The following is a 72,089-nucleotide window of genomic DNA, read 5'->3' as shown; positions in this document are numbered from 1 at the left end:
AATGAAAACAGTATGGTACTTGTACAAAAACAGACATACAGATCAATGGAACAGGATAGAAAGAAATAAACCCACACACTTATGGTCAATTAATCTATGACAAAGGAGGCAAGAATATACAGTGGAGAAAAGACAGTCTCTTCAATAAGTGATTATGGGAAAACTGGACAACTACATGTAAAAGAGTAAAATTAGAACATTCTCTAAGATCACACACAAAAATAAACTCAAAATGGATTAAACACCTAAATATAAGACTGGATACTATAAGACTCCTAGAGGAAAGCATTGGCAGAATACTCTTTGACATAAATTACAGCAATAATTTTTTGGATCTATCTCCTAGTATAATAGAAATAAAAACAAAAATAAATGGGACCTAATTAAACTTAAATGCATTTGCACAGCAAAGGAAACCATAAATAAAATGAAAAGACAACCTATAGGATGGGAGAAAATATTTGCAAATGATGTGACCGACAAGGGATTAATTTCCAAAATATACAAACAGCTCAAACAGCTGAAGAGCAACAACAACAACAAAAAAACCCAAACAACTCAGTCAAAACATGGAAAAGAGATCTAAGTAGACATTTCTCCAAAGAAGACATACAGGCACATGAAAAATGCTCAAGGTTGCTAATTATTAGAGAAATGTAAATGAAATCTAGAATGAGGTATCACCTCACAAAAGTCAGAATGGCCAGCATTAAAAAGTCTGCAAACAATAAATGCTGAAGAGGCTGTGGGGAAAAAGGAACCCTCCTACACTGTTGGTGGGAATGGTACCATCACTATGGAAAATAGTATGGAGGTTCCTTAAAAAACTAAAAATTAGAGTTAAGGATCCCGCAATCTCATTCCTTGGCATATATCCGGAGAAAACTATACTTCAAAAAGATAAATGCACCCCATTGTTCACTGCAGCACTATTTACAACAGTCAAAACATGGAAGCAACCTAAATGTCTATCGACAGGTGAATGGATAACAAAGCTGTGGTACAAAGATGTAGTATATATATACAATGGAATATTACTTAGCCATAAAAAGGATGAAATAATACCATTTGCAGCAACATGGATGGACTTAGAGTTTATCATACTAAGTGAAATAAGTCACGCAAAGAAAGACAAATATCATATGATATCACATATATGTGGAATCTTAAAAAAAATATACAAATGAATTTACTTACAAAACAGAAACAGACCCACAGACATAGAAAACAAACTTACGGTTACCAAAGGGGAAAGGTGGGGGGAAGGATAAATTAGGAGTTTGAAATTAACATATACACACTACTATATATAAAATAGATAACCAACAAGGATCCACTTTATAGCACAGGGAGCTATACTCAATATGTTGTAATAACCTATAAGGGAAAAGAATCTGAAGAAGAATATATATATATATATATATATACACACACACACATATATATATAAAACTTAATTATACATAATACATATATCTGAATCAGTGTACTATATGCCTGAAACTAACACATTATAAATCAACTATACTTCAATTATAAATAAATAAATGTAAAAAAGAATTACTCAACATATTTAGAGGCTAACTAAGCTCATAATTTAAATGAAAGAATGGTCTTAGATGATTCTTGAGGTCCCTTTAAGTTCTAAATTCTACTTTGTATTTTCCAAATATACTTTATTATCTGAGGAATTGGTTTGTGATGTTTGAGGTAAATGTGTCTGAAAGAATTTTGCCTTGAACATGTTGAAAGAAACCTATTACAAATGAAACTATTTCCATTTCACGAAAAAATATACTAAATAGGTTGTATCAGGTTCATCATAGAGAAGATATTTTGTCATTTACATGTATTAATTTTTTTCCTCTATGGGTACTATCAGAATAGATATATACAACATTTTTTAGCTAGAAAACTTTCTAAATATGCCTTGATCTCATTGTCATCATTCTGTCCTTATAGCATATAAAGGGTTAATTTAGAGAAGACATGAATCAAGTAATTTTTCTGCTTAAGTTTTTATTTAGACTTATCTAGTAGACATAAACTGTGATATGCAGTATTATACCATCTTATTAAGCTTACATTATAGAAATGAGAGGAACTAGTGATTATTTGCTCTTATAACCCTAAATGGAAAATCTGCATCTTAAGTGGTAATTAAGAAAACCAAAACTACATTGTAAACAAAGCATCTGATACTTGGGCATGTCATTTTCCTTTTCTTTTTTGTGAAGAATAGCCTTGAATCTAATTGTACATTATAATTACACATCATTCCTTTTGGAACTGCTTAATTATTCCTCTAATTCTTTTTGTATTTCTCTTCATTTTTAGCCAAACTATTTCTCAGCAATACATCATTACTGATGCTGTAATTAAGAGATTTGTGTTTCTCCTTGAAAATGGCTAAATAGCTTATGCCTCATTCTGAGCTGTTGGGGAGGGAGAATTAGGCTTTTTATTTTTTGTACTGGAACAGAAAATGAACCCTAACTCTATTCAACAGTCTTTTCATTCTGCAAGCAAGCGTCTGCTTTCACACAGAAAGAGCACTGGAGTGACAGTGTACCTTGTGCAGACACTACTGCTTCAGATGAAGGCTATTGGTTTGAATTGCAGGAATACCAGTGTACCGACTATAATTAGGAGTGTCTGATGAAAGTCTGAAGTATAATATGAAAAGAAAACATCTGCTTGTTCACAGTACTGGCTGTCATTTATTCTTTCTATGAAATTTTTCTGTTTTAATAGGCCATTTATCAAAATCTCATATGCTCATTAATTTTAGGTTATAGGAAAAATATAAGTGCATATTGGATTTCAATAAAGAAATTTTACTTCCTGTTTTTAACTTTCTTTTAAGGAAAAGATTGAACCAATGATGCATTATGTCCTAAATGTTACTTAATGTTATTCAGCAATGGAAATTATACAAAGATCAAGTTTTTCTCTGATGTCTAATAATTGCCTATTTTACTCAATCCCATTACTAAGTATATTTATTGAATCATTGCTTAATACCACCAGAAATATTGCAGATGGATTGAATCAAATGAAGGAACATCATGATCCATAGACTCATGTGATACATTGATGTTACCAGTAGCATTATTCTACAGGTACTATCATTAAGAAGATGAGGACTTTTAGGGTAGATGTGGGAGTCAGGATTCTAAGAAGACCACTAAGATTACAGCTCCCGTGTGTAACTCCTGTGTGATCACCTTCCCTTGAATGTGGGCATTACCTGTGAATATGATGGACTATCACTCCTGTGATTAGGTTACTAATGAGTAGAGTGAGTTAATCAAAATGGAGATTATCGTGGTCCAGGTTTAATTAGAGGAGCCTATGAAAGAAGGTGAAGCATCAGGTGTGCTCCAGCTGGCCTGAAAGAAAGCAATATCTGTGTTGGGAACTGACTATGGGGGGCACATGCCAAGTAACTGTGGGCAGCCTCTAAGAGCTGCGAGTGGTTGCTTGCTTACTGATAAAAAGAAAACAGTCCTACAACCTCAACTAACTGAATCCTGCCAAGACCATGAATGAGCTTGGAAATAGATCGTTCCAAGAATAGTAAGATCTTCTAAATAAGATTGAAAACATGGCCAACACATTTAATGCAGCCTTGTGAGACCTTGAGCAGAAGATCCAGTTAACCAATGCCTGGACTCATGATCCATGAAAACTGTGAGATAATTAATGAGTGTTGTTTTATGCCTGTATTGTCTTTATGTTTTCTATTGTCATGCAGCAATAGAAAACTGATGTAGATAATATGAAATCATTGTCTAAAATATCCAGCAAAGTATATTTATATTTTCAGGTGATATAGGAAACCCATAAATTAGAAAAGTGTAATCTTTGATATAATAAAGTATATACATTTAAGGCAGCCCTAATGCTAAAATGAAGTCCCTGAAAACACATGATTCTTTAAAGAGAATCTCAAGTTTAATTTCATTCATTATCATTAAGCCCACTTAAAATATTCTTCATGAAATATAATATATTGAAAACCATACTTCTGGGATTTATCTCTCCCGTGTCCCACCAAACCTGCTCCTCCTACAGCCTTCCTCTCCATAGTTAATCAAAGATAGAATTCAACGACTGGTCTGAGCAAGAAACTTTAAGTCATTTTGTATTCCTCTTATTGTTACACCCCACATGCAATTCATCTGCAAACACAGCTAGCTGTTTCTTCAAAAGTCCCTGAATCTTTCTAACCATCTCCTCTAAGAGCACTCTGATTGATGCCTCAGATTGCAACCCTATTTTTCACCTGGGTTACACATCTCACAGGGTTACTCTCACCTATTTACCTAGAAGATGTAACTTGTCTCTCCTCCTCTCAAAATCTTCCAATGGTATCTAATTTCCCCATAATGACAATCAAAGCTCTTTCAATGGAACCTCTATGATACATCTTTCTTTTCTCTCTCTGACCTCACCTTAACTATTCCCCATTCATTCCCTCTACTCTAGGAATCCTGACCTCCTTCCTTTCTTTAATTAGGTATCCATGCTAAGGTCTTTACACTTGCTCTTCTGTTCCCTCCATCTGGAATACTACAAATCTTTACCAAATATGATCTTCTCAGTAAAGATTTTCCAATTATTCTCCATAGAACTCCTATTGCCCTACTTTTCTGACTTAATTTATTGCCATAGTTATTGTTGTCTAACATACTCCATCTTAATCTAAAATTACAATGGTATGTATTTTGTTTTAAAGGGTTTATAATTTTTCAATGAAATCATTATTGGTGACCACACCTTCCATTTTCTACCTAGCTCTGATATGTATTGTGGTAGATGTGCCTGCCACAGCCAAAGAACACTCACTATGGTAGTGCAATTCTTCTCACATGCTCCTGAGTCCCACCTTGATCAGAAATAACTTTTTGCAGTTGTATTTTATTGTACATCAGTCATACTGGTTATCTATTTTCATATATTTATGATAAACTGTATTTTCTTCAATCTTTCCATCAAAGATCAAATTCCTATAATGCTCATCTTTACTTAACTGTATATTAAACTACTTTCTATGAGGATGTACATGGACATAGCTGAGATATTTTAGAATAAGTTATGTTGTATGGTATTAATTCTATAAGTGATAATATCTCAATAAGAATGTTTCATAGGAAGATCTGTTATTTTTGTCTCCCCTGTCAAAAAAGTTTCCAGAAAGCAAAGAACACTGAGGAAAATTTATTGTGCTGAATGTTTAAAATACTTTTTAATTAAAAAAGAATTTTTTTAAATGACCTTAAAGTAAAGAGAGACAGGAGAGGAGACAACACGGACCTTGTCTCCAAGAGGTGTAGAAGGACCTTGAGCTCACCTCTTCTGACAAGCACACCAAAATCACATCTAACTGCTGAACAACCATTGATAAAAAAGACTGGAAACTACCAAAAAAGATATTCTACATCCAAAGACATAAAGAAACCACAACAATATGGTAGGAGGGGGACACTTGTGATATAATCAAACCCCATACCATCTGGGTGGGCAACTCACAAACTGGAGGTTAATTATATCACAGAAGTTCTCCCACAGGAGTGAGAGTTCTGAGGTCCAAGTCAGGCTCCCAAGCCTAGTGGTCTGGCATTGGGAGGAGGAGCCCCCAGAGCATTTGGCTTTGAAGGACAGAGGGGCTTCATTGTAGGAGCTACATAGGACTGGGAAAAACAGAGACTCCACTCTTAGAGGGCATACAGAAGGTCTTGTGAGCACTGGGACCAGGGAAAAAGGAGTGATTTCATAGGTGCCTGCACAAGAACAACCTGCTGGTCTTGGAGGGTCTCCTCAGGAGGTGGGGGGCAGCTGTGGCTCACCCTGGAGACATAGACACTGGTGGCAGAGCTATCGGGGAGTACTCATCTACATGAACTCTCACTGGAGGCAGACGTCTTGCTTGGGTCACTAGCACCAAGACCTGGCCCCACTCAAGAGGCTGTAGGTTCCAGTGCTGGGACACCTCAAGCCAAACAACCAACAGGGCAGAACACTGCCCCACCCATCAGTAGACAAGCTACTTAAAAACTTCCTGAGCAAACAGCCCCTCTAGACATTCCCCTTAGCATGACCCTGCCCACCAGAGGGCCTAGACCGAGCTCCACCTCCCAGTGGGCAGGCACTGGCCACTAATGCCAGGAAGCCTTTACAAGCCTCTAACAAATCTCACCTACCAGGGGGCAGACACCAGAAGCAAGAAAACTATGATCCCATGTGGAACTGAGTCCACAAACATAGGTCAGAACCTATCGTGGGACCAGCTGGTCCCTGGCCCTTGGGTGACAAGAGGGGACTGTACTGTTGGGACACATAGGACATCCCCTACAGAGGGCCACTTCTCCAAGGTCGAGATATGTAACTGACCTACCACATTCATAAAAATACAAATAGAAATTTAGAAAAAAGGAGATGGCAAGGGAATATGTTCCAGATAGAAGAACAAGATAAAACACCAGAAGAAGAAAAAGTGACATGGAGATTGGCAATCTACCTGAGAAAGAGTTCAGAGTAATGATCATAAATATGATTCAACAACTCGGGAGAAGAATGGATGCACAGAGCAAGAAGTTACAAGAAGTTTAACAAAGTGTTAGAAAAACAACAACCAAGAGTTGAAGAATACAATAACTGAAATGAAAAATACACTAGAAGGAATCAATATCAGAATAAATGTGGCAGAAGAGGAATCAGTGAGCTGGAAGACAGAGTGGTGGAAATCACTACTGTGGAACAGAATAAAGAAAAAAGAATGAAAAGAAATGAGGACAGTTTAAGAGACCTCTGGGACAACATCAAATGCACTAACATTCACATTATACGGGTCCCAGAAGGAGAAGAGAGAGAGAAAGGGCCTGAGAAAATATTTCAAGACAGAAATAGCTGAAAACTTCCCTAACATGGGAAAGGAAATAGTCACCCAAATCCAGGAAACACAGAGTCCCATGCAGAATTAAGCCAAGGAGGAACACGCCAAGACACATAGTAATCAAATTGACAAAAATTAAAGGTGAAGAGAAAAATATTAAAAGCAACAAGAGAAAAGCAACAAATAATGTACAAGGGAATTCCCGTAAGGCTATTGGCTGATTTTTTCAGCAGAAACTCTGCAGGCCAGAAGGAAGTGACACAATATATTTCAAGTGATGAAAGAGAAAAATCTGCAATCAAGAATACTTTACCTAGCAAGGCTCTTGTTCAGATTTGATGGAGAAATCAAAAGCTTTACAGAGAAGCAAAAGCTAAAAGAAAGAAGTCAGCAACACCAAACCAGCTTTACAACAAATGCTAAAGGAATAACTTTAGGCAGAAAAGAAAAGGCCACAACTAGAAACTATAAAATTACAAAATGCAAAAGCCCATCATTAAAGGCAAAAAACACAGTAAAGGTAGGAAATCATCAATAAAAAAAACTAATAGGTAGGTTAAAAGAAAAAAAGTAATAAAATCATCTTTATCCACAATAAGAAGTTAAGGGATACATAAAACAATTAGATATAAAATATGATATCAAAACTAGTATTCATGAGAGGAGGAGAGTACAAATGCAAGATATTTAAAATGCATTTGAAATTAAGAGATCAGCAACTTAAAACAATTTTACACACACACACACACACACACACACATACAGCCTTCTATACACATACACACACACACACAAAGCATTCTATACCAAAAATCTCTTGGTAACCACAAACCAAAAATCTATAATAAATACACACACACAAAAGAAAAAGGAATCTCAACACAACACTGAAGATATTCATCAAATCACAATTGAGGAGGCAAGGAAAAATAAAGACCTACAAAAACAACTCCAAAACAGTTAACAAAATGGTAATAAGAACATACATATCTATAATTACCTTAAAAGTAAATGGACTAAATGCTTCAACCAAAAGACATAGACTGCCTGAACGGACGCAAAAACAAGACTGGCACATTTGCTGTCTACAAGAGACCCACTTCAGATCTAGAGATACATACAGACTGAAAGTGAGGAGATGGAAAAAGGTAATCCATGCAAATGTCAATCAGAAGAAAGCTGCAGTAGCAATACTTATATCAGACAAAACCGACTTTAAAATAAAGACTGTTACAAGAGACAAAGAAAGACACTACATAATGATCAAGGGATCAATCCAAGAAGATATAACAATTGTAAATATATATGCACCCAACATTGGAGCACCTCCATATATAAGGCAAATGTTAACAGACATAAAAGGAGAAATTGACAATTACACAATAATAGTGGAAGAAATACCAAATATGAACAGACAAATTACCAGTACTGAAATTGAATCAGCAATTCAAAAAGTCACAAGAAACAAAAGTCCAGGATGAGACAGCTTCACAGGCAAATTCTCCCAACATTTAGTGAAGAGTTAAAACCTATCCTTCTGAAACTATTCCAAAAATTGTAGAGGGAGGAACACTTCTAAACTCATTCTATGAGGCTACTGTCACCCTGATACCAAAACCAGACAAAGATACCACAAGGAAAAGAAAATTACAGGCCAATATTACTGATGAATATAGACACAAAAATCCTCAACAGAATACTAGTAAACCAAATCCTACAATACATTAAAAATGTTCATACAACATGATAAAATGGGATTTATCCCAGGGATGCAAGTATTTTTCAACATCTGCAAATCAATCATTGTGATACACTACATGAACAAACTGAAGAATAAAAACCATATGATCATTTCAATAGACATAGAAAAAGCTTTTGATAAAACTCAACATTTATGATAAAAACTCCCCAGAACATGGGCGTAGGGAGAAGACACCTCAACATGATAAAGACTATATATGACAAACCCACAACTAACCTCATACTCAAAGGTGAAAAGGTGAAAGTATTTCCTTTAAGATCAGGGACAAGACAATGATGCCACCAGTTTTATTCAACATTTTAGAAGTTGTAGCCACAGCAACACAGAAGAAAAAGAAATAAAAGTAATCCAAATTGGAAAAGAAGAAGTAAAACCATCACTGTTAACATATGACATGATACTATACCTAGAAAATCCCAAAGATGCAAAAGACCTTTACTCCGAGAACTATAAGACGCTGATGATGAAACTGAAGATGACACAAACAGATGGAAAGATATACCACGATCTTGGATTGGAAGAATCAATATTGTTAAAATGACTAGACTACCCAAGGCAATCTACAGGTTCAATGCAATCCCTGTCAAATTACCAATGGCATTTTTCACAGAACTAGAACAAATAATTTAAAAATTTGTATGGAAATGCAAAAGACCCCAAATAGCCAAAGCAACTGTGAGAAAGAAAAACTGAGCTGCAGAAATTAGGCTCCCTGACTTCAGACTATACTACAAAGCAATAGTTATCAAAACAGTATGGTACTGACACAAAAACAGACACATAGATCAATGGAACAGGATAGAAATAAATCCACATATTATGGCTGATTAATCTACAACAAAAAAGCCAAGAATATACAGTGGAAAAAACAATCTTTTCAACAAGTGGTGCTGGGAAAACTGGACAGCTACATGTAAAAGATTGAAATTTCACTTTGCTGTACCCCTGAAAAATCCTCCTGCACTGTTGGTGGGAATGTAAATTGGTACAGCCACTATGGAGAACAGTATGGAGGTTCCTTAAAAAACTAAAACTAGAGCTGTGGTATGATCCGGCAATCCCACTTCTGGGCATATACCCAGAGAAAAATATCGTTTGAAAGGATACATGCACCCCAGTATTCATTGCAGCATTGTTTACAATAGCCAAGACATGGAAGCAACCTAGATGTTCACTGACAGATGAATGAATAAAGAAGATGTGGTACATATATACAATGAAATATTACTCAGCCAGTAAAAAGAAGGAAATAATGCCATTTGCAACAACATGGATGGACCTGGAGATTATCATACTAAGTGAGGAAAGTCAGACAGAGAAAGAAAAATATCATATGATATCACTTATATGTGGAATCTAAAAAAAAAAAAGGTAGAAATGAACTTATTTACAAAACAGAAACAGACTCACAGACTTAGAGAACTTATGGTTACCAGGGCAGAAGTGTGGGTTGGAGAGATAGATTGGGAGTTTGGGATTGACATGTACACACCACTATATTTAAAATAGATAATCAACAAGGGCTTACTGTATAGCATAAGGAACTCGGTTCAGTATTCTGTAATAACCTAAATGGGAAAAGAACTTAAAAAAAGATAAAGACTTTTGGAAATAATTATTTGAAAGCCAGTCTTCCCCAGTGATTATTATTCAATGAAAGAATTTGTTGTCCAGGCTTCTGTCGGAATTTGAGTGAATGGAAAAATAATCTGAGCGATATGACAGGGCAGAATGAAGGGAGAACAACAGATCAGCTGATAGTCCCATGATTTGCTCAGGCAAGGGATATGCTTCCTATAGTTTAGGTGGGAAATTAGGAGATATGGTTAACTATATGGCCCCCTACCCAGAATGTGATCTATCAGATAAAGAAACTCCAACAAGAAGTGCTGCAGAGTAGACCAAAGATGTAGGTGCTGAGGAGGGTGTTAGTCAATGAACAAATTTCCTGTGTTGGGGAATCATGCAATGAGGACACTGAATCCTGTCCCAGAGAATCATGTGTGCTTTTCAGTAGAGAGCCCAGAGACTACTATAGCATCACCATCTAAACAAAAGGACTTTTGTTTGTATGTTTGTGTGCATTTATGCTGTATGGACTAATTTGTGAACCCAGGAAAATGTATGTTGTAGTACTAACTTCAGTACCTCAGAATGTGACTTTATTTGGAAATATGGTCACTGTAGGTGTAATTAGTTAAGAAGGGGTCATACTGGGGTAGAATGAGCCCTTAATCTAATCTGACTGGTGTCCTTATAAGAAGATGAAGAGACACAGGCAACAAGCCATGTGAAGCTAAAGGCAGAGATTGGAATCATGCATTTACAAGCCAAGGAATGACAAAGATCGCTGGTCAACACCAGAAACTAAGAGTCTTCTCCCTCAGAGCCCTCACGAGGAACCAACCCTGCAGACACCTTTACTTCAGACTTTTAGCCTCCAGCCTTATTTGTGAGAATAAATTTCTGTTGCTTTAAGCCACCTTGTTTGTGGTACTTTGTTACGGCAGCCTTAGGAAATCAATTTCTCCTTCCCCACTCCCAACACTGGAGTAGTTAGAGGCAGAAGACGGTGAAGGAAAAGGAGAAGTGAAAATAGGCATGACAGCCTCAAAGCCTCCAGGGAGAGTCTGGCAGGTACTGGGAGCAGAGGGAAGACTAGTGTTGGATTGTATGTGAAATTGAAGTTTTAAATTGAATTGACTGAACAAGATATTTCACACTCTATATCTTATATCCCTGTGTTTTCATTGCAAAACATCTAATGAGGTAACGTTCAAATAGTTTTAACGGACTGAAAAGGAAATTAGGCAGACATTTAGTGGCAGTTATTAGAGAAAACTAAAATTATTTTATATGTATAAATGTGTATGTTCAGGGTACTCATTTGTCACATAGACTAAACCAGGAATGACTGGATCAGAATGGGCATTTTCTATGATCGGCTCATTTAACATTGAAGCAGCACTTAGCATTTGTGTAATTTTGCCCCAATGACCTCTAAAAAATGTGAAAAAATGAAAGAAAAACATCATAGTTCATTAATAATTAATAAAATTTATATTATACATTTTGGAGATTTGGATTCTACAACATTCAGAAAAATTAAACGAAATTGTTTTATTTCTAAATTCTAGTCACATCATCTTCCTTTTCCCTTTTCATTTGTGATGTAAAAATTCTCCATTACTACTTTATTTCCTAAGCAAATAAACTGTGCTTATTCTATAAACTGTGCATATTCTATTAAGCAAAATTAAAACTCACCATTAATAGTTGAACTTAAGTTCCTCTAAAAGCAGCTCAGCAACTATTTATTGCTAATTAACTATGCTTCTCAAGCGATGTATCAAGTATCCAAACAACTGAATAGGCCTCTTGGAAGACTTTAATCTTTACAGAAGCAAAACACAACGTGGTTGTTTATCCAATTATATAAACTATATAGAGAAATTTAATATTTATATATATACAGGGTATGATATTAAAAGAATACAGAGTATAAATATTTATATAAGTTTTATATTTGCATACATACATGATACAGCATTATAGTATATAGTATATATGCTATGATATTACATATAATATATATAATCTTTATATTATATTATATATAGTAGATGCATGAATTATAGATAGTATGTTAAGTGCTTTCATACTATCTAAATAAATATAAATAATACGGTATAAAGTATTTTAACCATAGGAGGGAACATATAATTCCTGCAATTATAAATGTTACTAATTTGTGACCCCTAATTAACACCAATTTCAACTCCAAGTATTTAACCAACTAAGAAATGTACTCTGGAGTCATTTAAGAAATAAAATATCAGTTTTGTTTTGTTTTGTTTTCTCATAAAGATGAAGTAGAGAATGAAATCAAAATTCCATTCCCTAAGCCCAATCCACATCTAAACTTCAAGATCTTCTGGTCTGTCGAGCTGAAATTTTGTGAGAGAACTATCTCACATCCCATCCAATTCAGAGGAAATCAAGAAATAAAATCCACTTATGAGAAATAGCCTTTGAAACTGTAACAGAGAATCATGAAAGAATAAATATACCACCATTCCTTGTTGTAATCATATACAACCTTCTAGACTGGGGCATTCATCAACATCATTTAAGATTTAACCACTGAATTCCTGTTTTTCAGATGTCACATTCAGGCAGCAAGCATCCCTAATCCCAATAAGAATGCCTGAGATGCACTGTGGTACTCAATAAGTACTGGTTGGGGATTATGCCACAAGTATAAAGAAAAGTAGAGGGACACTTGGAAAGGCCAGATTTGAGTTTGCACTGCTGACCTCCTACAATGGCCATCAGGAGCCCCCAAATCAGCAACTAAATAAGATTCTCACCATTGTCAAGCCAGCCAAGAACAATACATTGATGTATAAGTAGAACTTTGATAACTGAAGATGACTATGTAAGGCTAATTCAAGTAGAGGACTAGCATGAACAAACATATCTGAGCAGGGAAACCTGGTACTGACAGTACAGTAGAGTTTAGGAAATAATGGGAGATAAGTTTAAGAAAATAGGATAAATTGCTTTCTAGAATGATTTGAATATGAGGCGAGAAAGGTTAATTTGTAAATAATTTCATTTGCATATTAAAATGGGTAAGATATAATTCAATAATTTATTAATCATTTAATTATTCTATTATTAATAGTAATCTCATTATTTAATTATTTCTTCTAGGTATTGTAATTTAGTTTAATTTTTCCACTGTTTAGAAAGAGAAATAATAGTATTTGAGATTATTTTCAACCAATATCACCTCTTTTAACTCAAACCTTCTTAAAGATCTCTTCTTTATCACCAAAGAGAAGGTGAGAATTACATTGCTCAGGTGCCATTTCCCACAGGTTCAGGTTAGAGTTTGCCAATGAAAGACACTGATGCAAGATTAGGAAGGTCACAAAAGGAGGACAAGTCATTATTTTTCAGAGATAGTTTTGAGCAAACACATCAGCTTCCTGGCCAGCTGTTAAGATCCACACATTCCTCCAGAGACTATGGAATTGTAGTGACTCCCCAGTGAGTTGCTGGGGACTACCTGCTCTATCCCCTAGTTGAGATAGTAGTGATGAATTCTCTGAACTTTAATCTCTTCCAATATCTTTGTAAATCCCAAAGTCCTACTGAATTCTATTCTTGACCAAAACCTGACAGATAGTATATTTAGAAAGTGGACAAGAACTAAGATAACCTGATAATTATTAAGGTGATGCTTTAGGATTATGCATAATTCTGAACAAAATAACAAAATATTTAGTATATTATAAACCATATAAACTATTTTCTCTTTGATATGTTCAATGAAAATATCATTCCAAACTTTTCCAAGTATGAAAACTTGAAACTACAATCTCTATGTTCCTTAATAACATTCAATTCTTGAAAACTCAAACTGTACAGAGTTGGCATTTCTGTTAAATCTCTGCTAAATTAACTTATTATTAAATATTGTTAAAAATCATATGTAAAAGAATGTATAGAGTCAAACTTAGTGTAATGAACATATGAAAAAATGATGATTAAAGTAATATATCTTCAAAGGTTTCCTTAACATCTTCTGGTGGATCAAATATCTTAGTTCTTACCCTTGCCTGATGAGCACACATCTTAGTTCATGATAATGAACTTATATTATGTAAAACATCTTCAACATGTTCTACAACAATTATTAGTGATTTCATACTTAAACAGTACATGTTCTGTCGACTTATAAATTTGCCTAAAATTAAATAATGGGTCCTCCTGTGCAAGTGTGCAACTGATTCTTAGAACATACATTGGGAACATTAAGTACATTAAATATTTTTGAACTTGGTTATCCCTTTGGAGTTGAGACCAGCTCACATAATTCACCTCGTACAAAGAGTCACCTCTTTCTCCCTCCCTTTTTCCCTCCCCTTCTCCTTCTTTCCCCTTCTCTTCCTCTTTCTTCTTCTCTTTCTTCTGTTCTTCTCTTTTTCCCTCTCTCTCCTCTCTCCCTCTGTCTCTGTCTCTGTCTCTCTGTCAACACATTAACTGACTACTTGGGATAGGTTTATTATTACCCATTATGGAAATGTGGAATGATCTCTGTCCGCATTTAACAAAAGTATTGTTTACTATCTGGCTCTGGTTCCAAATAGCATGCATGTACATATAAGCAGAAGTTTGCTTGTATTTACTTACATAAATATACAGCATATGGTCTGTATTTAATGGTTCATTCTTTATCAAAGTAAAATATTACCAATAGCAAACATATGAAAGTTTGTTTTACTTTCTCTAGTAAAGCAGTCTACATTTATTCTCCTCAGCTCTACCTCCTAGGAAATGTAGAACTTCAGCTCTTGAATTAAGTTACTGAGTATTTAACATAGTAACATGGCAATGATTAATGCTCAGAACGAAAGGATACATTTATAACCATCAGTTTTTCAACTGTTCTTTAAGTGCTTTTATATTTCTTTATTGAGATTGAGGAGTACAGAAATATTTTGTCCTATAAATGAGAGAGTTCTGCTCACGGAAACTAAACTGTGTTTTAAAGTGTAAATATGACCATGTCACTTCTTGTCTTCATTGGCTCCCTATCTTTCAGGATGAAGTTAAAACATCTAAATAAAGGCTCTGACCTGGCTGCTTTATCTTCTGTTGCCCCTTTACTCTTTTCAATAAACCATATATCAATATACAGGGCTGTCTTCTTAGCTGAAAACAGTAGAATCCATTCAAATTGCTTTAAACAGAAAATAAAGTTATTTTTAAAAAGCCCCTAACTATACACAAATGGTGCTAGAAAAACAAAATATGGAAAAAGTGAATCACAATACTTCTCTCTTACCATTTAAAAACAAAACAAACAGAAAACAGCTCAAAATAGATCAGAGATCTAAATAAAACTCTAAAACTTATTGAAGAAAATACAAGAGAAAATCTTTGTTACCTTGATAAAGGCCAGATGTCTTAAATAGAACACAGAAGTACAAGCAGTGAAAGAAAAAGACTGATAAATTTGACAGTCAAAATAGTAAATGTCTACTCTTCCAAGTCAGTGATACAAAATTTGAAAGGCAAGAGACAGACTGGAAGAAAATATTTTGTATCTAAAATATATAAATAATCCTTTGAATTCAATTATAATATAAGCAACTTGAATTTTTAAAAAAAATGTGCCAAGTTTTAAGTAGCACTTCATACATATCTAATATATATAAATATATAAAATATATATTTATATATAATGCAGAAGCATATGGGAAGATGCTCAACATCATTAATCAATAGAAAAATTCAAACCATAGCCATAAAGATGTACCATTACATACCCATTAGAATGGCCAAAATGAAGTTTATTAATACCAAGTATTATTGAGAATGTGGAGCAACTAGACCTCTTATTCATTGTTAGTGGGAATGTAAAATGGTACACTTAATTGAGGAAAACTGTTTGGCAGTTTCTTATGAACTTAAAAACAACTTAAAAACTTACACTTATAAACAACCAGAGACTCCCAGATATTTACCTAAGAGACATAAAAACTTATGTCCACACAAAGCTTATATACCATACAATGGAGTATCTCTGCTTTAGATATGGCTGTCAGAGAAGGTCTCTATAAAGATACTTTTAACCTGAAGCTTGATTGGCAGGACAAAGCAACTCTGCAAAAGTTGGGAAAAAGCACTGGACTCTAGAGGAGAAGCTAGAAGAAAATTCTAAGATGGAAACAAGCGTGGCCAGAAAGAAGGTCAATATTTCTAGAGAAAAAGAAGCTGAGATGATTATGGCAGGTGGTGAAGGTTTAAAGAAACAAAGAAGTCATATCAAAAAGACCTCAGAGCCTGATAAGGAATTAAAAATCAATTAATAATATTTCTAACAACAACATAACAAATATTAGAAACAACATTATAATGATGCCATAAACACCCAAATTGTGTGTTTTAATTCTAATTCTTTGTGTACATAATGTAGAACTTCCATGCAACTCAAAAGAGAATAATGTTACTATCAGTATCGACAGAAATAGTTTATTCTCTATATAATTAATTGCTTGATCTAATGTCACAGTATATTTTGCTTTATATTTGGGGCATATTTTTTTTCATATTTTTCCCTTCCTGGAGTTTTAATAGTTTCTTTTTTCCTCATCAACCTAAGGATAATGCACCTTTACCATATTCTGATCATCTAATGCCTAGAACCTCCCTTTTTGTCAAAGCCCTCTCATTGTTGCTTCATTCACATGTCTACTGCAGAGTTTTGCTCCTATGAACCCATGGATTACAGCATCTTTTATATATTTCTCTCTTTTTTTTTTGTAATTTCCCCCCCTATTTTGCTATAATTCACTTTCAATTAACTTTCTGCTAAAGTAGATATAAAACCAGATATTATAAAACTCCTAGAGGAAAGCATAGGGAAAGCATAGGCAGAACACTCTTTGACATAAATCACAGCAGTATTTTTTTTGGATCCTCTCCTAGGATAATGGAAATAAAAGCAAAAATAAACAAATGGGACCTAATAAGACTGAAAAGCTTTTGCACAGCAAGGGAAATCATAAACAGAATGAGAAGACAATCCATGGAATGGGAGAAAATATTTGCCAGCCATGTGACCAACTAGAGCTTAATTTCCAAAATACACAAATAGTGCATACAACTCAGTAAAACAAAAACAAAAAACCCAATCAAATAATGGGCAGAAAACCTAAATAGACATTTCTCCAAAGATGACATACAGTTGGCCCATAAGCGCATGAAAAGATGCTCAACATTGCTAATTATTAGAGAAATGCAAATCAAAACTACAATGAGGTATCAATTCACACTGGTCAGAATGGCTGTCATCAAAAAATCTTCAAAAAATAAATGCTGTGGAGAGGGTGTGGAAAAAAGGGAACCCTCTTACACTGTTGGTGGGAATGTAAATTGGTGTAGACACTATGGAGAACAGTATGAAGGTTCCTTGAAAAACTAAACATAGAGTTGCTATATGATCCAACAATCCCACTCTTGGGCATATATCCAGAGAAAATCATAATTCAAAAATATTCATGCACCCCAATGTGTTCATTGCAGCACTATTTACAATAGACAAGACATGGAAGCAACCTCAGTGTCCATAGACAGATGAATGGATAAAGAATATGTGAGATATATAAATATATATATATCCATATATATATACACATACACACACACACACACACACACACACACACACACACACACACACACACACACAAGAATATTACTCTGCCATAAAAGAGAATGAAATAATTCTATTTGCAGCAACATGGCTGGACCTAGATATCTTCATGCTAAGTGAAGTAAACCAAAGACAAATATCATGATATGGCCTATATGTGGAATCTAAAAAAAAAAAAAGATACAAATGAACTTATACGCAAAATAGAAATAGACCCACAGACATAACAAATTTATGGTTACCAAAGGGTAAAGGGGAGAGGGGAGGGAGAAATTAGGAGTTTAACATAGAGGGAGGGAGGGAGACATTAGGAGTTTAACATAGATATACTACCATACATAAAATAGAAACAACTACTTCTGAATGTTACCTTACTTTAAAGGCCTACATTTGAACTCAACTTTTCAAAATAAATCCCAATTAACAAACGTTATTCTGTATTCAAACTATGACAAGTGAATACATTTGTTTCTAGAAATGATAACAAATGAGACAAAGCATTTTGTAAAATATAATTCTGAATAAGTCAGTAAAAAATAAACACACGTTGAGATTCTACCTCCTTACAAGGAAGTTTACTTCAGATTCTCAGTCTTGGTAACAAGGTTAAAGCATACATATTAGCAATTATGGTTAGAAGTTGTCAGTTATAAATCTCAAGGGGTCAAGTGCAAACACTTGTTAATTTGGGGAAACTGAATCAAATGACTCAAGTCCTATTGGTGATGAAAGATGCAAACGTGAAGTGGTTCCTCCCAGAAGCATGGCTGCTGGGCCTGGTGCCGTCCACAAGCACCAGTGCTGTGCCCTCAAGCGTTCATTCCTTCTGCTCTGGCTGAAGCCTCTGCCCTTGGGTAGCGCAACAGTAGAAGAGTTATTTTTCATTTCTTGATTTCTCAAGGATAATTTTTCAGGAATTATTTTGACTTTTAATGTGTTGTTTTGTGAAGAGTTACCTTAAAAATTTTTGGAATTCTTGGCTAAATAATTATTCATTCCTGACTACACTGACAAATGTCATAAATCCACTTGAAGGTTTTTAATAATTTTCTGTTATTTACTTCAGAATTACTAACAACTAGTACAATTTTGTTTTGAAATATTACCAGCTCAAATGTGAAAAAATTTAAAATTTCAACTGAAATTTTAAAATGTTCTCTCTAGATCCTGTAGTGCAATATTACAAATGATCATGGGGGCCAATATCACACTGAAGTTAAAGTTCAGGTGTTATCATTATTAATTTTTTCTTCATTGGGAAAGTACACATATGTGCATGCACACACATGTTTACACTTTCAAAAATTAATTTAACATGATAAGAGAAGTTTCAGAATCCACTAACTTTAAAAAATGAAATCAAACCAAAAAGGATAACAAGTACAATAACATCAGCAGGATAGATTTGTATGTGTCTAGCCCATTAGCAACCAAAACATCTTGCATTTTGAAGATGTATTGTTTTATGAAAATACATATGAGTGAAGCCAATGACTTCACTGATGTGTACCTTGATAAAAGTAATTACTTTCATATATAAAAGATTTAAAGTAATGGAAGAGAAAAATAATTTTCTAGCTGCCTTTTTTTGTAAAATCCACATAGACCTAGATCAATTAAACAATACCTTTCTATACTCAAGCCTGTTTATGCTGAGAAAAACTTCAATCTTTTAAGTAAATTCAGTAGTTTTCTTAAAATATTTTTTTACAAAGATATTCCCATATTATTGTGAAACTGCTTGGAATGATGGTATAGAATGATAAAATTTACAGCAGTTTGAGGTAAGAAGAGTAATACATTTAAGTGCAAAAGTGGGAAAAATTGCATGGACAGAAAAGCATAAGTGACATTTCAAATCTAAACATGGCATTTTTCTAGAGACCATAAATCATTCATTTTATTTTGAAGTTTTAATATAGGAAGCTGGCTAGCACACACACAGATGACTTCATACTAGATTTTCTTTTTCTAGCTGCAGTAGTTATTTCAAAGAATTACACCTTCAAACTAATTCAAAAATTATGCTTATTATTCATTTTGAAATCTTTATAAACTGATATATTAAAACCAGAAACACATAAACTTAGGGAAATTTATCACATGCATGTTTACAGGCTTATTCTTCTCTTGTACAGCATCTATACCTAGTTACCAATGTCTAATGGATCTTTTCCTAGTCAATATACCAAAATGAACTCACCTAACCAAGAATTTTAGGATTATGATGTTTTCCACACACAAAATTGAAAGGTATTCTGTCTTCTCTTAAAATCTCAATCATTTAAATATGCTTCAATAATGTAATATTTTAAACTGTGACTATATCATAAATTTTATAGAGAAAGGAAGCATATAGTCTAATTAGCTCACATGAAGTTTACAAATATATATAAATATTGTAAAGCTCTTATAGACATTTAAAATGTAGAAGCATATTTTTAAAAATATACTTGACATATAACACTGTAAATTTCATGTGTACAGTATGTTGATTTAATACACATATATACATATGTATATATACATATGTATACAATGTATATATAGACATATATACATTACATATGTAATATGATTGCCATTGTAGTTATTGTATCACAATACAATATCTATCCCCTCTATTGCATCACACTATTATCGTTTCTTTTTTGAGGTTGGAATAATTAAGATCTAATCTCTTAGCAAATTTGATGATTATAATATTATATTGTTGTTTATATTCACTATACTGTGCATGAGATCTCTAGGACTTACTAGAACTAGTTTATACCCTGAAGCAACATTTCTTTAATTCCCCCACCTCCCAGCTCATGGTAACCATCTTACTCTCTGTTTTAATGGGCTGGCTTTTTAGATTCCACATATAAGTGATATCACCCAGTATTTGTCTTTCTTTGTCTGACTTATCTCACTTAGCATAAGGCCCTCAAGGTCTATCCATGTAGTTGCAAATAGCAGAATTTCCTTCTTTCCAATGGCTAATAATGGTCCATTGTATACATATATCAACCTTCTTTATCCATTCATCTGTTGATGAGCACTTAGGTTGTTTCCATATCTTGGCGATTATGGATAATGCTGCAATAAACATGGCAGTGCACATATGTCTTCAATATCCTGTTTTCATTTCCTTTGGGTATACACCCAGATGTGGAATTGCTGGATCACATGTCAAGAAGACAAGAGATAACGTTTGTACAGTTAGTTGGAATGTAAATTGGCTCAGCCACTATGGAAACAATGTGGAGTTCCCTCAAAAAATTAAAATTAGATCTACTATATGTTCCAGCTATTCCTCATCTAGGTATATACCCCCAAATTAAAAATAGAACCACACTTAAAATTTTTCTCTCTAATGATCTATTTTCTCACTTCATATGTCATTCTTTTGGTAGTATATCCTTCTTTTCCCTTTCATCTGCATGATAAATTCTATTATAGGTTTTAGTTCAAAGTCTCATTTATTTTAGAATAACAACAATAAAAACAATAATATTTTAGAATAACAATCCAGTTAGAATTGCAAAATCAATATATCAATTTATAGCATGAATACTGAGACTGTGCTCCTTTATCTTTCTTTTAAATACTCAACAGTCACCTACTATTCCAAACATTCCTAATGACCTGGTTATGATAACATTTGATTAATATTGTCTGTAGTGACCGCAGTCAGATGACATGGTTTATATGCTTCTTATCTCACAACATCACCTTTGGAATACCCAGGCCTAGTGCAAAGGGCTCATCTCCCTGGACAAAGAACTGAATAGTGAGAGCAGGTAGGCAAAAGGCTCAGTTATAATCCTTTTGGGTACTATTGATATGATTCTGAAAGGGTACTGTCTTCCTTCTTTTATCACAAGAACTGAAGATCATATAAACCTTCAAATTCTAAGATTTATCCGTAAATAGAGCCAATATATAAGATAGTGAAGTTGTGAGATGAACAGTGTTCATATTCCATTGTTTAAGTCTCTGCAAGAGTGATGTCTGAATTCAGCTCGCTGGAATTATCAATACGGGATTGAAAACATAGTAGAGTATTTCAGAGCACAGACTCTGGAATAGTCACCTAGTACTGGATTATAATTTGTTAATTAAAATCTGTGTGAATATTGACAAATTAATGTAAGTTGTTGAGTGTCATGTATTCCTAATCTATAAAGAGAAAATAATAAGGTTAATAGGATTGTTGTAGAGATTAAACATGTTGGTATATGTAAAGTACTTAGAATGCTGCTTAGTATACATAAGGACACAGTGATTGTTAGGTATTACATGAGACAATAAGGCCTGTTTGAATAGGGTTTTTCCTACACTTCAACAAAAAAGGGCTTTGTATAATAACAACAGACACATGCACACATAGGATTATTTATCTGGAAAGAAGACATTTCCTGTATTTTGCAGAAGAACTTCAATGTATACCCATGATGATTTTAACTTTTGTGTTTCCATTTACCTTTAACTAACTGTTCACTCAGGTGCATTTACCCTCAGAAATTATGTTCATTTTTGAATGTATAAGGAAACTCTTTTGTTTTGGATAGAACTATATCCTGTAAGGTAATCCCCTCCATAACCATAAAGCAGTCATATGTCCAACCCATATGAGAGAAATATTCAACAATGTGTCTTAGTTTTTAAAGACTATGTTATGACTGATGATCTAACTATTGGTGTATCATTAGTAGAGACACACTAATTGCTTTTTTCTCTTCCCACAATTTTTTTTGGGTCCTGTGTGTTACCAAGAACACCTCATGCCACACTTACAGTAGTCCCTCCCCCCTTATCAGCGATTTGCTTTCCATGGTTCCAGTTACCTGTGGTCAACTGCAGTCCAAAAATATTAAATAAAAAATTCTAGAAACAAGCAATTTCTAATTTTAAACAAATTTTGTGCTGCTCTGTGTGATGAAAAATCTCATGTTGTTCTCCTCTGTCCCACTCTGAACATAAATAATATCTTTTTCCAGGGTATCCCACCTCTTGGTTATCAGATCATCTATCAAGGTATCACTGTGCTTATGTTCAAGTAGCCTTTATTTTACTTAATAATAGCCCCAACGTGCAAGAGTATTGATGCTGGCAATTCGGATACGACACAAAGTAGTGGTAAAGTGCTTCCTTCAAGTGAAAAGGTGAAAGTTCTCAAATTAATAAGGATAGAAAAACATTGTATGCTGAGGTTGCTAAGATCTACTATTAAGTACTAATCTTCTACCCTTGAAGTTGTGAAGAAGAAAAAAGAAATTTGTGCTAGTTTTGCTGTTGACCTGAAACTGCAAAAGTTATGGCTAAAGGGGGTGTTAAGGGCTTAGTTAAGATGGAAAAGGCATTCAATTTGTACAATGAGATATTTTGAGAGGAGGAGAGAGAGAGAGAGAGACCACATTCACATAACTTTCATTACAGTATATTGTTATAATTGTTCTATTTTATTATTAGTTGTTAATCTCTTACTGTGACTAATTTATAAATTAAACTTTAACATAGGTATAGGAAAAAACATGGTATATGTAGGGTTCAGTATTATCAGTAGTTTCAGGCAACGACTGAGGGTCTTGGAACGTATCCACCTCCGATTAAGGGGGACTACTGTATTTTTCTGTGAAAGCTTCTTTCAGAATAAGCATTTGGTGATATTATCTGGTCATTCTCTCCTGTCCTCCTCACATAATTGAATACTTTTTTCATTGGATACGTACAAATCTCCAACTAGAGATATTCCAGTCAAAATTAAATTGACTTCTTTCTTATACAGAATATTATTTTACTGTTTTCCAAAATCTTGTTCTCCACAACAATTCTAATTTTTCACCACTCATGTTTTTCCCCTGGGTACCTGTGTTTCCCCAAGTATACTACTGACTGGAAATTCTTGTGTCTTTCTAGAGCATGGGATTTTGCCTCTTTACAAGAAGATGGCCACACAAAAGAATAACGTCACTTTACTGTTTTATAGGTCCTTTCTTCTTGGCTATCATTCTACTTAGTACTTTTGTGTATCACCAATTATGATGTGTCAGTCTCTATAGAATTGGTTGCCCTACACATTTTTTTCTTTGAGAATTAAAAAAAATCTTTTAGAAAATTTAGTAATGAACACAAGCCAAAGTTCCTTTTCAAGCTTGTACAAGGCAAGAATCTTCTGACTGAGCTTGTTCAAAAATTTAATATTATTGGGTCATTATATAGACAAAGAAAATGTTTAAATATTCTTTTCTATTATGGCTTATTACAGGATAGTGAATATAGTTCCCTGTGCTATTCAGTAGGACTTTGTCATTTATCTATTTTATATATAGTAGTTTACATCTGTTAATCCCAAACTCCTAATTTATCTCTCCCCACCCCCTTTCCCCTTTGGCAACCATAAGTTTGTTTTCTATGTCTGTGACTCTGTTTGATATGAAAAAGAATATATATATATATATATATATATATATATATATATAAAAAACAAAATCGCTTTGCTGTATACCAGAAACTAACACAACACTGTAAATCAACTATAATTTTAAAAAAAATCACACTGAATATTCTTTATTATATTGTGTATGAGACAAAATATATGTATTGATAAAGATGATTAGGCTCATGAATGATAGTCAGCTTTTTTGGTACAAAACTAGTTTTCTAAAAGAACAAGAAAAATCACTTGATAATGCTAGTAGGAATTAGTTTCTCTCCAAAAGAAAGTTGTAAATGACATGACAAGAAAATATCTTTCTCAGGTCAGGTTTCTGTAATTTTTTTTTTTACAACTGTATTTTCTCCAATACAGTTAAAAAGCTTTCATCTTTTCTGAAATGTTCTTTCTTAAATTGGGAGAGTAAGTGTCTTTTAGTAAGCACATAAGTGGAACTAGTTTGTGCACTAAAACAAAGGTATGCCCGACAGGCAACACAGAAACTGTACACTCAGCTACTACACCATTAAATGAGAGCTACTGTTTATTATTGTTTTCTCTCTTCTCTTATCCCATGGCATCAGATCACTTGCTTTGTCTGCTCTAAGATTCACTATAAGAAACTATTAAGTTGTATCCTTCTACTTAACTTTCCTAACATTTCTTTATAGGCCAATTTTTACAGGTGAGAATAATTAGTAATCACCAGTCTCTAATGAGCAATTAGCTCCAATTAACGCTTCCCAGCTGCTCAGGCAGGCCTGTGCTGACTTCCTTCAGCTGCTTTAAACACTGAGGTTTCATTATAACACAGGCTCAAAATTTAAGAATCATTCATATTTCATCATTCTGATGGACAAACTTTTTGATTGCCTCCTGTTATTAAAGAAAATCACTTATCTTGTGGGGTCTCTAATACTTGCAGCTGTAGGGACATCAGTAGCCTGGTGGCAAAATGAGACTATGCAATATACAACAAGTTTGTGCAGATAAACTATTAGGAATGAAACTTAAGGCAAATGTCACACATTCACAATTTAGTCTAGAAACCTGGAAGCAGTGCAGGCTATAATTAAGTTTCTTGTTAAAGTATTCAAAAGTGCATAAACATGAAAACACACAAATTCACAAGGGATACTGTATAATCAAAATAATGATTAAAGAAATACAATAAAAATGTAAGTAGCAATAATGTGTTATATACATTGACAAACAGGCAGGTCTTGTATACATTTTGTTAGATTTATACCAAAGTATTTCCCTAGTATTGGGGTGCTAATGTAAATGGTATTGTGTTTTTAATTCCAAATCCCACTTGTTTATTGCTGGTCTATAGGAAAGCAATTGACTTTTGTATATTAGCATCTCATTATATAATGCATGCCCTATACATTTGTCCAAGAGTATAAAATGTATGCGTTGGCCAAAAAGTTCGTTTGGGTTTTCAATACTATGTTCTTTGTGTGATTGTGATGTGTCAGTGTAAGTTCATCAACTGTAACAAATGTACCATTCTGATGGGGACATTGTGGAGGTTATGCATACACTAGGGCAGGGGGTATGATAGATATCTTCCTCTCAATTTTGCTGTGAACCTAAAACTGCTGTAAAAAAAAAAAGTCTATTAAAATATTTAACGGTATGTGATAAACTTAAAAATTAAGTGAAAATTATTTTTAAAATGTAATTCAGTATACTCTTTCTACATCCCTGTAAACATATATATTTATTAGAGAGAGAAAGAGAAGCTGAAACACAATTGCTGAGTGGTAGAATTATAGATAGTTTAAATGTACCCTCAGTATATTTATTTTTTTAAGTATTTACTTTTAAAATCAGGAAAAGTTAATTATCACAGAACTCCAGTCCTATAAAAACTAAGCTTGAGTGTGATCCTTACAGCTAGGAGGAGGGGGCTCCAACAGCTGGGAAAAGGGGGCTAGAACTCTTGAGTCTTTGTTTAGGCAAAACCAGAATGAGCTCCAAAGCCATGCTTCTCCCACTAAAACTACACATCTTTTATTATTTTCTGTTATTTCATTGTGTTAAAATCATAATATGCACAAATAAAACCAAAATTCTTGAAAAGTGTTTATATTTGAAAAAGAACGTTTCATGGAATCTGGTCTCCCTACCCATAATTCCCATTATCTAGTGTTAAATACATTCAATTCTAATAGCTCTCTTTTTCTAGTAGGTATATTCATATTTTTACATACTATAGCTCTACATGTAGGCATTTTTTTTTTTAGTTTTGAAGGAAAATGCTGTTGAATCAATAAAAATTATACATGAATGTTTTTTAAATAATTCTAGGTCATTGAATCTCCAGGTCAAACCAGGACTGCCTAACTGATGACTTCTTTCTATGTACGTAATAGATACTATCACAGATGAAGCAAAATTGGCCATTTTCCATTATGTGCTGATGAAATTATTCTTGCCCTAGTACACTACCACTGTGGTTAGAAACTGTGGTTCCCAAATCAGCAGTATTAGGCTCACTTGGGAACTTAACAGAAAAGCAAATTCTCACCTTTACCGCACACCTATTGGTGGTGGGACCACCATTCTCTATTTTTCCAAGCCATCTACATGATGCTGATTCAAGTAAAAGTTGAGAACCACTGCACTGCCATATCAGTTAAGATATGAGCTCAGCAGCGCTAACAGAGAGACACAAAATAATAATGGATCAAACAAGAGGGAGTTTATGTCTTTCTTCTGTAGCAGTCTGAGTAGGTATTAGTGTGCTGATTTTGCTCAGCTGGTCTCAATATGTTATTTTCATCTAACTGCACCAGATACTGCTCCAGTTCCCAGGATCCTCTCTGTATTCTGTACAGCAGGAATGGAGAGTTTTCTCCTCCTTTTAAAGGTGGAAGTTGCACACATCACTTTTGTTCAATCTCAGTGACTAGAAATTAATCACATACCTACATCTAGAATCTGAAGTTTAGGTCTCCAGTCAAACTAGAGCTAATCAAGTGTTTATCTAAATTTTCTGTTTTTATGAAGAATAAGAACAATAATTCTGGTGGCAATTAACACCTTCTGCCATAAGTATCTATCAATAATAAATTCTTAAACTCCTTTCAGAATTGTACATGTCATAAATGTCTTCAAATCATTTTACCTTGTATGATTACCTTAGTTGTCCAGGACCCCTCTTTTCCCTGCCTCACTCTGACTTGGGTTGGTCTCTAGATTTTCTGCACAAATGTCATCCTTGAGATTTTCTTTACATATTTAGTAAATTCCTCTGTTTCCTGAATTCTATGTTTTCATTCTTGCTTTACTCATTGATGATATATATTTTGATAAAGCATCTGGGACTATACTCACTGATTTTTTTCTTTGCAAAAGTTTTTCTCCTCAATGTGTATTTTCTTAATCATTCAGCACAAGTATTCTTAAAGTTATGCAAGATTTGGGTGAATTATTGTATGAGTCCAATCTTAATCTAAACTATAATATTTTGATTGCATTCCTCACATATAGGAGAGTAATGACATAGCCTCTTGAATGAAATAAAGGCATACCTAGAATTTTAAAAAATCAATCTTATGATTAGAAATCTGGATAGTTACAGAGAATATTTGTTCAAATTAAAAAAATATATGGTTAAGTATGAACTGTTAATCCCTAAAATTATAGAATTTATCATAAATTCAAAACATTAAATACAAACTAATCAATTATATTTACAAAAATATATATTTATAGTTCTAATGTTAATCAACAAAATGAGATTTTGGTTGTGTAGGACAAGTCCAGTTCAGCTACACTAAAATCTCAAAGAAGGCACAATTGTCAATAATAAATAGAACACAAAATGTGTAATTGTAATGCAGCAGGATATTCCCTATGAGATAATAAAAGAATTTCATGTATCGATATGACCCCTCTCATTTTTCTCAGGTCAGTGATTTCAAAAGGCAGTTACTGCCAGTTTCATACTTTTTTGACCTAAAAGATTACAAGTCTGTGCAGGATTCATTCATCATAAAAATCCAGCTGTGTTTGAAAAACAAGGGAGATATTAGGTAGCTATATGTGCTCACATGTGTTCATAATGTCATTAAAACCTTGGCACTAGTTCTTTGCTTGTTGAATAGAAAACTAAAGCAAAAGCAACCTTGAACTTAGGAAGAGGTTCATATTATCTCTTTAATCATTTCCTTTAGTTTGCTACCTTAGTCTTAAAGTGTACTAATATTTTATAATTGGCTTCGTATTCTTTAAAATGTCCCACAAATCGTTTATGCATTTGTGAACAAAGTCAATAATTTTGATAAATTCCTTGACTGTCTCATATATTTAACTTGACCAACAATTTTTAAAGCACAAACTCTGTTGAGTAGAGATACAATGAAAAGTGAGTATAATAATACAATAATTTAACCTAATTATCTATTGTAATTTTTTTTTACCTTTCACACTAAGTGACCCATATTCAGAACATAAATTTAAAATCTTAAGCCACTAGTAAAAAAAATCCCTAGACACTGGAATCAGAGTCAAGAGTTGCAATTCCAAACTAGTTAGCAAGTTTGGATGTTACTATAAACAAGATTAAGTTTTTCCGTTGTAAAACAAGGAGTATAATAATATTTGAGATTCAACAATACTGCTTACCATGATAAAGATGCTCAGTACATCATAAATGTAATAATTATTCCATCCATACATTTCTAATTCTTTATCAATATGTACTTAGATAGTACAATCACAAACAATGTAAGAGAGGTCATACGCCAATATCAGGAAGAGTCAATCTGTTCTCTCTTAAGCAAACATGATCTAGAGTTCACACTCTAGCATCATTTGGACCAGACTGTGTGATATTTATTAATTTAGTAATTTTTCCTGAAAATAACAATAATTTTTATAATAGTATAATTATATATTGTTTTGCTTGATTTTTCTTAACATTTATTCTCGATTTCTGCTAATTGGGAGTAAAATATTCTTTTACATTTGAAAACTTTAATAACCCTCTTTTAGTAATTGATAGATCAAGCACACAGATCATTTGTAAAGATAAAGCTGACCTGCACAATCGATCAATTTAACCTAATTGACATTTATAAAATCTTCATCCAACAACAGAGAAAACATATTCCTCTCAAGCTCCCTCACTGAACATTCACCAAGAAAAGACCATATTCTGAGTGATAAAACATACCTAAACAAATGTAAAAGAATAGAAACCATACAAAGTATGTTGCCAGGTCACAATGGAATTAATCAAGAATTTAATAACAAACACAATAGAAAAACATATTCTCAAATACTTGGGGATTAAACAACACATAGCTAAATAACAAATGGGTCAGAAAATAAGTCACAAAAGCAATTAAAATATATTTTGACTTAAATTAAGATAAAAATATAACATAAAAATTTGAGGGAAGTAGCAAAAGCAGTACCTAGGGGAAATTTACAGCATTGATTGCATATATTAGATAAAAAGGATCTAAAATCAACAACAAATCTACTTCAGGAAGCTAAAGAAAAAAAGCAATTTAGGCTTCAATGAAGTGAAAGAACATGAATATAAATAATAAATCTTAGATTAAAAGTCAATGAAATTGAAAACAGAAAAACAGCAGATAAAATCAACAAAATCAAAAGATTTTTTTCTTTAAAGATTAATAAAAACAACTCTCAGAAGGGTAACCAAGAAAAAAAAAGCACACACACATTAACAATATAACAAATGAAAAGGAGTCGTCACTACTAATTCTGTGGACATTAACACACCATTGTAAAGCAATTATACTCCAATAAAAATATTTTTTAAAAAAAAGGATAACAGAGGAATACCAGAAGCAACTCTGTGTCCACAGATTTGATTATTTAGATGAAATGTATACATTCCTAGAAAGACAAAGTTACGCAAGGAGAAACAAATAATTCGAATTGATTTGTAACTATTATTAAAAAAAATTTCAATAATTAATTCCTCCCAAGTAAGAAAGCACCCGACTCAGATGTTTTGACTGGTGAATCCTACCCAATTTTAATAAAGGAGTGATATAAATTCTTCTTTATCTCTTCCAGAAAAGAGAAGCACAGGACAAACTCATTAACTACTTCTATAATGTCAAAATTACTCTAGTATCAAAACCAGAGACAAATATTATAAGGAAGGAAAACTATTGGCATGTATCTCTCATGAATACTGATGCAAAAGTACCTATCAGCAAATTGGATCCAGCAATGCATAAAAATTATACACACAAACACATGTAATGTATTCCTACTATTCCTAGTTCAAAATCTGAAATTCAGCAAAATCTACCACATCAATGCAAAAGGAGAATAATCATGTAATATCAACTGATAAAAAAATTCACAAAATCCAACACCCATTTATGAAAAACAAAACAAAAAACGATGAACAAACTAACAACAGATGAACAAAATAGCAATAGAGGGGACATTCCTCAACTTTATAAAGAATACCTACCAAAAAGGTCATAATTATCAGAAATATGATACTTTCACCCCAAGATTAGGAAGAACTCAAGGACATTCTCTAACACCATTCTTATTCAATAATGTGCTGGAAGTTCTGCTAGTACAATATGATAAGAAAAGAAAAATGAAAGTATACATATTAGGGAGTAAGAAAAAATACTTTGTAGATTACAGTATCTATATAGAAAATCGAAAGAACTGACAAAAAAATTCTGGAATTAATAAGTGAATATAGTAAGATCATAAGATACAAGATTTATATACAAAAATCTATTGTTTTCCTATACAACAGAAATGAACAATTGGAGTTTGATATTTTAAAAAATTTACAACAGCACACACAGAAAAGGAAATAGGTAAGGATAAATATAACAATATATGCACAGGATGTATATATATGTAAAAACTACAAATATATGATGAAAGAAATCAAAGATCTAAATAAAAGGAGGAATATTTCATTCATGTATCAGGATATTCAACATTGTTATGATGCAATTCTTCTCAACTTTATGTGTAGATTCAACACAATCCCATTCAAAAATCCATCAAGATCTCTCCCTCTCTCTCTCTATATATATATGTATAGATGTATAGATATATAGATAGATATCTTATAATTAATCTATCTATAAATCAATAGATACATTGATTCTAAAGTTTATAAGGAAAGTCAAAAAAACCTACCATAGTCAACACAATATGAAAAGACCAAACTGGAAGGTGCATCCTATCTGATTTCAAGACCTACTACAAAACTGCATTAATCAAGATAGCACGGCTTGGTTGAAAACACAGATATAGAGAACAATGAAACAGAATAAAGTATCAAGATATAGACCCACAAAAATATACTTTGACAAAGAAGCAAAAGTATTTCAATGGAGAAAGGATGTCATTTCAACAAATGGTGTCAGAAAAACTGGACTTGCATATAAAAAAAAAAGAACATAGACACAGTCATTGCACCTTTCATTAAAATTAAGTAAAAATGGATCGGTGGTCTAAATGCAAACAATTTCTCAATCCTTATGTGTGCGTGGTACACTGCAGTAGAGAAACCTGACAAACTGTACCTCTATAAGGTAATCAAAGTCAACCTCAATAATAAATCACTGAAATGGTTGCAAAGTAACTGCCCTATGCACCTCAAAACTGTCAAAGTCATCAAAACCAAGGAAAATCTGAGAAAGTGTCACAGCTGGGAGGAGCCTAAGGAGACATGATAACTAAATTTAATATGGCATCTTGGCAGGGATCCTGGAGTAGGAAAAGGGCATCAGGTTAAAACTAAGAGAAAAAAAACCCCCAAAAACTAAAAGAATCTGGACTTTAGTTAAAAATAATGCATCAATAGTGTTTCACTAATTGTATTAAATGTACCATACTAAATTAAAATGTTAACAACAGAGGAGACTGGATGTACAGTATATGACAACTTTCTGTATTATCTTCACCATTTTGCTGTAAATCTAAAACTGTTCTAAAATCTTTACTTTTTTTATTTTTAAAAAAGAATTGATTATCCCTCAAGAAACAAATGGAAAAAATCTGCTGATAGCATATGCCATATTTCATAGTTCTGTTTAAGCAGTATTACACCAAAGCAAGGACATTTTTCCTCATTATCATTTCATTTAATGCTTGCAAGTAAGAAAAAGGACTAATGGATAAGTTAACAATGTAGCAGCGAAGAATAAATGATAAATGCTTATTTTGCCCTCTTCTAAACTGCACTGTTCCAAATAGGCTAGAGCAAGATAAAAAATACTATTGGAACTCATGATATAATTTATGCACACTTTTTAAAAATAAATACGTATTCTGACAACAGTGAAGTGAAATATCAACACACAGAATCAGGTGAATTAATTAATTTTTTCACTGATAGGTATTATTACTGTGCTGCCAGAATTTTTCTGTAATTTGAGGTTAATTATTAATCTTTTTTGGCTGTGATGAGTCTTCCTTCTAATTCTCTCTCTTTTTCTTACACAAAACACTCAACTATATGGTTTTTATCATTTTCATGATTAAAGATACCATCAAAGCCATGTTTGATATAACAAGTTTTTAAAATCATAGCAAGATAAAACTTATGTCTATCATAACACAACTCATTGTTCTTTACATAAATTAAGCCATTTGCAGCAACATGGATGCAACTAGAGATTATCATACTAAGTGAAGTAAATCAAAAAGAGAAAGACAAATACCATATGATATCACTTACATGTGGAATCTAAAATATATCACAAATGAACCTATCTATGAAAAAGAAACAAAATCAGGGACATAGAGAATAGACTGGCGGTTGCCAAGGGGGAGGGACCTGGGAGAGGGTAAGAGTGAGAGTTTGGGATTAGCAGATGCAAACTGGTGTATATAGAATGGATAATCAACAAGAGTCTACTGTATAGCACAGGGAACTATATTCAATATCTTGTGATAAACCATAATGAAAAAGAATATGAAAGAGAATATATATATATGTATATAACTGAGTCATTTTGCTGTACAGCAGTAATTAATACAACATTGTAATTCAACTATACTTCAATAAAAATAAATTATTTTAAAAAAGTGGGTATATTTTATTGCTAGAAGAGTAGATCTTAAAAGTTCTCATTGCAAGAAAAAAATTGTAACTGTGTGGTGATGGATGTTAAATAATCTTAGAGTGGTAATTATTTTGCAATATTTACATATATCAAAACACACTGTACACCTAAAACTAACACAATGTTACATGTCAATTATATCTCAATAAAAAACTCAAAGAACAAAGTGGGAATAAATTATTTGCAGCTCACATTGAAATAAAGGCCTACTCTTTCTAAAATATAAAGAGTTTCTATAAAACAATAGGAAAAGGATTAAACAGCTTAATAGAAAAAATGGTAAGAGACCACATAAAAGGAATTTTATGTTTAATTTTTTTCTTTTAAATAGATTAAAAAAATTTTAATCGCAGTAGAGTTGATTTATAATATTATATTAATTTCACATGTACAGCATGTTTTAATATTTTTACAGATAATACTGCATTATTACAAGATAATGGCGATAATTCTCCATGCTATACAATATAACCTAGTTGCTCTATTTTATACACAGTAGTTTGTGTCTCTTAATCCCATACCCCTAATTTGCCCCTCTCCTTTTTCCCTCTCCCCTTTGGTAACCACTAGTATGTTTTCTATATCTATGAGTCTGTTTCTATTTTGTATATATATTCATTTATTATTATTATTATTTTTTTTGCGTTACGCGGGCCTCTCACTGTTGTGGCCTCTCCCGTTGCGGAGCACAGGCTCCAGACGCGCAGGCTCAGCGGCCGTGGCTCACGGGCCTAGCCGCTCCGCGGCATGTGGGATCTTCCTGGACCGGGGCACGAACCCATGTCCCCTGCATAGGCAGGCGGACTCTCAACCACTGTGCCACCAGGGAAGCCCTGTATTATTTTATTCCACATATAAGTGATATAATACAGTATTTGTCTGGCTTATTTTACTAAGCACAATATTCTCTAGGTCCAACCATGTTGCCACAAATAGCAGAATTTCATTCTTTTTATAGCTGAGTAATATTTCATTTTATATATATACCACATCTTCTTTATCCATTTTTCTGTTGATGGGTACTTATGTTGCCACCATAACTTGGCTACTGTAAATAGTGCTGCTATAAACTTTGAGGTGTATATATCTTTTCAAATTAGTGTTTTCATTTTTTTTTTTTTTTTTGTATATACACCCAGGAGTGGAATTGCTTGCTGGATCATCTAGTAGCTCTATTTTTGCTTTTTTTTTTTTTTGAGAACCTCCATATTGTTTTTCATACTGGCTGCACCAATTTATTTACATTCCCATGAACAGTGTACAGGGTTCCCTTTTCTCCACACCCTCTCCAACATTTGTTATTTGTAGACTTTTTGATGATAGCCATTCTTACAGGTATGAGGTGATATCTCATTGTGGTTTAGATTTGCACTTCGCTAATAATTAGCAACATTGAGCATATTTTGAAATGCCTGTTGGCCATCTGTATGTCTTCTTTGGAAAAAATGTCTATTTAGGTCTTCTGCCCATTTTTTGATTGGGTTTTTTTTTTTTCTTTTTGATACAGAGTAGTATAAGCTGTTTATATATTTTGGATATTAACCCTTTGTCAGTCATATCATTTGCAAATATGGTCTTCCATTCTATTGGTTGTCTTTTCATTTTGTCTACAGTTTCCTTTGCTGTGCAAAAGCTTCTATATATAATTAGGTCCCATTTGTTTATTTTTGCTTTGATTTCTTTTGCCTTAGGAGACAGACCCCAAAAAATATTGCTACAATTTATGTCTAAGATTGTCTGGCAAGAGTTACACTGTCTTTGTTCCCTAAATCTAAAAATTATATTTTCATTTTTAATGACTTTACAACCCCATTTTGATTGTGTGATTGTCAAAGGGGATAATATACATGAAGTTAACCTGTTCACAGTAATTATTCTTCATTGTTTGATTATGCTCATCACTGTATTTCCAGTATCTACCATAATGCCTAAACATGTAAGAATAAGTAAACAATAGTTTAATAAAGGTATAATAAGAATGGTTATTGTTAAGTAATTTATGTTATTGGAAGAATACTTTGATTTATTTTCTAGATCATCAGTATCTTCATCACAAGGAATAACGGAGAATAATTTCTATGCTAGTTGAAAATTCAGTTTCCGTCAACGTTTTATGTAGCTTCCCAAGCCTACTTGTATGAGGTTTGGGAAATTCAAATTAGAACTTCAAATATTCACTGAGGACAGCTGTTGCCTCTGAAAGACCTTATAAATAATTACTTCTCCTACACCTGATAGTCCAAAAGCAGAGAATGGTGGTCTTCTAAGAGAAATATAACTCTTTTACTTAGATTTTTGGTTCCTGTTATGTTTGAAATGTTGATAGCAAATGGAATCAGGGTAAGTACAATACTAAAAACTTGGGATTCAAGCGGTTAACAGGCTGTTATATTCCTGGGAACAAAAATGGCTTTATCCAAACCCTAAATTAAAGTGAACTAAACATTAAAGCCATGACTCTCTCCCAATACCAAAAGACTCTTAATATGATCCACCTAAGGCTTCTTTCCTAAGGCACATCAAGTTTTTTCTCTTATGAAAGTCAGAATCTTCCCCCAAAATTATTCTTCTTCCCTAGCACACTATTCTGTCAACTCATTTTTTAGCGAACTTCTTCTCTCACTTCTGGGCTCTCTCATTATCTATTGCTGCAGTAACACCACATTACAAACTACTTAGTGCTTTCAAATCACTTAGTGCTTTACAACAACAAAATTTGTGTTTATGCCTGAGCCTACAGTGCAGTGTGAGGTTGCAATGACAGGGACTGGGCTCACTCAAGCATTTGCAAGAAGTTAGCTATTGGGCATGGCTTGCTGCTGTAGGATTACCTAGCTGGGGTGACTCCGCATGTTATTCACATTCCTTCAGCAATCCACTCCCAGCATGTTGTCATGGTGGTGAGAAGAGCAAAAGAGAAAGTGAAAGCATAAAAGTGATTTCTCAGTCTTCTGCCTGGTCAAAGAAATTCACTCATCAAGCCCAGAATCAGTGTAGAAGGGAAATATCAAATGGTATGGATACTTGGAGGCAGGAAATGATGGGATTATTCATGCAATGGATCTACCACAATATTTATATCTCTGTGTGCATCTCTATAGGTATCAATATTTATCTGTTTATATATATGTACTATATATGTACTTTAATTTGAAATCAAAGTAATATAATGGCAAAAGCAGGTGTTTTTTGGTTTCTATCATGACATTTTTACACTTCATGCATGCATTAATTCTATGACAATAAAATTCTTAATGATTACAGTATAAAATCCATATTTTTTCTTCTCAATTAAAATTTAATACCTTATTGACTTCCCCCTTTCATTTTCTATGCATTATTTTAAATATCAGACATCTCGTCTCATTCCTTGCCAATTTCTTATGTTATTACAATCCCTAAAAAATAAGTTTTCCCCTCTTTAATTATTCATATAAATTTATACTAGTATCTACTGTATTACATTTGTTTAGAAAATTGATTTCCTCCCTTTTATCCGCTAGACTGTAAGCTTCTTAAATGAAAGGAAATATCTACTTTCTTCTCCAGAATTACTGCTATGTATTACGTGCTTATCAATACTAGATATTTTAATTGATGCTAATATTATTATTGATATATTGATGTTTATAATCAACCAATTTCATGAGGTACAAGTGAGAATTACTATAGACATAAACATATCTTAATATGCCTTGGAATAAGGATAGGCTTTATGATATCTACAGCAGTGACTCTCAACCCTAGATGTATACTGGAATCCACAATGAAGCTTCATTAATGTATATTCTGGTTCTCAATTTGAGAGACTCTGCCATATGCTTACATTAGTTGATAGTATTCTAATTATGTAACAGTTGATTTCAGAGTGCAGGCAATTATCTTCAAAATATAGAATACATGTATCTTTTTAAGTTCCATAACATAGGTCCTATACTTTCAAAAGATGATCTGAATTATTAATCTAAGTTTAAGAAGAAAAATAACAAAGCAAAAAAGTTATATATTTAAAAGCTGCAAACAACTATAGCTGTTCTTAACAGATTTTTTAAGGTGATGAAGAATATAATACTGGTCTGTAGTAGAATAGTTGTGTCTAAGGCTTGTCCTATTAGAATAGCTCAGCTTAGTTTATCCAGAAGGACACTAGTATACATCTTAGATGGACTGAAATAAAAGCTAATGGATCTATAATTTTATTCCAATAGAAGCTTTTTTTTTTCCAAGCAGAAAATATTACCTTCTGAATCCTTTCAGAAGGGAATAAAACAGAAGAATTAAGAATAAAATAATTGAAAACCATCGATCCTTCTTTATTAGTGTGGCCTTGCAAAGTTCTAGAATTTCCTGAGAAATTTTACTCACTGTTTTTCTTATTTAATTTGGTCCTTTTAATCTAAATAATATATGATTTAATATTATTAGAATCTAGTCAGAATGTTTTGGTCATCTATTCTTTTATAACACAGTAACCAAAAACTTAGTGGATTAATAAAAGAACTGTTTCATTTGTTCCCTGTTCCATGAATCAGGAACTTGGACAGGACATCTCAGGGCAGCTTACCTTTTCTCCATGTGATGTGTGCTGGGGCTAAAAGGCCCAAGATTGTGTCTTGTCTCACATGGGTATTAAAGTTATGGTTGAGCAATAGGTAGAAGGTCTCAACTGGGATTGTATGATCCATTTCCAAGATGAATCACTCACATGGCCATCAAGACTCTAAGAATAGCCTCCCACTTTCTGATATGGCCCATACTATGCCTGTGGAGTGTGTTTCTCCCAGGCTGCTCTTGCCTTTTGAGATGGACCACATTCCATCTATGGAATGTGTACCTCTCTAAATAAACCCACTTTTTACCTGTCACTTTGTCTCTCTGAATTCTTTCTTCTATGAAACATAGAACCTGAGGTTCAGTAAGTCATGACGCCAGGAACTAAGGTCCCTGCCCAGGTGGAGGATGGAATGAAGATGTGGACCCTCCTGACTTCAATCAACTAAAGCTTGGACTCTGCTGACTTTTGCCCCAATTCTATGCCAAATTCTCCTCTCCTCAGGACCCCTTGTGTATATGCATGTACCCTTAGTTTAAAACTTCCCCAACTTTCCTGTTCAGGGAGACACTGCTTTGGGAAAAGATTCCCTGTGTTCTTCCTTGCTGCAAGTAATAAATCTTTCCTTCTCCCCTTCCCCCCTGCCCCCAAATCTAAGAATAATAATTTTAAGTGTACTTGAATGCCTATTGATTCTCTAGCCCAGGCTTGCCAATAGAAGTTTCCTGAAGATAGAAATGTCCATAAATTTGTCTTCTCCAATATATTAGCTAATAGCCATATTTGACTATTAAGTAATTGAAACAGGGCTACTGCGACTAACTGAAGTTCTAATTTTGTTCAATGTTAATTAATTTAAATTTATATTTAACTAACCAAATGTGGCTAGTGGTTACCAAAGTTACCCACTAAGGTCATGGTCATAGTGTAGTTTCCTTAGATATATTCCATCAATACTGGGGGAGCAGGACATTAGCCCTGTAGCTTAACTTTCAGGTAGGATCATGTATAGAAGCTAGGTGTTCATTATACAAAATATCTAAGGAGGTAAAGAGAGTGAACATCACCTGTATTAGCTTCCTAGGACTACCATAACAACGTACAACAGATGGGGGATGTAAATAACAGAAATTTATTTTCTCATAGTCTTGGAGGGTAGAAGTTCAAATCAGGGTGTTGGGAGGGTTGGTTTCATTCTGAAGCTTCTCTCTTTGGCTAGTAGATAGCCATCTTCTTACGTTCATATGGCCCTCCTTCTGTTTTTGTCTGTGTCCTGATCAATTCTTTGTCTTATAAAGACACCAGTTATGTCAGATGAGGGTCCACCTCAATGATCTCATTTTACATTAATTACCTCTCTAAAGGTCCTACATCCAAATACAGTCAGATTGTGAGGTAAAGTGTATAACTTCAACATATGAATTTTGGGACAATTCAGGCCGTAACACAACCTGTATCAGTTAGCTATTGCTGCATAGCAAGCCACTGCCAAGCGGCAATCACTTGTTGCCTAATATCTAAAGTATCTCACCTTTGGTTGATCTGGGATGAGCTCAGCCTGACAGTTAATGCTCCTCACTGCAGGTCTGCAGGCCACTCTGTTTCAGGCTTCAGAAGCTGGGACCAGTTTGGCTCCATATTCCTTTCATCCTCCTGGGGCAGTGACTCTAGATGGGAAATGCAAAAAAAAAAAAAAAAAAAATGAGGTTTCCCAAAGCCTAGGATCAGAACGGCACATCGTCACTTCTGCACATTTATCCCTGGCCAAGGCAAGTCCCGTGGCTTAGCTTAAAGACAAGGGAAAGAGAAGTAGACTCCATCTATGATGCGGACATAGAACGGCAAATAGCTGTGACCGCTAATGCCATCTACCGCAAAAGCCTTCATTTCTTGAAGGATACATGGTTGCAGTAAAAAAAAGCTAAATTCTATGATCAGATGGAAAGGTAACATGGGATGTGGAAAGAAAAGCAATGCCTCGCGCTGAAAGGGAGCACGGAGTGAAATTAAGCAGAATCTAGGATAACTGCTGTGAGAATATTCACAGCAGAGATGGAAGTTGTACATTCAGAATGTCACAAAAGGATTAGTATAATTAGAGGCCCTAGATTTGGGAAAGATGGAACAGCACTTGATTTGGAACTAACTGTGGATTCCAGCTCAGTTATCATTAATACAGATAAAGAATAATCTGATGCTATTTTATTCACAGATTGTTTTAGATCACTTTTGTTTTAGATTGTTTTACAAAATTAAAAATACAAAGGGCATTTTTATTTTACATTGAGGAAAAGTAACTACAATGGAGGCCTTGTGGAATCATGCATACCCATAATCTTTATGAACTAAATGGCACAGAATGTTAGCATAAGACTATATTTATGATGCTTCCTTATGCCTGTGTTTGTTTTTCATTAATTATGTAAGATCTCCTAATACTGCATAGGTCCCAATGTGCTGCAGGCTGCTTTCCAAAATTTTATTTTTATGCATAAGGTACACAATGGGGAACCCTAATCCCAAGGGAAGTATTTAATTCCGTTTTTATTGAATTAGAGAACACTATTTCCCCAAGTCTCTTGTGTCTTTTTTACTGCTGAAATCTCATTATCATTGTCTCCAAATTCAGTGTTAATTACACTTTATTAGTATACACAAAGCTATCAGTATTTGTCAGAGTCCAAAACAAATTTAGGAACAATGTGGAGTAAGTGTTCAAAGTCATTTTTTTCCTTTCAAGGCAGTTGTTTTTCCCTTAAGAAAGTTATGAACAGTTTTCTAAAATGCCCTAATATCACTCCTCTTTTTATAAGTTATTCTTTGGGATTACTTCCAACTGTATAACACATAAAATTATTTTATATTTACTTTAAAACTTGATATGGATTATGTTGTGGGCTGAATTTTGTTCCTCCCAAATTCATATATTGAAGTCTTAACCCCTACTACCTCAGATTGATGAAATTGGAGACAGAACTTTTAAAGAGGTAATTAAGGTTAATGAGGGTCATGACTGGTGTCCTCATAAGAAGAAGAAACATGGACACAGGTATGCATGTGCACAGAGGAATGACCATGTGGGGACACAGAGAGAAGACAGCCATCTACAAGCCAAGAAGAGAGACCTCAGAATGAAACTCTGCTGCAACCTTGATCTCAGACTTCTAGCTTTCTTAACTGTGAGAAAATAAACTTCTGTGGTTTATGCCACCTAGTCTACAGTACTTTGTTATGGCAGGCCTAGCAAAGTAACACAGATAGTAGTATCAATAATATAACAACAGGAAAGAGAAAAACTGTCTCTGGCAACCATGCATTCATCCATTCTAGAATAACCCAGAGAAAACCCAGAAGCATAAATCTATAGTGTAGATAAATCAAGGTTAATACCACACATATAATCCCTAGTTGAGAGTAACCATCCTAAATGGCTATGCTCTGCACAAAGGCAACTTAATGCCTACTCAGCATCATGTGACTTAATTAGACAGGGAGATTTCCAAGCAAACAGAAACGGTACTAAATATCTCAGTTCTTCTCTGCATAATTTGAACTTCGTAATGAAAGTCATTACCAGTTTATAGGGACATTTTAGACTGAAAAGATGATCTGAAATATGTCATAAGATGGCAGCAGCAGGAAAGGCTATACACAAAAGACAGTTATTAACAATTAAACATTATAAGCTAACTGAATCCATAAAGCAAAAAAGACCTCATAAAATTATGGTGCTTAGTGATTACAAAAGAAGAAGAAGCAGAGAAAGATAAAGGGTGTGGGGAGGTCTAAGACATCATAATTAAAATTGATCAACAAAATTCTATTGCTAAAGACACAATGACATACTCTATTGACTGAGGCTTAGCCTATAGCTGTGGTATATTTTTACAGTGCCTGAACTCTTTCAGTTGTTGCCAGAGGCAACTGAGTGACAATTCCAGGCTATGCGTGAAATTTTGGATGTCCTTCTTTTAATAAAAGCATAAGCAACGAAAGTAAAAATAGAGATGTGGGGATACCTCAAACTAAAAAGCTTCTGCAAAGCAAAGGAAACAATAAACACAGTGAAAAGGCAACCTAGGAATGAGAGAAAATATTTGCAAATTATATATATGATAAAGGGGCTAATATCCAAAATATACAAGGAACTACTACAATTCAATAGCAAAAATACAAATAACTCAATTTAAAAATGGGTCAATGATTTGAATAGATATTTCTCCAAAGAAGACACACAAATTATCAACAGGTATATGAAAAGATGCTCAACATCACTAATCATAAAGGAAATGAAAATCAAAACCATAATGACACATGACCTCACAGCAGTTAGAATGGTTATTATCAAAAAGTCAGGGAAAAAAAAAAACAAGTGTTGGTGAGGATGTGCAGAAATTGGAACTCTTGTACATTATTGGTGAGAATGTAAAATGGTGAAGAAACTACAGATATTCCTCAAAAAATTAAAAATAGTATCATATGATCCAGCAATCCTACTTCTGGGTAAATATATTGAAAAGAATTGAAATCAGGATCTTGAATAGATATTTGCACATTTCCAGCAGTATTATTCACAATTGCCAAGACATGGAAACAACCCAAATGTCCATCAATGAATGAATGGATAAAGGCAATGTGCCATGTACATACAAGGCAATATTATTCAGCTTTACAAAAGAAGATTCTGCCATTTGTGACAACATGGATCAAACTGGAGGGCATTATGCTAAGTGATATAATCCTGTCACAGAAAGACAGATACGGAGGAGTAATTCCACTTTCCATGAGGTATCTAAAATAGTCAAACTATTAGAAATGGGTAAAATGGTTGTTGCCAGGTGTGGCGGGGATAAAGAAATGGGGAGTTGCCATTCAACAGGTACAAAAATTCAATTATACAAGGAAAAATAAAAGTGTCTGGAGAAGAATGGCTGTGATAGTTGTTCAACAACCTGAATGCACTTAAATGCCACTGACCTGAACACTTAAAAATGATTAAGATAGTAAATTTTTTGTTATGTGCATTAACCACATTCTAAAGAAGTGAGTTTAGGGACTTCCTTGGTGGTGCAGTGGTTAAGAATCTGCCTGCCAATGAAGGGGACACGGGTTTGAGCCCTGGTCCAGGAAGATCCTACATGCCATGGAGCAACTAAGCCGGTGCGCCACAACCACTGAGCCTGTGTTCTAGAGCCTGTGCTCCGAAACAAGAGAAGCCACTGCAGTAAGAAACCCATGCATCACAATGAAGAGTAGCCCCCTGCTCGCCGCAACTAGAGAAAGCCCGTGGGCAGCAACGAAGACACAATGCAGCCCAAAATAAATAGACTAAATAAAGTTATATATTTAAAAAAGGGAGTTTACAAGAAGTTGAACTTCCCAACTTTCAGAGCTGTAAAATGCTAGAGTGTGAATGTGTATCTAGTTTCTCTGATTCTAATTACTAGGTTCTTATCAAATTTATTTAAGAACTATATAGGCCTGTGGTAAAGAATAAATATGTGATGAAACTGCACAAGATGCTTTGTTACTTGGAATAGTACTGTGTTTTCTATAATTATAAGTTAATTTGAAAGAATAAAGTGTAAAATTACTTTAAGGAAATGCCAAGAAAATTCAGATGCAGCAACATCTATCAACAAGCAGAGTCATCTTACCATCTATCTACAAGCACTTTTCAGTGTAAATAATGCATAGATGTTAAGGATCACCACCCACCTATAGTCTGTAAATCCAGTTGAAAGGACATAGTTGTCACTTTGATCTTAACAGAAGGCAGAAATGTCCTGTCACCATCCAATCCCTCACTGGCTAAAATGTCACCTCGTCTATGGAGGCAATCGATTTATTGCCCCTATAATCCACAGATTATATGGAACCCCAAATTGTCCTTGAACCTATGTAATTAAATGCATACTTAGAAATATATCATATAAATTTATGATGCTAATAATGATCTTTTTAATATGCATCATGACCACCTGAAGCACTTAAAGGAAGAGTAATTTTCTTTAAAAGCATACAACCATTTTCAGGGTTTTCATTAAGTTTAATAAATGTTCGTATTTTGACATGAAACATTTTTTTTTCCCTAGAGGAGGACAGAAAAGTACATGTTGGTGTGTCTTTCAGTTGACAGATAAATCTAATTATCACTGAGTTAAACTGCCATATCAGTATGAGCCATGTATGTGTTTGCAATTTAATTGTACATAACTAAAGGATTCATTGATCAAATTTGCAATGCAATATATACATCATTTGCAAAAGGTGAGGGCTTGAAAATACCAATCCCAGAAATCATGGGTCTATCCTCACAAGTGGAAATTGCCTTGATTCAACAGATTTTCCACTAGCCATAGTTTCCATAACTTAGTATGAATTATATTTAGCAACATAATACTAACAACATTTTCAACATTATTCAGGTAATATTTAAAACATTATTTTAAATATTACATTGGATGTGATTTGAACATATGATTTACAGAGAAAGGTCATCAGTTACAACGATAATTTATTCCTAACTCATTTTCTAGGTGGAAAAAGCTTGTACAAATAGATTTGATATTTGGTTATGGGATTTTAAGAAAAATAAGTGTGTATAGGAGATGTTCTTTGCTGTTTCTAAAGTTATTTTTCCTTCCTTCTTTGCTGTCAGAATTCTGACTTTTCTTAGTGCATAGCCTCAGGCATGAATCATGATTTTTTATGTCAATCATGACACTATCATCCCCTTGTCATATTGATAAGTTTCTGAGCCTCTCTTATAACTACAGATATCCAGTTAAGCATGTTCTAGTCAATAGGATATAAGGTCAGGAATGCTTTGTGCTTCAGGGGGTAATAAATGCTTTTCATTAAAAAAAAAAAAAAGGAAATACAAGAGGAGAAAGACTTTTATCCCCATGCCTCTTTTCCTTTTGAGACCTGTGTTTGTGAGGGAGCTACAGTCATCGTACAACTCTCATAGGGTTATATTTCATTGACATTGGAATCCTAAGCAAGGAACTAAGAGTGATTTGACAGAGCATGATTCGGAATAGGTAGGAAACCTGGCATCTGGCATTGGCCAAAATTTGGATTTAGACAAGTCATTTTACATATGGTTTCCCGAGATGTTCCATGAGGAAATTAAACAAAGATACTTTCATGGTAAGGATCCAACTCCTAAATCTGTGGTTAAAAGAAACCAAAAGCGTGACTATTCTGATAACAAAGCAAATAGACCTGCCATTATAGGAAAAAAGAAAAAAAAGTAACTGTTTGATAACACTTAATATGAGTCTAAATGCATAGGAAAGTTTTAGGAATGTTCTTAACAAAATAAACAAAAAAGCTTATATGAATCAAAACATGCTAGTGACCAGAGTTACAATTTAACTACAAACTATCTTAGCAAGCCATTTAGCTTATTGAAGATACAATATTAAAACACTGTTTTCAGTTTAAATTTACCTAGATGTAACTATTATGAGCATGAAAAAAATCTGCTCTCCCTTTACCTAAAAAAAAAAAAAAAAAAAAGAGTTAAAAAAATAGTATCCTAATGCCATGATCAGTAGATCTTTTAAGTATGTATAGTCATTTGTTATTTGAGTAATATAATTACTCAAGTACTACCTCTTACTTTTTCCCTAGAATTTCCTAATTATTTCCACAACAAATATACCCTTGTGATAATTTTATCTGTCAACTTGACTGAGCCAAGAAATGCCCAGATGGCTAATAAAACATAATTTCTGGGTGTGTCTATGATAGTGATTCTGGAAAAGATTAGCATTTGATTCAGTAGATTGACTAGCAACAATCACTCTCATTAATGTGGGTGGACACCATCCAATCCATCAAGAACAAAAAGGTGAAGAAAGAGCCATTTCTCTCTCTCTCTTTCCACCTCCCTCTCTTTTTGAGCTAGAACGTCCATCTTCTGCCATCAGACATCAGAGCTCCTGGTTCTTGGACCTCTGGACTATAGGACCACCTCTCCCCACTTCTCAGGGCTTAGGCCTCAGACTGGGAGCTACACCATCAGTTCCCCTGGTTCTCCAGCCTTCAGACACAGACTGAATTATAACTAGCTCCCCTGATCTCCAGCTTGCAGACAGCAGGACTTGGTGGTTTCCATAACTGTGGAGCCTATTCCTATAATAAATCTCTCTCTCTCCCTCCCTCCCTCCCTCTCTTTCTCTCTCTCATATATATATAATCTTCTATTGGTTCTGTCCGCTGGATAACCCTGACTAATACAGCCGCTTTTACTGAGTTAAGCTTGATAAGGATCAAGTCTCATTTAACCTCTTCCTAGATTTGTATCATATTTCAATAGGATTTTAAAATTTTAATTGCATTTAAAAAATAATAATCTTAAAAAAATAATAATAATAATCTTGAGTATCTGATGTGTGCATTGGGTAATATGATTCAGACTAAAAAAAAGGTTTCTAAAATGTCTTTTTTATATAAATATGGCATACATGGTCTATTCATTTATAATATTAATTATATTAATATTGTATAATTATATGTTATATATAATTATATACTAACACGTAATTTAGGTTGTTCTGAGAGTATAGTCAGAATTTGAATTCATACTGACAGGCACAGATTCTCCTACTAAATCACAGGAAAAGGTAAATAAGGAGGACATCAATGGAAAACTTTGTATAATTAGAATGGCTTTCAAACCCCTACCTGTCCAGTAAGTAAAATTAGGCCACCTAAGAGCCTCAAGGGTTTCTTTTGGTCCTCTTATGTTAATGTAAGTTTGAAAGATGATCTCTTTTTCCCTAGCCAAATTTGAAATTTTGCCCCTTTTCCATAGGCCAGGAAAAAATGTTGACTGCATTAAATCTTTTTCTGTGGTAAGAGCCTCTCCTCCCAGTATTTGGAAAAATCATGACTCTGAGAATTCATTTATATAATAATTTTCCCCAACAACTAATTTTGGGAATCTTGAGGACAGTAATGGTGTAGATGTCACAGTCTGTGGAATGAGAGCTGGGTCATTTCTTCTGCGCACTAAAGAAAAATAAATTAATTCTTTAGGAATTAAAGATAATCTAGTAGAAGATACTGTGGTAAATGGTTAAAAATACCCTTTTCAAACTACATACAAGACATAAACCATATTTCAATATTATAATGCATAATAAGTAAACACAAATCCTACACTACAGGAAATTCCATAGATAAAACACATCCAGATCCCTGAGAGTTTTTATAATATCGTTTGTCTCCCTACTCAAAGGCAATTTACCTTCAAAAAGGATTCTGAGGTCACACTATTTTGCCTCAAAATTCAATTCTTTTCTAAATCTTACCTTGTAAGTTTGGTGTCCAACCTATTTGTTCATTTCAATATTTAGATTGTTTTTTTCTCTCATGTCTATGGTATTACTTCCTGAATGACTGTGAAATGCTTCATATCACTTTGGATTTAGCAATCTGATCAATAACTATTTAAAACTGTATCCTTCACTGATGATTGCATATGTTAGAATAAATTATGCCACCTCAATTACAGATTCAATTTATTTTTCATTTAAGGAAGCTCATTACCTTATTTCAATACCTTACATATCATTTAAGGTATATCTTAATACCTTATATTTCATTTAATAAATCTTAAAATAACTTTATTTCTATTATATTTTAGACTTAATTTCTATTCAATTTATTCTATTTTTAATTATTAAATATACCATATCTAAATGTTATAACCATTAATTTATGCTATTATATTTTACCGAATGATTGGATTTCTTAAATCTCAGATGTTTACAAGTAGTCTGGAACTTGTGTGCCTTGAATCTCCAGTGTAAGAAATTAAATTTAGATATTTTTCAAATAATTTAAGGATATTAAAATGTCAAATAATGTTTAGTTGCTTGTGTTTTTTAAATTATTTTCTTTCTCCTTAATAAATATTGCCATTGACTAGCCTCCAATCAAGGAATTGTTATCTCTTCATGTAGTAACTGTGGCGCTCTCATGTTATGGTGTCATTTTTTATAGTATCAGTTGTGAAATTTAAAGCATACTTTTTTTTTTTTCAAGAAATGGCACCAAAATTCTGCTTTAAGTATTACAGGTGGCTTGGATAATTTATTGTTAAATAATGGAATGTGATATTTTTCTAATTCTAAAATATTTATTGTCTGAAGTGAGAAAGAGTTGGAATTTTTTACTACAGTTTTGCTTGAGAGAAAAATAAAATAAGAAATCTTCCAAAAAGGCAAATCCTGATTTGCACCAAATCCAAGGCATGTAGCAGTCACAATCATTGACATATGTTAATCCTAGGTATTGATTTTGTTCTACAACTTCAGTGTATCCCAGCTAATGACAAAGCTCGGTTTCTGTAAAGCCTTATGAAGAGAATTCTACAGAAGTATCCTGCACACCTCCTGGAGAGAAACATACTGGAGAGTGACAACAAGTGTCAATACACCTCGGCCTAAGTAGAGCCCACCTTGACCTTGGCATTTCAGTTTTCAACAGTAAGAGAAACAGTTAGCCTTTTCAACATCATTTATGTGCATATAGAGTGACTTAACAAAAAGTAACAAATCCATGAAAATTTTTGAAAGTTGTTCTAGAAGCTTTTTCTGAAGAAGGTGTGATAAAAGGTTTTTCAACAATAAACTCATAAAGTAAATTGGACATGTGAGAGTGAAGAAAACATGTCGGGGGATGATTGATACGGTGGCTCAAAACCTTAGAGTGGACAAGTCACCAGAGCCTGAAGTGTTTCAACTAAAGCAGCTAAACCATCTGCCTTTAGAAATATAAGATTAAATGTGTGACACACTTTATGATGCTGCAAAATTAAAATGTATTGTTATTTTCTTTAGTCAGTTGCAGGGATTGCACTTACGCTTTTTCTGCAATGTAAAATAACCAGGCCTTGGAAAAATTGATAGGGAAAATACCAAAATTATTCTCTGAGTTCTGTAATACAATTGCTATAAAATAAACAGGCCTTGGGAAAATTGATAGGGAAAATACCAAAATTATTCCCTGAGTTCTGTAATACAATTGCTATATAATATAATCTTCAAACTTTATATTAGTGCTTTATTTTATGTTTTTTTATTTTAGAAAATGGTCAAATATTATAAAAGATTGAAAAATAAGAGAAAGAATAATGAATTAAGTGTATTACTGCTGCACAATTAGAATCACAATTTTTCCCCATGCATGTATTTCCTAGAATGGAGAGTTGCAAAAATTAGTATAATAGGAAATCAAGAGATAGGTTGCTGAATTTTTCAACAGTTTCATAATACAAAGTATATATATATATATGCAGGATGAGAGCAATGAAAAGGTGAGATGTTACAGTCTGATTACCATACTAAGATTCAGTGACAATGACGTGTGTGTATTTGGCTTTCATGCTCCTACAGGCTACTAAGACTGTGTCAGGGTGTTGGTGTCCCCGTGGGGCAAACAATAAACTCAAATTTATCAACAGGTTGTTTGAATGGTGTTTATGAATCAGCAGACAACAGCGGTCTCAATGAGCCATGAAAATGAAGCATTTATTCACTCACATATTCAACAAATTATTCACTGAGGGCTCATGTGTATTCAACTCTTCAAAAAAGTTTATCAATAAATTCAAACATGTTTATATTGAGTAGGAATTTGTAAAGCTTATTTTTAGGCAAATATCCACTATGAACTGCCAAGTAGGACTAAGGATACGCAATACTTTAGCCTTTTCCAAAGGGGATCTCTAGCAACTAATGTTTTTCATAGCAGAGCTCTGGGAAAGATTTTAGATGAATTAATCCTTACAACCAATCTGAGAGGATAGTTAGTATTATTATCCAACTGTTTTGATGAAGCAAGTTAGTTTAGAAGATTAACTTGCCTGAGTTCATTCATGCATTAGCAAGTGACAGAATTGGCACTTGAGACCTAAAACTTAGTACCTACTGCAGTAAGACAGCTATGAAAGTGGAAGCTATGTTCAGCTTAAAGTAGCCATAACTGGCATAGCATTGGTATTGCTTCTAAACACCTGAAAATTTACAGGAGAATTTTGGAGCTTTCAACTCTTTCAGTATTCATTAATTTCTCCCCAGCTTTTCAGAATTTATATGCCAAGCAGCTGACAGTGGGGCCTTCTGTGATTGGCATCAGACACACTTTACCTTATTATGCTCTTGTTTGCCATTACCCTCTACCTAATTTACTCCACTTTAATTATGTTGATCTTTTTATGATATACTTTAGCCCAAGGTTTAGATATAAATCCTCATGACTTGGTGACCAATACAGTAACAAAGATATTCACCCCTAACCACCACCTTCCTCCCTTCAAGTATAAGGTAACTGCAAAAGAAACTCAAGTGTGAAAAGGGAGGAGGGGGAACATAGTCACTGGCCACTTATAAAGTCTCCTGGGTGGATATTATGAATTCCCCCTTTCTCCATGTTGGAGTAACTTCTTTAAAGGAACCTGGTTCTACTCTGTAACAGATTTGCTCCATCAGTGGAGATTACACCTTCCTTGGTGTGGCGGAATTTTAATAGCCAATCCCCTATTAGTTCAGATTTTCAGAGTTAGGTTTGTCTGAACAATCACAGGCTTTTTTTTTTTTTTTTTTTGATATGGACCATTTTTAAAATCATTTATTGAATTTGTTACAACTATGTTTCTGTTTTACATTATGGTTTTTTGGTCTCGAGGCATGTGGGATCTTAGCTCCCCAACCAGAGATTGAACCCACACCCCCTGCACTGGAAGGCGAAGGGGACCACCAGGTTAACCACTGGACCACCAGGGAAGTCCCAATCACAGGCTTTGAAGCCAAAGTTTTCCTGGGCCAAACAGTTTCCTCAAAAACTCAGGAGGTTTCTGATTTATTTGCTTCCATTCAGTTCCTTTGTGAAAGAAATTACAGTACAATCAGACATCTACCCAGACTAGTTCTTAAGCCTGGATAACTATTATTTACTGACATCTATACTAATTTTAATGGCAGCTACCTCAAGGCCATGTGAAATAACAGGATGCATGAACAGACAGCATACATAATCTGATCTTGCAGCTGGGCTGGTTACCACTTTATGTCCAAGCACATTGATGTGTAGCCTCCATAATCTTATCAACAGCTGCTCAGTGGACAGAAGCAGTTGGTTTTTATAACCCTGCAAGACTCCATGTTAGTGGATTCTCAGTTAACTTAGATTGCAGCTGCCGACAAAGAAAGCCTATTTAGTAGAGTGGTATTCCCTCCTTCTCTGCCCTGGTTTGTTAAGCTGGTTTGTACTACCTTGTTAAAGCAGGTAGGAATTGAAAAGAAATATCAATATTGAGACTTTTATTTGCAGGCTTTGTAGGTGTCTTGTCCAGCTCCCCTGTTATTTCAGTGAAAGTGATTTCTCATGACAGCATAAAATGTGCCAACATCTTTTAGTTCACTTCCAATTCTGATTATTAATTACAGTACGGTGCTATAACAAAAGTATCCAATGCCTCAAACAAGCTAGGCATTAATGTCTTCTGCCAAAACTTGATAGGTGGCTAGCCCGTGGAAAGAAGGTTGGTTTGTTTCCTGAGGTCATACATGGATCCAGGCTCTTTTTACCTTGTGACCTTATCATTTCTTAGGGCTTTCTCTCAGCCTTAGTTGAAAGCTAATCTCCAGCATACCATCTGAACTCCAGTTTGAGGAAAAGGAATAAAAGTAAAAAAGATAGGGAGCCTCTATTTCAAGGAGTTGACCCATAATTTGAACATGTTACTTCCACTCACATCTCTGTCAGGATGCCTCAGTCTCATGACTGTGCATGATACAAGAATGGCCGGGGCTTTCAGATGAATATTCATGACTCTTCTGAGGCTCTGACCTTGTGTTTGCCATTAGGGACAGTACAGAGGAGAGAACTGACGTAGGGGAGAAATGGGTCCACAACTGGCAGTTTCTACCATAGAGGATGAGCACCATGATCCACTCGTGTTTCCATCAATAACTGTCCACAGATTCTATGCATTTTCTCAGAGGTTCATGCTTTTCCCCTTAACACTTTGTAGTTCTTTAGATAGAGACAGATTTAGATAGACAGATATGTAGATAGATAGATTAGATCATCTTAATATCTGTCTGTTATATATGTTCCAAATATTGCCACCCCGTTTGAAGGAGATACAGTCCTTTTACATACAGTCACTTTAAAAGTATTTTAATTGAATCTTTCAAAATTATTCTTCATAGTTACATTATTAATGTTTTATTTAAGAAACCATTTCCTGTATTGAGATTTTAATGTATTCTATGCAAACTTTAAAAATTTTGCTTTTCACAGTTGGCTTTAATCCATCTGGACCATATAGTTTTTGTTTTGTTTTGTTTTGTTTTTGCGGTATGCGGGCCTCTCACTGCTGTGTGCTCTCACCTCTCCCAGAGGTCTAGGTCCTGTCCCTATTCTTTTGTCTCTGTTTTTTCTTTTTCCCTACCCAGGTACATGGGGAGTTTCTTGCCTTTTGGGAAATCTGAGGTCTTCTGCCAGCATTCAGTAGGTGTTCTGTAGGAGTTGTGCCACATGTAGATGTATTTCTGATGTATTTGTGGGGAGGAAGGTGCTCGCCACATCTTACTCCTCCGCCATCTTGAAAGTCTCTGAGTCCAGAGGAAATGGTGCAGGGTTTTTAACCAATTCTCCAAAATGACTCTGATGCCAGATTCAAGGACTCCTGTCCTCAAGGATGATGCTTCCCTCCTTTTCTTGGTGCTTAGTCTGATTTCACTTGCTCAGAGGGGGCCGCATGCAGTGGCCTCACACCCAACCCTTCTGACCAGAGTTCCTTGTGCTACATGACTCCAAAACTGTTTCTGAATGAAGAATTCGTTGGTCATATAACTGTGAAAAATCCAGCAAAATAGATCTCTTTCGGAAATTCACATTTTCTACCTTACTAAAAATCACCAAGAAGTTCTGCAGTAATAAAACTTGTTTATGTTTGTTTCATCCATTGTTCCAAATTAATTAAACCAGTAAAATTAACTTGTAAACAGAGCATATAAATAATCCAGGAAAAAATTTCTGTGGTAAATATTTTTTCAAACAGTCTTATAAATCACATTATAAAGTGACTAATCAAAGAAAATTGAGTAATAAATTCAAAATATAATCTAATACATCACAACCAATCATTTTATTCACTCAGTAATATATTCATTAATAAAATTACTATCTATTATGTGCTAATACGTACAACTCCTTTTCTACAACCCAATCTGTTCCCATGCAGATGATCATAACTGAAAAATGCAAACACCCTACAGGTATCATTTGAAATTCATACCGACTAATATTATGATAAAATTCGTAGCAAATGGGATATAAATAAATCTACTTCCACATAATAAAAGCCATATATGACAGACCCACAGCTAACATCATACTCTCTGGTGAAAATTGAAAGCTATTCTTCTAAGATCAGGAACAAGACAATGATGCCCACTATTACCACTTCTATTCAACATAGAACTGGAAATCATTACCAGAGTAAGTAGTCAAGAAAAGAAAAAAAGCATCAAAATCACAAAGGAATAATTAAAAATGTCTCTGTTCACAGATGACATGTTATTATATATAGAAAATTCTAAAGACTCCACCAAAAAACCTGTTAGAACTAATAAAGAAATTTCAGTCCACTGCGTAAATAAATTAATGTTTCAGTTTCAGCTCCAACATGTAAAGAGTCTGGAAATCATGACTCTTATCCTTTCAACAAGAAAATACAGAACAAACTAAAAGTTGGTAACTCTTAGTGGACTCATCAAAGAAATGAAGTTGCAAGACAAACCACCACCTTAAAATCTCTAGAGCGACAGAGGAACACAGAAAGTCACAGCTGAGGTCAGGTTACTTGGAGCTGAAGCCACGGGAGGATTACTGATAAGAACAGTTAAATTTAATTTTGATGAATTGCTAGAGGCTGAATGGGGACTAGTATGATCATCACTATTGATCCCATGAACATTAAAAGACTAATAAATTTTGTAAACCTTTCTGTGTTAGTCTGCTAGAGCTCTCATAACAAAATACCACAGATTGGGTGGCTTAACAACAGATTTATTTTCTCATAGTTCTGGAGGCTAGAAGTCTAAGGTTAAGCTGTTGGCAGATTTGGTCTCTTCTGAGGCTTCTCTCCCTGGCTTGCACATGACCACCTTTTCACAATGTCCCCGCATAGTCTTTTCTTAAAATGTATCACTGGTATCTCCTTGTAGGTCCATATTTTCTTTCCTCTAATAAGAACACCAGTCATACAGGATTAGGACCCACCCTAAAGATTTCATTTTAACTTAACCACCTATTTAAAGACCTTATCTCCAGATAAGTTTACATTTTGAGGTACTAGGGATTTGGAGTTCAACATATGAATTTTAAACAGGACACAATTCAGTCTATAACACTTTCTTTGTCCACAGATTTGATGACTTTGATGAACTGGCCAATTCCTTTAACAACACAACTACCAAAACTCACACAGGAGAAATAGATAAAATGACCAAGTAAAATACTATTACAGATTGATTCAATATTTAGTAACTTGCCAAAAAAGTAAGTGTCTGATCCAAATACTTTCTCTATTGAATTCTACCAAAAATTTAAGGAAGAAATCAAACTAATACTTTACAATCTCTTCCAGAAAACAAAAGCAGAGGGAACTCTTCCTAACTCATTTTAATGGGTCAGCATTACTCTAATACCAAAACCAGATAAATATATTTTAAAAAGGAAAACTACAGACCAGTATCTCTCGTGAACATAGATTAAAGAATCCTTAGTAGAATATCAGCAAATCAAATCCAACAACATACTAAAAAAATGATATACCATGACGAAGTGGAATTTATTCCATGTACCCAAGACTGCTTTAATCTTTAAAATCAATTAATGTAATCCAGTGTATTGATAGACTAAAGGTAAAAATATCACCTCTAATCTCTCCTAGTATATCTCATACTGAAAGTCCTAGTTAGTGCAATAAGACATAAAGAAAGAAAAAGTATACAGATGGAAAGGGAGAAATAAAACTGTCTTTATTTGCAGATGACATGATTGTCTAGGAAGAAAATCCCAAATAATCAAAAATCAAATAATCAAAAGAAAAAAGCATCCTGGAACTAATAAACAGCAAGGTCACTGCATACAATACAAGATAATAAACAAAAGTCAATTTCTCTCTTATCCATCAATGGCAATTGGGATTTGATATTAAAAACAAAATACTGTTTATAATAACACCAAGATGAAATATTCAGGTATAAATCGGATAGAAATGTCCACAGGTGGAAAACTACAAAACTTTGGTTAAAGAAATCAAAGAATAAATAAATGAGGAGATGTTTCGTGTTCATGGATTGAAGGACTTAATATTAAGATGTCAGTTCCTTCACACTTGGTTGATATATTTAACAGCTTTATTCATAACTGTCAAAAAACTGGAAACTACCAAAATAAGTTTCAATAGATGAATAGATACACAACAATAGATCCATACAATGGAATTAGTATCCAGGAATAAAAGGAAATGTGTGATCAAGCCACAAATCCATATTGTTAAGTGAAATGCTAGTCAGAAAAGGCTACATATTATATGATTCCAATTATATGATATTCTAGAAAAGGCAAAACTATAGAAACAGTGATTGCTTGGAGTGTGGGGAAAGGAAGACAGGGATAAATAAGGGAAAAACAGGAGATTTTCAGGGGAGTTAAACCATTCTGTAGGATATTGTAATGGTGAAAATATGGGATTGTGTTTGTTAAAATGCATAGAGTTTACTGCATGGAATGAATCTTAAGGTTCACAAATAAAAAAATTATTTAGGAAGTAGAGGGATCCCAGGAAGCAATGTGGACTGTGACAATAGCACGTCACTCTATTTACAAATGTATGAAACAACCTCAGTGAAAGTTGTGGGGGTGGGTGGGTGATGAACTAAGTAACTTTGGAAATAAGGGGCATATGTAGGACTGAAGGCAAAATGGGCTTCCCCAAAGCATTGCATTCTAGCTGATAAAGTTATTCCCACTGGGGTACTGTTAAAAATTCCAATATTTCTACTGTACTGGAATTGAAAAATGAATTAAAAGGATAGCAAATAAATTAAAAGGACTGCAAATAAAAGGATAGCAAAGAAGAACCGGTTTCTTTGTTGGAGTAGAAATTTACATAAAATCAAGGGTAGGAGGCTAGAATGATTCCTCTGATAGTGGATTGATGTTGGAGACATCAGGAAGACATAATTTAGAGTTGGAAACATCAGACAATTAGATTAATATAGATACAGGTTATTACAGATATTTTTAATGTAAATATATATGGATTAGTATATACACATATATTTCTTTGATAAGTTTACTGAGAGGGTATAAAGGAAAAGACACTTCAGTAGGACTTGTACAATTTAGCATCCAGATCTTTTTTTCTAATATTATTTTTGAATAAAATGAACCAGAGCTCCTCAGATAAATGGTTGATTCTAGGACTGTGTCCAGAAATATACAAGATGAAACTGAAGCACTGCAGTACCAGAAAATAAGGAAATGCTCAAAAGTACTTCAAAAATACCAACACTGATAGAAGCACATCAAAGAGGCACAAGAGCCAAGTCAAAGAGCATCAAATTGTCAGTAATGAAACAGAGTAAGAAAATAAATTAATGCCGTACTGGATTGTAATCCAAAGTCTAATATACATATCATGAGTCCATCCTGATATAAATAAATGATTCTACAAATAAGCAAATAAATGAGAGAGAAGAGACAAATCTTCCATGCAGAAGAATTCCAAATGATTTATGTAGGGAGAGCATAAGTTCCTCCCTGTGAGATGCACAGTGATTTCCTTCCTGAGTACAGTATGGAAAGAAAAAGTGGATAAGAGTAACTTTACAGTAGAAAATCCAGACAAGCACTCCCTAGGTCAGGGGATCAAGGTCAACAACAACAGGCATTAATCATGTTGATACTATGTTCCCTTTAATGGTGCAATGAAAATGGTACTTTACTTCTCCTGCCCCCCTCCCCAAAGCACATAACTACAGTCTAATCGTGAGCAAAACGTCAGACAAATTTCAATAGAGATTTATGCTACAAAATTTCTGACCAATAGTCCTCAAAACTCTCAGCGTCATCAAAAATGTCTGAGAGATGTCTGAGATGTTGTCAAAGGATACAAACTTCTAGTTATAAGATGAATAAGTTCAGGGGATCTAATGTACAGCATGGCGACCATAGCTAACAATACTGTATATTTGAAAGCTGCTAAGAGAATTATCTTAAATGTTCTCACCACCACAACAAAAAAGGTAATTATGTGGGGTGAAGGATGTGTTAATTAACATTATCGTGGTAATCACTTCATAATATATACATGTGTCAAATCATCATGTTTTACACCTTAACACAATGTCATATGTCAATTATATCTCAATACAGCTGGAAAAACAAAGAAAATAAGTCTGAGAAACTCACATAGACAACAGAAATCTAAGGAGACAACTAAATGTAATGTGGTCTCCTGAGTGGAATCCTGAAACAAATAAACAAATAAGGATATTAGGTAAAAACTGAAAAAAAAACCTGAATAAACTATAGGCTTTAGTTAAGAATAATGTATGAATATCTGTTCAGCAATTGTAATAAATGTACTATACTAACGTAGAGATTAATAAGAATGGAAATTGAGGGATAGTTATATGGGAACTCTATTATCTTCTCAATTGTTCTGTTAATCTGAAACTTTTGTAAAGTATAAATCTGTAAAACAATTCAAAGGCCTTACAATAGCCCACAAAGTCCTCTGTAACACCGACCCAGTGCTACCTCCCTAGGTGCATCTTTTACTGCCTTCCCTTTACTCAGTTGGCCTCGGCCACACTACTTTCCACACTGGTCCTCAAGGACACGCTACATCCACTCCCACCTCAGGGAGTGCATACCTGCTGTTACTTCTACCTGGAGCATTCTTTCTACAGATAACTGCTTAGCTCAAATCCTCAGTTCTTCATGTCTTCCTCAAATATGCCATCATAAGAGAGAGCCTCCCAACCTATCACAGGTAAAATAAACCTTCCCCATCTCATTTCCTGAAATCCCTATCATTCTTGCTCAATTTTATTATCCTTCGTAGAATTTATCAGTATTTGACATGTTATATATTTACATGTTTATTTATTTAAGGTCTGTCACCTTCTACTAGCATATAAAGCAGCATGTGGGGAGGAATTTGACTATTTTATTCACTGCTGTATGCCCAAAATTTAAGAGTATGTAGTCAATGGCTGGTATTTAATATATGAATGAATAAAGCATGCACTAGGTTGACAAATACATATAAAATCTCTCTAAATATATGTTAGTCTATCAGCAATATATATATATATAAATACTACATTATAGTAAAACTTTCTCCTCACTCATCCTTAATTTCTGTGAATTTTTCAGAGCTTAAGTTTACATTTTATATCTGTACAACACTTTATAATATTTTCATTGTGACAGCTGCACTAGGCATAATGCTGTTTGCAGCACAGTGTGAATTGCAATCTGGGATATATAATGTTTAAATCTCTGACTGAACTGGAATATATAATTTAGCAATGTAGTAAAAAATGTGCATGAACTTGGCATTAAAAATGACAATAAAATATTATTACCAAGCAGAACTTTGGAATACTTCTTGTAGACTTCTTGAGTGTGTACTAGAAAGGAAATGTTTTACTAGTATTCAGTTCATGAACTTTACTGCAAAAAAAATGACAATTGAGTTACATAGTGGTGTCACAATTTGGATGTAATATCAGAAACCTGGAGGATGTAAGGTATGAGAAATAAAATACTAAATATGCTTCCTATTGAGCATTTAAATCTGTTCTAAACATAAAATGAACCCATACATTTCCATTTTAATTTTCTTCCAACTGTATAAGCTGGAGAAATGCTGTTCTGTATATTGAATATGCTGAAATTAGTCCCAGCAGAGACAAAAATGTAAAACAAGTGATCTGGAAAACCCATTATTGACAGACATTTTTAAACAATGAAAAGTAAGATATATATGATTTTTCAAGTATGATAACTAACACTGACTCATTGCAGCTAAGATATTCACAATACAAATTTTAAAAAATGACACCCTCACAAGGTTGAACAGCCATTAATATATTCTTCAAACACATCACAACCACCTGACATTTCTAGACTCATCCACTTGCCATTAATGTATTTTATTGCTTTAAGATTTCACTAGAAGTTCTGAGCTTTGGATTTGGGAAATTCTAGGTGCTCTAAATTATTCAATGCATTGGAAATAATTTATTAAGCCTTGGTTAAAAAATCATAAATTGCTCATTGGATAAATATTACTATTATTCAATAAATATTAATGGAACATCTACTATATTTGTTTTAAGGAAATATTATTCATCAAGAAAAAGTCATTGAACATCTACTCTATTAACGGAAATCTCACAGATCCAAAATTTGGAGAAATAATAGGGAAGATAAGCGTCATAAATATTTATAATACAAAGAATATATTGAGTTGTATCACTATTTTTGTAGGTTTATAATAGAGAAATGAATGCGATTCCACACAAGATAGTTAATAAACATGGATTTCTGGCAACCATTCCTAAACCAAGACATAGAGATACCACCAAAGAGAGAAGGAACTATATGTATACAAACCTGCAGTAAAAATCATTAAGAACTTCTTTGGACTGAAAAAGCTTGGAAAAGAGACAATAGAATAAAAGATCAAGAAGGAGGAGAAATGAAACTGGTTGGAATGGGTTGGAAGAGAGCTTCCGGGTTACGTCCTTCTCTTTCTTCTATATTACCCTGGGTATATCAATACCTGTGCTACCAAGCCTATGAATCAGTTATCTGGTAGTTGGTTTTTTTAAAAAATTAATTATTTTTGGCTGTGTTTGGTCTTCGTTGCCGTGTGCGGGCTTTCTCTAGTTGCGGTGAGAGGGGGCTACTCTTCATTGTGGTGCATGGGCTTCTCATTGCGATGGCTTCTCTTTGTTGTGGAGCACGGGCTCTAGGTGCATAGGCTTCAGTAGCTGTGGCTCATGGGCTCAGTTGTTGTGGTTCGCAGGCTCTACAACACAGGCTCAGTAGTTGTGGCACACGGGCTTAGTTACTCCGTGGCATGTGGGATCTTCCCAGACCAGGGCTCGAACCCATGTCCCCTGCATTGGCAGGCGGATTCGTAACCACTGCACCACCAGGGAAGTCCCCTGATAGTTTTAAAATATATCCGCAGTGTCCTTGACGTTCCTAGCATCAAAAGGCAGAGTCTTAATTCCCCTCATCTTCAGTATGACTGACTTCAGTGGCCGACTACAGACAAATACAGTAATGTGGAAGTGCTGATGTTCTACTTCAGAAACTAGGTCACAAAAAGTACTGGGAATTCCTCTATCTGGGATTGCTTACTCTGGGGAGGTTAGCTGTCATGTCCTGAAGACAGTCAAGTAGCCTATGGATAGGCTCAGTTAGCAAGCAACTGACGTGCCTGCTAATAACTGGTGAGAATCTGAGGCCTTCTGCCAAAAGCCATTGAGTGCACCATCTTGGAAGCACACTCTTCAGCACTTACCAACATTCCACCTGAAACCAAGTGAGAGATTCTCAGTCTGAACTATATTTCTAAGATGCTCCTGAATTTTTGAGCCACTACACCCTGAGAAACTAAATGTTTTGTTAGAACATTAAGTTTTGGGGTAATTTTCTATACAGCAATATATAACTAAAGCAATATTTTAACTAAAGGAAAAGGAAAACTTTTCCTTATTGAATTAGGAGCTCTCCTTAAATGATACCCATAGGACCAAACCCTATCTTTTATGATGCACAAATATTTTTCCAATGTATTTTGCTCTTTTGGCACTGTGTAAGACGTTTGTTGTCAAAAAACCTTTCAGAGTTGAATATATTTAATATTTATGTCATATATTTAAGAGCTTCTATGTGTTGCCTTGGGTGAAATGGAGCAGAATTCAGAGGAATAGCATAGGACAGATGATGAGTAACGGGGATGAGGCCATTATTTTCAAGCTGTGATTTGGCATAATTTAAAAGAGGCATAGATGTAAAGACTTTACATTTTTATTGCAGTTGGCTAAGGGGTCTTTTAAGGAAGGGACTTCTTTTAGAAGCTTCCTCAGACTAATCAAAAAAATGAACTGCATTAACATCATTGGAAGTTTGTGATGTTCTTTTCCTCTTTTCTATTGAAATGAACAATTTTTGTCATATCAAATGTTCCCTAAAGTTACAACTGTAACTCTAAATTATTTTTGGTAAAATTATGCAGTTTAGACAGATAAACACATAGATTAGAGTTACACTGTAAGTGCATGAAAGAAGCTGGTGTCTGGCCCAAATGACCTAGACTAAGAAGAGCTCATAAGCATCTGACAATGTTCAGGAGATGTAATGCTTGCATAACTCACATATTCAGTCACAGTTAAATGCTTCACTTGCTCCAGCTGAAGACCCAAAACATTTTCCAATCCCAATGAAAGACGGGTTAGAGAAAAAAATCTCTTTTAGAACTAGATTATCTCAAACAAAATAAATATGATTGAGAAAGGTTCTAATGTGTTACTATTTTTAATGTTTCTTTAACTTTTACGAGAATGGGATAAATAACTCATTATGTTTTTATTTCAAACTATTACACATTGTCCTATATATTTTACAAATTTGTAAAACATATTTTTTGTTTGTTACCAAAAACTCATATCCGCCTTCCAAAGAATAAAGGGAAATCTAAGTTTGTCTTCTGAGACACTGTCAGCCCTGAGCTCTTTTCTCTGTGTGCCTATACAATGCACAGACTCAGTTCAGGAATTCTTACTAGGTCAAATCACATACCTGCAGGCTTCTTGTAATGGAATGCTTCATTTCTACAATGTCAGGTATTTTTCTTCCTTTATTATAGTTAATTTTCCTTGAAGCTTGAATAGGAGTGAAACAAATATATTTCTGCTATTATTTTCCAGCATACACAGATCCACTCCTTAAAGGTCATCTGAAAATCACTGGGTAAGATATTTAGATCAGGCCAGAGTAGCACATTAATAAGTGCCAGAATGAACAAAACCTAAATGTTAGAGAGTTGAACTTTGGAATGTCAGATTTTGGGAGTTTTTTTTAATTATTATTATTTTAACCAGGTTCTTTAGTTCTAAGACAAAATAATAAATTCTCCTTGCCACAAGTTTATTGATAGATATAAAGGAAAAATAACTGGAGTTTGTGCTCCATTTGTCAGCTCAGAAGGCTCCCACTTGAGTTACATGCATTCTCCTGAGCCACTTTGTTATGTTTTCTTCATGCTTGAGTGGCAGAATCTGGTTGAGAGCCCTGGAGGGCAATTCATGCCCAGGCAAGTCAGAGGGCACAGGTGAACAAAGAGGAATATGATCATTTTAATGTATTGCCGGATTCAGTTTGCTAGTATTTTGTTGAGGATTTTTGCATCTATGTTCATCAGTGATATTGGCCTGTAATTTTCTTTTTTTGTGGTATCTTTGTCTGGTTTTGGTATCAAGGTAATAGTGGTCTCATAGAATGAGTTTGGGAGTGTTCCTTCCTCTGCAACTTTTTGGAAGCATTTCAGAAAGATAGGTGTTAACTCTTCTCTAAAAGTTTGACAGAATTCTCCTGTGAAGCCATCTGCTCCTGGACTTTTGTTTGCTGGGAGTTATTAAAACACAGTGTCAATTTCAGTATTTGTGATTGGTCAGTTCATATTTTCTATCACTTCCTGGATCAGTCTTGGGAGATTGTACCTTTCTAAGAATTTGTCCATTTCTTCTAGGTTGTCCATTTTATTGGCATATAGTTGTTTGTAGTAATCTCTTATGATCCTTTATATTTCTGTGGTGTCAGCTGTAACTTCTCCTTTTTCATTTCTAATTTTATTGATTTCAGCCCTCTCCTTTTTTTTTCTTCATGAGTCTGGCTAAAGGTTTATCAATTTTGTTTATCTTTTATGTATATGTATAACTGAATCACTTTGCTGTACACTTAAAACTAACACAACATTGTAAATCAACTATACTCCGATACAAAACAAAAAATTCTTTAAAAATAATAAAAAAGGGAAAGAAAGACAAATATATAGGAAGGTTTTATGGGTGAAGTAGTTAAGAAAATTTGTGGCTCTTGTCAAACCAAAAGTATCGGAGAAGTTCAAAGCAGGCACCAATAACACTTACTGAAATAAAAAGAGTGGATATATGTATAGATATAACTGATTCACTTTGCTGTACACCTGACACTAACACAACATTGTAAATCAACTATACTCCAATAAAAAATTTTTTTAAATATGGAAAAAATAAATAAAATGCTGGGAAAAAATGGGAAGACTAAAGTGGAAAATTAAGTAAATGTAAATACACTTTATAAAATAGTCATAAGTAAACAAGAAAGACAGTGACAAAACATAAAGACACGTGCTATGCTTTTGAAGTTCCATAAAGCTTTAGGTAAGAGCAGAGTAGGGAAAAATGGTTGGGTGATAACACTTTCCCAGTTTCCAAAAGTCAGAGACCCCAGACCAACACCAGATCATCACGATATCACATTATTGAGAGGGGGATTTTTGCGGAAACTAATGCCCGTGGCCGGCGATTTGTACTGTGAGTATTGAAACACCCGCATTTGAGGAAATATCAACAACTTTTTCTGCACTTCATGTATTTATTTGAAACTCTGTACACATCTTACTAAAGCATTCTAATATTTCGTTAGAGTGTGATAGGTGTATAGCAGGCACCTCTGTGCAGGGGAACAGAACATCAGAACATCTATTACAAACATATCGTATTTCACTGCACTTTCCCCTGGAAGAGCAGACTCTACACTTTCTGGCGGCAATGTTTTTTAGTCCTGTGGGTATTATTTCCTCTAGAATATGTTCTTTTATTTTACCTGATAGTCGACAAGGTGGATCTTTGTGGGGGGCTCTTTTAGAAATGCCACAAGAAAGTCCAGGTGTGGGACTACCACCACATTCACCAGAACGGTCAGTTACCCATTCTCTAGCTACTGCTAGCAAAAATTGCTTGTAAGTCATTTTATTTTGTGCATTAAGGCTACAATAAAATCTCCAAAATATATAAACAGCTCATGCAGCTCAATATTAAAAAAACAAACAACCCAATCCAAAAATGGGCAGAAGACCTAAACAGACATTTCTCCAAAGAAGACATACAGATGGCCAAGAGGCACATGAAAAGCTGCTCAAAATCACTAATTATTAGAGAAATGCAAATCAAAACTACAATGAGGTATCACCTCACACTGACTAGAATGGGCATCTTCAGAAAATCTACAAACAACAAATGCTGGAGAGGGTGTGGAGAAAAGGGAACCCTCTTGCACTGTTGGTGGGAATGTAAATAGATACAGCCACTATGGAGAACAGTATGGAGGTTCCTTAAAAAACTAAAAATAGAATTACCATATGACCCAGCAATCTCACTACTGGGCATATACCCTGAGAAAACCATAATTCAAAAAGACACATGCACCCCAATGATCATGGCAGCACTATTTACAATAGCCAGGTCATGGAAGCAACCTAAATGCCTAACAACAGATGAATGGATAAAGAAGATGTGGTACATATATACAATGGAATATTACTCAGCCATGAAAAGGAACAAAATTGGGTCATTTGTAGAGACGTGGATGGATCTATAGACTCATACAGAGTGAAGTAAGTCAGAAAGAGAAAAACAAATATTGTATATTAACGCATATATGTGGAATCTAGAAAAATGGTACAGATGAACCAGTTTGCAAGGCAGAAATAGAGATACAGATGTAGAGAACAAACGTATGGATACCAAAGGGGGAAAGTAGCGGTGGGGGGTGGTGGGATGAACTGGGAGATTGGGATTGACATGTATACACTAATATGTATAAAACAGATAACTAATAAGAACCTGCTGTGTAAAAAAAAAATAAATTAAATAAAATTCAAAAAAATAAATAAATTTTAAATGCATTGAATAAACCACAATTACTCAAATAGAAACACACTTTCTTATACCATTTTCGAGTTTTCCAGAGGATATTTGAAGTTTGCCAGATATTGATCAGATCCATCAACTCCTTTCATATATTTATTATACTCTAATATTCACATGGGTTTAGTTATCTGAAGTCCTCCTGTCTTCCTTTCCTGTGGATGCTATGGAGGTGTCATGAGTAGTTGTCACCGTGTGGACTAGCCTCCTGTCTTTCCATATAAGAAGAATCACTTCTCACTTCCATAAGAATGTCATTTCTTCCCTCTGTAGATTTTTAGGTTTCTCCTTTAATTGGTTTGGTAGACCACTATTCTCTCTTATAGTCCCACAAACTCTGGTTTTATTTTTCAACAATATTTCAGATGTGGACACACTGCTGTAATAATTGTCTTGATAAATATGGTGCCATGAACCAGGATAAGGTCGTTGGACCAACAATATTGTTTTTTTCCTTCACCCATGAAAATCTCAAGGTTGCATACATATCCAGCTTCACTTTCACTAACCAGCCTGACCAAAATTCCATATTTTGTAAGTTTTCCGGGATTATAGGTTTTGAGTCATCCTGTCCACTTTATCATTGCCTCATCAAGTGATAGCTCTCGTTTGGGTATATAGATCGATTGAAATTTTGGTGGAAAATAATCCAAAAGAGGTTTAACTTTTGAAATTCTGTCTGCAGGAAGTAGCGTTTCTGAGTTGTCATCAAAGTGAAGAAATGTCATTATTTGTTTGAAGCTTCTTCTCGTCAGAATCTTTGGAAAGATAGGTGTTTCAAGTCAGGGATCAGTCGACCAATATCCTTTTCAGTGTGACTTTATTTGTCCCATCAAAATTATTAATACAAGAAACTTCTTCCTGTCACTATTGGTTACATCAGTCCATTTTAAAGCCTTATATACTTTTTATATGATTTTTCATTCTGTTGTTGATAAAAGTTTGTTTGAGAAGTGACCAACTCAGAAAAGTCATTACCCAGAAACTAACACACCATTGTAAAGCAATTATACTGCAGTAAAGATGTTAAAAAAAATAAAATAAAATAAAAAAAAGAAAAAGTCGTTACCAAAAATTAATTGTTATTTCACTAACACTTTGCAGGTTATTACATGCAATAGTTACACCTGTGACACACCTATGACGTCTTCTAATTTTAGTGAAATATTGTCTTCAATCCACTTTTCTGTAGAAGCAAAGGAGCATTCTCCAGCACCGTGAGTTTCATTTTCACTTTCCGTATGTATCAGAATCAATCACTAAGGTTTTTTGTCCTTTTGTTGGTGTAATATTCACATTGTCTGAATCAGAACTATATTCTGAAGAACTATCATCTTCTGAGACTAGTATGTATGTCACTCAGACAATCAGAGAAAGTATCTGCATAAAATTCACCGAAAAATTCTTCACTCAAAATTTTGCGATGCATCGTTTTTGAAATTTTTACAATAATAAGCTTGTGTTTATTGTATACATAAGGTTGGAACAAAAACCTAACGGAGCAAAATTTGAAAAGATAACGACAATCATAAATTGTATAATGAACGCTTGATCAATTTTAGGCTCTAACAACTTAACACGGTGATGTTAATTGTATCTCTCTCTAAAAACGTACTGATAATGTCTCCAGTCAATAATGTGATATTGTTTATATATTCTTTACAAAGGTGCTATATTTCTCAATAATATTTTCTCATTTAGTGTTCTCAAAAATCAGCATCAGCATATAGCACCAGCGCTGGGAAGTCCAAGTCCTTGAAGCTTGGGTTTCTTATAAATAAGAAAGGCTTCATTCTGACCATGAAGTTGGTCAATATAAGGTAGTCCAGTGATTTATTCTTCTGCCCTGGCCCTCTGGAATAGATTTTTCAAACAAACCTGGATAGCGGTCTAGAAGTAGGTGAAGCTATGTAATCTGAGTTGGTTACTTGGAGTAGAATAGAAAGCCATTTGATATAAATTTGGAATTAGTTGCAAAATAACTTTTTGCAAAGATATGTTTATGAAGAGTTTTAGGAACTGAGCTCCCCACGTGGGTTCCTGCTGGTGTGTAGGCTCTGTATCATTCTCTGGGCCATAGAATTATAAGATTCCCTGACTCCCCTCATAAGGTTTCAATAGGTATCCCAAGGTAAGTTTTGTCCTGTGAAGACACTGGTGGGAGAACATCTAGCTGGATCAAGAGATGACTTATCAGACACTATACATGTTCATTTCTTTAGGAACTTCATCTTAGAGTCTTACACTAGAAACTGAAAAGATAGAGGAAAAAAACAGTATTTGTAATAGAGTCTGACTCCAGTTATTAATGTTCAACTGCTGACAGCTTCTAAGCCTCACTCCTCTCTCTTCTCCTCTCCCTGCATGCTCTCATCTTTGACACCAGTGGGTGATTTAAACCATGCAAGCCCCTGCCCACAGACAGATCCCAGCCCCATCCCCTAATCACAATAAAAAACCTAAGTCAGTCTTCTTTCACTACCTTCTCAAGCTACCTTTGGACCAGCTTGGTAGGCTTGCCTTGTCCTTCTTGGAAAACCTTATTATGTAAATAGTCTACCTTTCATGCCCTATTGGTGTGTGTGGCATATTTAGTCTCAATATCTGAACCAAATTTTGGATGGGGGTCCATCCTGTCCCTGTGTGATGGTCACAATGAGATGGGATTTATAATTTGTAGGAGACAAAGTAAACTTAGCATTTGGAAGACTGATGAAAGGAAATCAGAGCCCATAGCTATTGTGAAATTTGCCTCAACGCTGCAACACAGAGATCCTCATATTTAAGTCAAGGGTCCTTAGGGGATTACACTGTTTCTGAACAGTGGCAAAAGTTTCTCTATTGGATTTTACTGGAAACACCAAGATAGAAATGGCCTACTCTCCAAAATATCCCCAAAGGACAACTTGCTGATCAAGAAAAGATAATTCTAAGTCTATTGCCATATGGGAGAACATCATCTTAACAGTCATGTATATAAAAGTATCTGTATAAAGCTTTAAAATATACAGTTATAGGTATGGCTGGATGGGTAGAGATAGAGATAGTGACAGCTATGTATAGAGACACTTAAAACTACATGTTGGAAAGAATTTAACAAATAATATTTGTTTCTTTTAATTTTTTCTTGGTAGCATGATTTTGGGTGCTGTCTAATGTATTACTTATAATTTTGTATTTTCTAATCAACTAATTTTCCTTTCCTTCTTTTGCACTTTTTTTTCCCTGATCTCAATTAGCAAGAGTTAAGTTACTCATTCCACTCAGTTCAAGGCACATTATTCTTTTTTTTCTCCCGGCTTTAATGAGGGATGATTGACAAATTAAAAACTGAATATATTTAAGTTGTGCAATGTGATGTGTTTTTTTGTTTGTTTGCTTTTTTGCAGTACACGGGCCTCTCACTGTTGTGGCCCCTCCCGTTGCGGAGCATAGGCTCCAGACGCGCAGGCTCAGCGGCCATGGCTCACGGGCCCAGCTGCTCCATGGCATGTGGGATCTTCCCGGACCAGGGCACGAACCCGTGTCCCCTACATAGGCAGGCGGACTCTCAACCACTGCGCGACCAGGGAAGCCCTGCAATGTGATGTTCTGATAGAAGTATACCGTTGTGCCGATTACCACAGTCAAGCTAATTAACATATTCATTGTTATCTCTAAAACGTTCCCTCTTACTTGATGTACATGAACGATCTTACATGTCTTATAAGATATGTAGGATTTTATACCCTTAGAAATACTTAGTGCCATTCAGCTTTTGAATTTTTGCCAGTCCAACAAGGATAAAATAATATCTCAGTATTGAATTTACTTCCTTTTTTTTCCCTGAATACTAATGATTTTGAGTATCTCATTATACAGTGGTTAGTGTTTTGAGTATTTTTCTAAGTTTTCAGTTATTTTTTTAATCATTTATCTTACATTCAACTCGACAATGGACATAGATTAATTATTAGGTTCATGATGAAAAAAAAAAACCCAAATTGTGATACCTTAAATTGAAGGGTTTTATGATTTAATGATATTCTCACATATTTCAGAAAGTTAGAAAATGTCTTGTAAGATGGAAGAGCTTCTCTGTTTTCCTCTCAAAAAAGAGATTGTAACCTTTAAATGGCAAAGTTTCAGCTGTCAAAATATATGCTGAGATGTTGGTGCCGTATTAACCTACAATGAAAATAATTGCCATTGGTTCAAGAGCAACAGCAGGAAGTATGGGTCGCCCTTCTAGAATCTTTGACTTTCTACAGAATAGTAGGAAAAAAAAAGTCCACGTGGACCTTAAATGTGAAAATGACAATGTTACTGATGTTTCACTTTTAAAAGAAATAGAAAAGAACTTTAAAAGTACACTTATAAAACAAGTTTTAAAAACTTATAAACAATAACTCCTTTATTATTTTGATCTCACACTAAACAAGTATTAGCATTTTCATGATCAATTTGTTTAAAATAATAAATTGGTAAGCTAATAATTTAGATGTGGTATATGCAACATACAGAATGAACTTAACTTTCTCTTTTATAGGTTATGTACATACATTTGAATCTTATCAGCATAGCTCATTAATTGATTGGTATAACAATTTTTATACTCTCTGTGGCTTTATTATCAAATAATATATGAGTAAAAGCCTACAGCACTTTAAATAATTTATACCATATTTAAACAATAGTAAATCAGTGAATTAACTGACCTGGATATGGAGAATTAAACATGTCAGTGGTTTTAAAACACTAATGTTAAATCATTTTTTTTCTGCCAGTAATAATATTTTTGTTATCATTAAATGGTATTGCCATTAGAGCATAAAGAATGCATAGTTTTCTTTGCAAGAATTCTTACCAATTTCAAATTATGCCTGATTCACAGTATTATTCCTGAATTTTAATGGTTAAAATTTAATTTTAGTAATCTTTTGTTAAAATGGAAGAATATGGTAAATATAAAAGCACAAAGGCTTGGAGTGTTTCTTTCATACTTATTGTCTCCTTGAATACACATTTATTTTCACAAAGGTATTAACTGTCAGAGACAGCATACATGACTTTATATTTCTGCTACCTAAGGTAATTCCTAAGAACAGTAGATTTCCAATAAATGGTTGTTGTAGTAATGGAAAATAATAAAGGTACATGGGAAAATGTTTAGCTTCATGCACAATGTAATTACATATTAAAATTTAAAAAAATAGAATTGATAGTTCTATTTTTAGTTGTTTAAGGAACTTCCATACTGTTCTCCACAGTGGCTGCATCAATTTACATTCCCACCAACGGTGCAAGAGGGTTTCCTTTTCTCCACACCGTCTCCAGCATTTACTGTTTGTAGATTTTCTGATGATGGCCATTATGACCAATGGGAGGTGATATCTCATTGTAGTTTTGATTTGCATTTCTCTAATAATTAATTAGTGATGCTGAACATCTTTTCATGTACCTCTTGGCCATCTGTATGTCTTCTTTGGAGAAATGTCTATTTAGGTCTTCTGCCCATTTTTGGATTGGGTTGTTTGTATCTTTGATGTTGAGCTGCATGAGCTGTTTGTATATTTTAGAGATTAATCCTTTGTCTGTTGTTTCGTTTGCAAATATTTTCTCCCATTCTGAGGGTTGTCTTTTCGTCTTGTTTACGGTTGCCTTTGCTGTGCAAAAGCTTTTAAGTTTAATTAGGTCCCATTTGTTTATTTTTGTTTTTATTCTCCTTACTCTAGGAGGTGGGTCAAAAAAGATCTTGCTGTAATTTATATCAAAGAGTGTTCTACCATATGACCCAGCAATCCCACTCCTGGGCATATACTCGGAGAAAACCATAATTCAAAAAGATACATGCATCCCAATGCGCACTGCAGCTCTATTTACAAAAGCCAGGACATGGAAGCAACCTAAATGTCTGTCAACAGAGGAGTGGATAAAGAAGGTGTGGTACATATATACAATGGAATATTAATCAGCCATAAAAAGGAACGAAACTGGTTCATTTGTAGAGATGTGGATGGACCTAGAGCCTGTCATACAGAGTGAAGTAGGTCAGAAAGAGATAAATATCGTATATTAATGCATATATGTGGAATCTAGAAAAATGGTATAGATGAACTTATTTGCAAAGCAGAAATAAGAGACACAGACGTAGAGAACAAATGTACGGATACCAAGGGGGGAAGGGGTGGTGGGATGGATTGGGAGATTGGGATTGACATATGTACACTACTATATATAAAAGAGATAACTAATGAGAACCTACTGTTAGCACAGGGAACTCTACTGAATGCTCTGTGGGGACCTAAATGGGAAGGAAATCCAAAAAATAGGGGATATATGTATACATATAGTTGATTCAATTTGCTGTACTGTAGAAAGTAACACAACACTGTAAAGCAACTATACTCCAATAAAAATTTAAAAAATAAATAAAAAGAATTGAGTTTTCTCATCTATCGATTCCCAGTAAAACTGACTCAGAATTAATGATTGCACTATGAATGTATATCATCATTTCAGGAATTGCAGTTAAATTTCCTGGTGGGGAATAGTCACCAATTAGCTCCAGAGGGAGTGTAGGCCAAATGAGAGAGATTCAGTAAAACTCTGGTTAATAATTTCATTGGGCTTAAGTTTAGGGCAGGAAAAATATGCAGTGTGAAAATAAGTGAGGAGATTATTTTCTTTCATCTATTTTAACTTAAGACTCTTGTATTTAACATGGTAGTCCATGACACTGGAAAGCCCAGTGAGCAATATACATCCAGGAGTGCAGGTTTCAAGAATAACGGGAGAGAAAAATGGTCTAACTTCCTTGCATGCTTTTATTTTTCCTTTGTTTTAATCAAGAGAAGCTGACCTATGATAATTCTTTAGGCAAATTTAAAGTTCTTAGGCCAATACTAATAAGAGATTAGGGCACAATGGATTCTAATATGACTCTTTTATGATCGCCAGTTCCTGAAATCTCTGGTTTGCAAAGATTTAAATGATGGGGTCTGACTAATCTGCATGAAAAGTTCAGAGTATTTTTGAGTGGA

The sequence above is a fragment of the Leucopleurus acutus genome, assembly GCF_964270905.1.
Source record: "Leucopleurus acutus genome assembly, chromosome: 2".
NCBI lineage: Eukaryota > Metazoa > Chordata > Mammalia > Artiodactyla > Delphinidae > Leucopleurus > Leucopleurus acutus.
Note: the sequence above shows the minus strand (reverse complement) of the source record.